Genomic DNA, 71,199 nt, shown 5'->3' on the forward strand with positions numbered 1-71,199 from the left:
AGAGAGAAAGAGAGATGGAGAGAGAGGGAATGGAAGAGAAAGGGATAGAAAATAAAACCGAGAGACAATTAGAGATGACAAAGAGTGTGATAAGAAATCAAAGAGGGAGAGAGTAAAAGTAAAATGTAGAAAAAAGAGAGAGAGATGGAGAGAGGGAGAGAAAGCGAGAGAGAGAGATTTGACAGTCTGATTTATGGGCTCTGTAATCTAATCAAAGTGTCAGTGCAGAGCTACAGGGGTACGGCTCACTGCGAACACATGTTTTTTAGTTATGAGTCTGCCCATCAAGCTAAGAGTCTGCCCATCAATTCCACTGTATTTTTTTATTCAACCTTTATTTAACCAGGCAGAATCATTAAAAACAACTTCTTATTTCCAGTGATGGCCTGGCAAAAAGCAGCAGCTTTTAGAGGGAGAGGGGAAGGGGGCTATGGAAGACGAATCAGGCTAAAAAGCACAACGGCACACAACCACAGCAGTACAACATACAGAAACAAGCAACAACTAAAAACAAGCAGGTTCAACAAAGCAGGGCATTAGTAGCATAGGGAGTCAGAGGGGATACAAATGTTAAAAGCACAACAAGCACAAAGCAAGACACAGAGATTATTTACACCAAACAACAACCACAATCAAGACATAGACTGACACTGGACCAACAAAGGACACAGGCAGGTGAGAAAACAAAGCAGGCAACACAGGTGCAACAGGAAGACAAAATAGGCAGTTGGCAACAGACAATAATGACAAACCATGGGGATGAATAGAACAACAAGACACTGAGGGGAGGGCTTAAAAGGTGTGAAAGCGTTTACAGAATTCGGTGAGGATGAGTGAAATGGCTTCTTTGAAGCCAGGGATTTACATTTATTTGTCCACTTTGTGGTGTTTTTGAAGAGCATTCTAGTCAGAGGCGGCAGCGGACTGAAATGATGCAAGACCAAGGGTGGATTTGAGTTTGGGAATTTTCAACTGGATATGGAGAGAGGACTGGGTGTTGATCGTGACAGGAAGCGGATGCAGCAGGTGAGCCAGGTAGGGGGGCGTCCGGTGAAGAAGGGTCTTGTAGATGAGGATAAGCCAGTGAATATTACGACAGGTGCGAAGTAAGGCCCAGTTGACCCGGGAGTAAAGAGTACAGTGGTGCGTGTGGAAAGGGACGTTTGTGGCAAAGCGGATAGCAGAGTAATGCTAAGGAAGAATTCGAGTGGCACTGTGTAGATCTGAATAGTCAAGGGATATGGTTTTAATACAATTTATTTAGACTATACAATTATATAAACAAAGCTTTGTTGATCAGTCTCAGCGAAGGAGGTGCCATCCACACAGGTCGTTCGCAGGAGTGATGGTCAGCCATCACACATGCACTGCCTTATATAAACTTAAGATCAAATGGCATTCCATAAGGTCAATCAATCAATGAAGCAAACTCTGTGATTGGCTAACTCAACTTAGTGACAGCTTGAAACAATACCAAGTGTCCAGTGTGTCCCAAAGTTCTTTGATGTCACAGCTCTCTCCAGAGCAGTAGATAATAAAGCCACAGGGGTTGACCAGTCAAATGGTCAACTGTCCTTTGTGTGACCATCTTCAAACAATACTTTTAATTAACACAAACAATGAAACAGGACACAGTCCTTCTAGCCAAAGTTCAGAGCAACTGTCTCATTGACCCCTTACAGTAACCAGAGGACAGAAGGCCATATAAAATGCTTCACCCATCCCCCAGGGCAAGCTGCCCACAGAGCCATCAGCACCTCCTTTGAACTCAACTTAATTATCTTCCCTTCCTGTCTCTTACCAATGAACATAGAAGATTATAGATTTCATACACATACATCTATGCATATGACCAAAATTTCCATTACAGTAACAGAGAGGGTTGAGTTTGGAGAGTGCGCCCTTACATGCAGATCTGTATATTATTGTGTCACCGAAATCAAGCATGGCAAAAAACATCAGTCAGTGGAAAGTCACTTTCTAGATCTATTTCTAGATTTCACGTCACGTCTCTCTTTGAAGCAGAGAGCAGTGGTGTAGGGAAGAGCCTGTAGTGCAGAAGAACATTCCTTCCACTCAGTCCCCTCACAGAAGACCAGGGGATGCTCTGCTAAGGCATGCCTCCGACAACCACTTAGCGAATTAGCCAACTCTCGGAACCCAGACCAGAGGGATGACACGAGGCTCCATGCCATCCAGATGCCATCTGTTATCCTGGGCATGGGGGGCACACCGTGGGGGATTGGCACTCCCAACGCGGGCTGCACATTTTCGCTTCTCTTTCATTTATTTATGCTATATTCCGACAGGGCAGTTGTAAAGTCTCGGGGTGTCTTCTTATATTTGTATTTTACAAGGGTGATTTTCTAGTATTTTTGCATGGTAGCTCACATATTGATTTCCTATGTCATCTCGGTGTTGCAATGAAGCAGAAACTCCCGTTTCCCTAAGCTATGCCTTGGAGGCACATGTTCAAAGACTACTCTGTACAGTAAACACTGTTTAGCATATCAACTCACATATGCTGGTAATGTCAGACTTCAGCATGTGTTCATTTGACTTGGCTTGGGGTAATGCCGGGGAGCAGAAAACCAGCTATATGCCCTTCAACAACAGACCTAAGAAACATGCACAAAATTATTGAGTTCAGACAGCTTATGAGAAGGAATGGGGAGACTAATACTAGCTAGTCTGGGCCTTTGCTATGCACTGTGTCTGATACTAGACCCATCAAACAACTGTCTGTCCAGAAAGTCCATCATAGTAAGGAGTCTTACACAAAACTATTTCCGGCTCACCTCCAGGGTGATACGGGGCGACCACGTACCTCAGAACAGTCTGCTCAACCCAGAAAACTCTCTTCCTCTCTAGTCTACTCTTTGTTCCGGCAACACAGAACACATCTGGCTTTGCACTTTTCGGTTGAACAAGTCTACCACAAACCATCTCCTTCCAAATGGTTACATATACAGGAAATACAACCAGAGAAAAGCAAAAATGTAATCATTCAAAGCACCCTCAGATGACTTGGTGGTGATGGTGGAGGTTGGTGTTGGTGCGTGCGTGTGGTTGGGAGAAACCACACAATCACAGACGGACCACCGACTTCTCTCAGTGAGGTCTCTCTTCTAATGGCCACTCGGGGGATATGATGAATGAACAACAACGCAGCATGCACAGGCTCTCACACACCACTGATCATCCAGGGATGGACAGACGACAAAGAGCTCTGCGGTCTAGTGACAGATGGTGGAGCACTGAGGGGGAAATCAATTAGAGCGACATAGGTGACAAACTGTAGCACAGTCAGCCGACTGCCAAGTCATTCTGCTCACGCCCTTGTCTTGGCCTGAGCTAGAGCTGGCTGCTCATCAATCGCCAAAGTCAACATCCTTCTCAAACAGACCATTACTTGGAAGCAATTTGATTTCAGGTGGGAAGTTAAAACTCTTGAGTTCAAACTGTTCAGAAATGCAATTAAATGCCGTTCAGAGCAATCAAGGAAAAGGGGAGTTCAAATGAGGGAGGAGATTGGGAGATTTGCAGTACAGCACAGCTGGGATGATCAGTAGGCATTGAGGAGAGAGACCGTCAGAGGTGAGATCAGGAGACTCGGCGAGCTTGTAGTTTAATGACGACACACACCAACAAGCACTCAGCCACACCAGCATGCACACATTCATGCACAGACACCAATACTGTAGATACCCAGTACACACATGCACAGTTGCCCACACTATGCAGTCTTGTTATATCACTTCTGCAGTGTCAACTTCACAGCCTAACCTCTGACACACTAGACGTGGCATTGCATCCAATAGTTGTTGCAAGCCAAAGATGACGCAAGTATGACAGAGAGAACAACTCACATGTTACCACACGTATGCCCTGCCAAGCTCCGATGACAATAAGACCAGAATGGGGGTGAAACAGCAGGATCTGGATGACCGTATCCAATGCCCAGTCGCTCTGTCAGAATAAGTATTAAGGATAAAGTCATGGACATTAATCTGCTGGTATTACAGTCAGAGCACTTACAGCCAAGATAAAAAGGACCTGCCACATATTTCTTTTGATGCTGCTATGTAGCACTGTAGCTACTGTAGAGAGAGAGAAATAAATATAGTTTTATTTGGCCAATACTAATATAGGAAGCTACCTTCTGTGAGTTATTTTCTCTAATGGTGGCATACAGCACCACGTTGTAGGCTACACGTATCATTAAATGTGTCGAAACCTAGTTCTGGCAGAGGACTCGGCCGGTGTGTCCAGTCTTAAGGCGGATACGCACGCAATCAACTGCAAACCAATATGTGCGTGTTTCTGAACTTCAAAAAAACAACAGAAAGTAACCCAAGTTTGCTTCAGAAGTTGCATACTTGTGTACGATCTGTGATGGTTTGAAAATGACAACTATCACCCCTGCATCATTAATTATTTGTCGACGTCCAAACTCACAGGCTTCCAGTGCTGCTGCTGGCATGAGAGGGGAATTATGGACTGGTACCTCCATCTGTGTGCTGAACTAGAAAACAAACAACGAACGACTGCGTCCAAAGATGCTTTGCCCCTGTTATCTCTGTTAAGGTTACCGACTACGCGCGCTTACCTCGACTCACTCGACTCCAGTCACTCAGCCGCGACATTTACCGTGCGCCTCTGCCATAGGCGTTAATCAACAGACATTCAGTGAATATATGCATTTTCTTCGTTTTTTCTTTTTCTTCTACTCGGTCTGTTTTTAAAGGACTATTTGTAAGATTGGATTATCAAATACTTCTCAGTTTCAGAGAAAAACTCAAACATCAACGCTCTGTTTTAGTTCATTCCGACTGAGCAGAACTTAGACTGCGGAACAGGTGTGAGGAAGGACCAATGTTTAAAAAGATGCATTTCTTTATGATTCACTATTTTAGATTCGATTTATCGACTAATTCAACTTTAAGCTGATTTTACATCAATTTGCAGGTAAGGAAAATACATATTTGTCAAATAAATGTTTCTAGGCATATACATAGATGGTTTCAGCCTACCTAACTAATTGTTTTACCCGCATAACCAAAAGTGATGATACATTTGATGTATGACATAACTGTCAACCTGCAATAGTCAACCATATAGAAAAATTGAAATATTAATATATTATAACTTGCCTATAGGCGTAATGAAACAATGTAAGAATGTTGCTTTATGTTTAATAACATGTTTTAAAAACTGCAGTTAATTTCCCACATCATATGAGTACAACATATGGCTTCATTTGAGCAGCCTTTCATCTCATGTAGAATTCATGTAATAAAAACTCCATATGTTGTAACTGTCAGGGCTATACCTCATTTAAATATGTTCTGGATCTTTTAGTGACATTATTCCAGAGCCTGACCTGTTTCAGAGAGGGCTACCGATGAGGGATTGCCAGCTTAGGGGCTGCAGCCTCAGTGTTCACATGTTCATCTTCTCCCTCAGATTTGCCACTGCTGTATTAAAGTCAAACCGCAGACTGGTGCATTTTAGAGCCTATGCAGATAGATTTATGTGGCAATATTTTCCATCGTATAATTGGTCTTGGATCTGTGGTATATAAGATACAAGCAAGATCAACTGGTGCAGAAGCAGACTTTTTCCAATCAATAATTCCTCCCCAGTGACAGGTTTGGTTTGCCAGGGACGCTGGTCTGCTTGTGTCGTCCTGGGTGACACAGCATAGGTCCACCATTGCAAGGTTTTGTGTTGACATTTCTGGAGTGTCTTTGTCACTATGTGCACTGTACACCACAAACGTTGCATTTGTTGTGCTCTATTTGGTTTGGCAGATACAGTACTATGACACGGGTGTCCATTTCATCATTCTTACATGATGTGTTTTTCAGTGTTTAATCCCTGTGATTGTAGCTTCATGTAGGTACGACACAGAGACACCGATTGTTTGCCACTTCCCAACCAATCCAGTTCTGATCACATGTGTTACCTGCCTGTTGAACATCGCAACCTGTCCAGGCATGCCCATCTCATCCTGCAGAAGGAGGTGGTGACAAAGTGACTTCATAAAACAGGGTTATGATATTGACAGCACCGCAGGACGTCAGATCCTCACTTCTGGCGGGTATCGGCAACGACGAGCTCTTCAATCTGCCTGTGTGTCACACCCCACCAGCCTGTGGTCCTGTCTTCCAATTACTTAGGCATGATTCATTTACATCTGGGCCCCACCCCCTAATAAATACAAGTTTACCAACACTGGAGAGTCAGTCTGGGCAACCTTTGGCTGTTATTTACTTATGGAAGGATAGTGTGAGGATAGTGTGCCCCTGATTGCGGCAGGAAGCTCCCAGGACAGGGACCGGAGAGATTTTGGTGACTGATTTCCCAGGTGACCTGTACTGCAGTCACAGCACAACTGCAGATAAGCCACTACTCAAACCGTTACAGATTTAAAACCAGAGAGATTTCAGAAGAGGGAGGGGGGGCGAGGGGCCGTCTCCATGCGCACGCCAATTCCATGAGCCTAAAATTGTAATCGTCGTCGTCGTCATCTGCCGCTTGTCCGGGGATCGGGTCGCGGGGGCAGCGACCTAAGCAGGGAGGCCCAGACTTCCCTCCCCCCGGCCACTTCCGCCAGCTCTTCCTGGGGGACCCCAAGGCGTTCCCAGGCCAGCTGAGAGACATAGTCCCTCCAGCGTGTCCTGGGTCTTCCCCGGGGCCTCTTCCCAGTGGGACGTGCCCGGAACACCTCACCAGGGAGGCGTCCAGGAGGCATCCTAATCAGATGCCCGAGCCACCTCAGCTGGCTCCTCTCGACGCGGAGGAGCAGCGGTTCTACTCTGAGCCCCTCCCGGATGACCGAGCTTCTCACCCTATCTCTAAGGGAGAGCCCGGACACCCTACGGAGAAAGCTCATTTCGGCCGCTTGTATTCGCGATCTCGTTCTTTCGGTCACTACCCATAGTTCGTGACCATAGGTGAGGGTAGGAACGTAGATCGACTGGTAAATAGAGAGCTTCGCCTTTCGACTCAGCTCCTTCTTCACCACGACGGACCGATGCAGAGCCCGCATCACTGCGGACGCCGCACCGATCCGCCTGTCGACCTCGCGCTCCATTCTTCCCTCACTCGTGAACAAGACCCCGAGATACTTGAACTCCTCCGCTTGGTTCAGGATCTCCTCCCCGACCCGGAGATGGCACTCCACCCTTTTCCGGTCGATTACCATGGCCTCAGATTTGGAGGTGCTGATTCGCATCCCAGCCGCTTCACATTCGGTTGCGAACCGCTCCAGTGAGAGCTGAAGGTCACGGCCCGATGAAGCCAACAGGACCACATCATCCGCAAAAAGCAGCGACCCGATCCTGAGGTCACCAAACCGGACCCCCTCAACACCCTGGCTGCGCCTAGAAATTCTGTCCATATAGGTAATGAACAGAATCGGTGACATAGGGCAGCCCTGGCGGAGTCCAACCCTCACCGGAAACAAGTTCGACTTACTACCGGCAATGCGGACCAAACTCTGGCACCGGTCGTACAGGGACCGGACAGCCCCGATCAGGAAATCCGGTACCCCGTACTCTCGGAGCACCCCCCACATGAGCCCCCGAGGGACACGGTCGAACGCCTTTTCCAAATCCACAAAACATGTGTAGACTGGTTGGGCGAACTCCCATGTACCCTCCAGGACTCCGCGGAGGGTATAAAGCTGGTCCACTGTTCCACGGCCAGGACGAAAACCACATTGCTCCTCCTGAATCCGAGGTTCGACAATCCGACGGACCCTCCTCTCCAGGACCCCTGAATAGACTTTCCCAGGGAGGCTGAGGAGTGTGATCCCCCTAAAGTTGGAGCACACCCTCCGGTCCCCCTTTTTAAAGAGGGGAACCACCACCCCGGTCTGCCAGTCCAGAGGCACTGTCCCCGATGTCCACGCGATGTTGCAGAGTCGTGTCAACCAAGACAGCCCTACAACATCCAGAGCCTTAAGGAACTCCGGGCGGACCTCATCCACCCCAGGGGCCCTGCCACCGCGGAGCTTTTCAACCACCTCGGCGACCTCAGCCCCAGAGATAGAAGGGCCCCCCCCGATGTCCCCAGACTCTGCCTCCACGTCGGAAAGCGTGTTGGTGGAATTAAGGAGGTCTTCGAAGTATTCCTTCCACCGATCCAGGACGTCCCCCGTCGAGGTCAGCAGCGCACCATCCCCACCGTATACAGTGTTGACAGAGCACTGCTTCCCCCTCCCGAGCCGCCGGATGGTGGTCCAGAACCTTTTTGAAGCCGTTCGGAAGTCATTCTCCATGGCCTCGCCGAACTCCTCCCATGCCCGGGTTTTTGCCTCCGCGACCGCCAAAGCCGCGTTCCGCTTGGCCTGCCGGTACACATCAGCTGCCTCTGGAGTCCTACCAGCCAATAAAGTCCGATAGGCCTCCTTCTTCAGCTTGACGGCATCCCTCACCTCCGGAGTCCACCACCGGGTCCGAGGGTTACCGCCGCGACATGCACCGACCGCCCTGCGGCCGCAGCTCCGGTCAGCCGCTTCAACAATGGAGGCCCGGAACATGGCCCATTCGGACTCAATGTCCCCGGCCCCCCCCGAGACATGATCGAAGCTCTCCCGGAGGTGGGAGTTGAAGCTCCTTCTGACAGAGGGTTCCGCCAGACGTTCCCAGCAGACCCTCACATTACGTTTGGGCCTGCCAGGCCTGACCGGCGTCCTCCCCCACCATCGAAGCCAACTCACCACCAGGTGGTGATCAGTTGACAGCTCCGCCCCTCTCCTCACCCGAGTGTCCAAGACATGCGGCCCCAAGTCCGATGACACGACTACAAAGTCGATCATCGAACTGAGACCTCGGGTGTCCTGGTGCCAGGTGCACATATGGACACCCTTATGCTTGAACATGGTGTTCGTTATGGACAAACCGTGTCTAGCACAGAAGTCCAACAACAAAACACCACTCGGGTTCAGATCGGGGGGGCCGTTCCTCCCAATCACGCCCCTCCAGGTCTCACTGTCATTGCCCACATGAGCATTGAAGTCCCCCAGGAGGACGAGGGAATCCCCAGGAGGAGCGCTTTCCAGCACCCCCCCCAGAGACTCCAAAAAGGGTGGGTACTCTGAGCTGCCGTTTGGTGCATAAGCACAAACGACAGTGAGGACCCGTCCCCCCACCCGAAGGCGGAGGGAGGCTACCCTCTCGTCCACCGGGGTGAACCCCAATGTACAGGCGCCGAACCGAGGGGAAACCAGTATTCCCACCCCAGCTCGACGCCTCTCACCAAGGGCAACTCCAGAGTGGAAGAGAGTCCAGCCCCTCTCAAGGAGACTGGTTCCGGAGCCCACGCTGTGCGTCGAGGCGAGGCCGACTATATCTAGCCGGAAACTCTCTACCTCGCGCACCAGCTCAGGCTCCTTTCCCGCCAGCGAGGTGACGTTCCACGTCCCTAAAGCTAACTTTTGCAGCCGAGGATCGGACCGCCAAGGCCCCCGCCTTCGGCCGCCGCCCGTCTCACACTGCACCCGACCCCCATGACCCCTCCTGCGGATGGTGAGCCCACTGGAAGAGGGTCCCACGTTGTCTCTTCGGGCTGTGCCCGACCGGGCCCCATGGGAAAAGGCCCGGCCACCAGGCGCTCGCCATCGAGCCCCACCCCCGGGCCTGGCTCCAGGGGGGGGCCCCGGTGACCCGCTTCCGGGCAGGGGCAACTGAGAACCATTGTTGTATTTCTTCATGGTTGGTTTTTTGAGCCACGCTTTGTCTGGTCTTTCACCTGGAACCTGTTTGCCTTGGGTGACCCTACCAGGGGCATGAAGCCCCCGACAACATAGCTTCCAGGATCACTAGGACACGCAAACCCCTCCACCGCGGTAAGGTGGTGACTCAAGGAGGGGCAAAATTGTAATCCACTCTTTAATTAGCCGTAAAAGAAGCCTCTTCGTTTCAAACGTGGCCCTGAGTTTATCGATTGCACAGGTTGATGCCAGCTCCTTGTTCTGGTTCCAGCTCTCCCAGGGCTTGGTGCAGATTAACCCACAGGTTGAAGCCTGGTAGACATGCTGTGGGCTCCCACACAGCACCACTGGGAATTTAATCTTATCCCAGCATGAGGTTATTGAACAGGCTACACATTAGGACAGGGTGATTATATACCAAACCCAATAGCAGCAAGCATGTCCCACTTGCACTGCACTGTACTTCAAAACCCATTACAAGTTTTGATGAAATTGAACAGAAGTTATGACAAAAAATATATATCCACTTTGCAGCTTTCTTGCAGAATCTCTGCAGAGAGGTTTGGGGCTTGAAGGTAAAGTAATGACCTCAATATCTGGAGAGAGGATTTACGACAGGAAACATTACCCACATAGCTCGTTGTCTGAAAATGTCTCTATTTACATGATGAAGCTTTATTAACACCATGGCCTGATTCATGACAATATGTCACACATACTACACTGTTTGAAGGTTGTGATATTAACTATGCTGTGCATTTTCTACACACTTTTTTACAGGCGGGAGGTGAGATTGACGTTCCTGATCAGAGAAGGCAGAGAGAGAGAGAGACAGAGAGAGAGAGAGAGAGAGAGAGAGAGAGAGAGAGAGAGAGAGAGAGGGAGAGAGAGAGAGAGAGAGAGAGAGAGAGAGAGAGAGAGAGAGAGAGAAAGAGCGAGCGAGCGAGAAAGAGAGCGAGAAAGAGACAGACACAGAGGGAGCGAGGGGGAGAAAGAGAAAGTGAGACAGAGGAAAAAAAAAATTCCGTCAAGATGGACTCCTGGGTCTTCCCCTCCTCGCCCCCCAACCTGTCAGAGCCGCTGATGTACGACGGCTTCAACGACTCAGACCCTCCGGGGAACTACACGGACCACACCTTCAACCACACCAGCACGGTGGTCATCACCTTCTTGTACTTCGTGGTGTGCGCCGTGGGGCTCGGCGGCAACGCCCTGGTCATCTACGTGATCCTCCGCTACGCCAAGATGAAGACCGTCACCAACATCTACATCCTCAACCTGGCAGTGGCCGACGTGCTCTTCATGATGGGCCTCCCCTTCATCGCCATCCAGCTGGCCCTGGTCCACTGGCCCTTCGGCCCGGTCCTCTGCCGCGTGGTCATGACGGTGGACTCCCTCAACCAGTTCACCTCCATCTTCTGCCTCATGGTCATGTCCATTGACCGCTATCTGGCCGTGGTCCACCCCATCAAGTCCACCAAGTGGCGCAAGCCGCGCATGGCCAAGACCATCAACCTGACGGTGTGGGGAGTGTCCCTGCTGGTCAACCTGCCCATCGTCATCTACAGCGGCCTGATCACCAAGCACGACGGCTGCTTCTGCACCATCGTGTGGCCCGAGCCGCAGGAGGCCTACTACACGGCCTTCATGTTCTACACCTTCATCCTGGGCTTCTTCCTGCCCCTCATGGTCATCTGCCTGTGCTACCTGCTCATCATCATCAAGGTCAAGTCTTCCGGCCTCCGCGTGGGCTCCACCAAAAGGAAGCGCTCGGAGAGGAAGGTGACCCGGATGGTGTCCATCGTGGTGGCCGTGTTCGTCTTCTGCTGGCTGCCCTTCTACGTCTTCAACGTGACCTCGGTGACGGGCACCATCAGCACCACGCCGGTGTTGAGGAGCACCTTCGCCTTCGTGGTGGTGCTGGGCTACGCCAACTCCTGCGCAAACCCCATCCTCTACGCCTTCCTGTCGGAGAACTTCAAGAAGAGCTTCCAGAACGTCCTCTGCCTGAAGCAGGTGGGGGGGCTGGATGAGATGGAGCGCAGCGACAGCAGGCACGATAAGTCGCGGATGATGAACGACCCCACGGAGACTCAGAGCACTCTGCTGAACGGAGATCTGCAGACCAGCATCTGACGACATCCGGGGCGCTCCTTCGTTCGCCCTTCGCGAGCTCGCGGAACGCGCTGGCAAAAAGCCGAGACAACGCCTTCGCTCTTCACACTCCTGCGCGCTCTTTCACACGTACAGTACACATGCACACTCCCGCATCGCAAACACACAAAGATACACACATACAGTACACAGACAAACTATATACACACACACACACACACGTGGGATAGTTCATCCATTTAATTTCGTCTTTCTGTGAACTCAAACCATGGACAGAATGCTTTGCGCATACCGAATCACAGTACTGCCACGCGAGGCCCTGTTTTCAATTTTGATTGGAAAAGAAGATTTCGTTATGGAAGATAAAACCATAAAACCTTTGTTTTCTTTGGAAATGAACACAGATTGTTTTCCACAAGCAAACAGTGAAATGATTAGGGGATTCCCCTTTCACTGTGATGTTTATATACTAAATACAGTAACTGTGAGCTGAACATGTTCTCATTGACAGTAGGATGAAGACTGGACCAGAATGACACCGTCACCGCAAAGGATGCACCCTGAAGATACAGAACTCAACCATCTCAGAGCCAAGCACATACACACATGAGCGCACACACACACATACGCACGCACACGAGTGTGCTCAGATATTGGCTTCTAAGATAAGAGGAAATGAACACATTGTTACTGTACTTGACCTTAATGTTTAATGCTTTACCTAGCATGACCTAATGAATGTGAATGAGTCTCATACCACAATGGGCGAGCGAACCTTCAGCCGGTCACTCACTAATGAGCTGAGTGAGAGAGTGAGTGATTGATTACCTCCTGTAAACTGTTTCAGACATTGTGGTGTCTGATCTACATCCATCCCCTGATTGCCTGTCAGATCTAAGAAGATAGCTCATTTACTTTCACTGAAGTATACTTGTAAGATATAGAATGCTATTTCATTATGGGATGGTATTGCCATGGTATTGACCAGGCTGACAACTAACCAAACTGCTGCTAGACTGTATGAGTTGGGGCTTGATTGCATCCTATCGTCATGTCATAGTTGTGTTCTGGTGTTCCGAAAAATAGATTTATTACATTCTGTATGTTTAGGTCCAGTTTCAAATGTGTTTTTTTTTTAATTAATTCCTTGACGTCTAAAATTATAATTTTGTATTGGATGTATGACATACTTGTGTTTGCTACTAATATATTTTCGCTACTGAATACTGCCATTCTGATTTCATTGCTACCCTGCCCACTTTCAGACCCGTATGTACGTACGGCACACAGAGTATAGGAACAGTGAGGGGCCGAGGGATGCCACACAGCAGTTCTGCATGCTTTTAACTGTATATAACCATCAGCTGAGTAACACTACCATTTCAGATCTCTTGCAATGCAAAGTGCAGACATCCTTAATGTATGAACACCTTTCCTTGCATATGAGTATATACATTTAAGTACATAAATCATGTGACAGGACCTCCGCTCTAACCTGCAGGCATGCAGAGCAGCGCCCCCTAGATGTGGGGGGTCCTCCCTGCAGCCAGAGAGATGTGAATTTGAGAAGGGCTAGAACACATACCCCTATGTGGGGTTCAGTGTTCCTTCAAATCCGCACCATGGCTCCATTCAGTCCATCATGACTCTTATGACTCTCCCTGGATCTCTCCAGGAGAGACTGGCCACCTGGCCTGGTGTAGTGGGGTGGCCTGGCCTGGTGTAGTGGGGTGGCCTGGCCTGGTGTAGTGGGGTGGCCTGGCCTGGTGTAGTGGGGTGGCCTGGCCTGGCCTGGTGTAGTGGGGTGGCCTGGCCTGGTGTAGTGGGGTGGCCTGGCCTGGTGTAGTGGGGTGGCCTGGCCTGGTGTAGTGGGATGGCCTGGCCTGGTGTAGTGGGGTGGCCTGGCCTGGTGTAGTGGGGTGGCCTGGCCTGGTGTAGTGGGGTGGCCTGGCCTGGTGTAGTGGGGTGGCCTGGCCTGGTGTAGTGGGGTGGCCTGGCCTGGCCTGGTGTAGTGGGGTGGCCTGGCCTGGCCTGGTGTAGTGGGGTGGCCTGGCCTGGTGTAGTGGGGTGGCCTGGCCTGGTGTAGTGGGGTGGCCTGGCCTGGTGTAGTGGGGTGGCCTGGCCTGGTGTAGTGGGCTGCAGGAGTCTCTGTACAGTTAAGAGTCAAAGGCTTGCGCTTGTGTGTGGGCTGTTACCCAGGGAGTCATGGATCTGATGTGCCTTTGACCCTGTGCTGGCCCTCCAGACACACTCGTTGTGTGTGTGTGTGTGTGTGTGTGTGTGTGTGTCCCGTGAACAAGCCTCACCCCCCTTAGAGCCAATTATGTGAGAGAGCGGCCCAATCGTGACTCATCATTCTGATTACATATACTATTTCCAAAAAAGAAAGAAAAGAGGAAAAATAACGTTCCTGCTTGTACATATTCGTGGTACTCGTTCTATTTATGTGACATTGTTGCATGGCGCCTACTGCAGTGTACGTGCAATGCTGGTGCATTGTACTCTGGTCTCTGTTTAGGCAGCATAAGCGTTTAGTTAGCTTGAAAACAATTATAAACATATTTTTGTATGACCTTGGGTAACAGCCGGTTACCTAGAATTGTGCCCCAAGACTCTAATTAGCACATAATTATCCAAGAACTGACCTCTCCAAATATTAATTACAAAGGTAATGAGAGCATAACTTTAAGGTAACAGATAATGGATGAAAACATTGGAGAAATAATTACATAGCCAACAGTAGAAAACAAGAAATATATTTAGATATATACACCTAATTTACATCTACACTTTCAAGATAAAATGGGACCAGTTTCAAAAGGCATAACGACAGTCAACTTAGGTGTTTAAACATTATAGCTTTGTGTAAAGTCGCCCCATTCTCAGCCAAACAAAGCCTCCTTAATAGTAGCAGGCATTGCAGCACATTAAAATACAGCCGGAACATTGTTGACATGAATGCAGGTTGGAAGCTGCATCAGTGGGCTTAAAGCTTTGTAGTAGGAGTAGGCTATAGCTATCATTCTGCCTAGAACATTCTGCTCATAAGACTGTACTGTATCCTTTCTTTTCCCCAATTGTTCCCCAGCCAATAACAAAAAAAATTATATATTTATAATATTTTATCGTTTCTGTTTGTGTGCATATTTTTCTATATGTGTTGCTTTTGTTAAATGAACTGTTATGATAAAATTCGGTTTGCTCATTAAATACACTGCGTCATCCTTGTTTGTTTATCCTCTTCTGATCCGGAGAAAGCAATGGAGGGTGCAGTGCAGAATTTAAACCAGTGACTTTTTCCAAGAATCGGTGAGTGCCCCCTTGTGGTAAATATATACCATTAACACTTTTCTACTCATTCATGGGCTTCATGCCTTAAAAGCAGAAGTGCTCCAGTTTCTGACGTGACACAAATTCACCTAACTTAAAACTTTGAATACTCAAAAATAAAAACTGTGCATGTGTAGATGTAATATAAAACAAATATAGGTACCTCTTGATAGTTGGTACAACGACATACACATTTGCAAATCATATGTCACTAGTCTTTCCAACCCTGCTCCTTAAGATCTATCCTCCTGCAGGTTTTCACTCCAAGCCGAGTTGGAACATAAATACTTACTGACAAACTGAGAAGATTACAATGGGTTGGAACTAGAAATGAAAACCCAACAGCGAGGCAGCTGTCCAGGAACAGAGCTTAACAGCCTTGGCATATCAGATCAGCCATTTTCAACGCGAGAAGAAGAGCTCCACAGCCTCCGCGCTCTTTGTTGCTCTTATATAACAGTTGTCTTGTGAGACAGAGGACGCCCAAGCAACAGCAGTAGCAGCAGAAAAGACCCACACAGAGAAAACGTTCCAGTTTTTTGTTCTGTTTATTCACTGAAACGGGACCATGAAGGTCTCCTCGTCCTTTAAGGTTTCAGCTGAGTCCCTGAATGTTGTCAGGTGGCGTCTCTGTCGTCGCCACAATACATCAAAAGCCTTTGTGCCGACATTCTAAAAGTGTGGGATTTAGCGTCTCCTAACAGTTACCCCCCCTCCCTCTCCCCTCCTCTCCCCTCCCCTCCGGCCAAGTTCCAAAAATAGTTGTTTCTGTAGCCGACCAGAGGAAGAGCTATAAATGCTCTGGGTTGACCTCACCTTGACAAGCGGCTACCCATCACCAGGTGGGATCCATAACGCTTCCCCTGATGGGTTCCGGCCAACATGAGTGAACATTGCTGTCGCTTTAGATTCTTTTTCTTTTTTTATGTTTATTTATTATTTTGTTACTCCCCACAAATGTTTGTTAATTATTTCACTTTCTTTACATTGACAACATATGTGATATTCAGACATAACCCCGGTGTTTGTAAATATGATATATTCTGTCCTATTTCCAGGAGACGGCATACTGATTGAACGGCGCGCTGGAGAGGCGACCTCACCGCACCCCTGCTGCCGCCCCGAGGGACGCCAGGCGTTGCCATGGTTAGCGGAACACTGACAGATTCAAACCCGGGACGCAGTTGACAAGAGCCCCCCACATATGTGCAATATCTCTCCCTCGCCCAATCACACCCCTCCCCCCCCTCCCTCCCCCACACCGCGAGCACTACAGTACGTTGATCACGGTGGACAGAATAAATCCCAGAGTGAGAGAGGCCACAGCTCTGCAGGCAGAGCACAGACAGCTTTAAGACTAGGGAGGGCCTCAGGAGGGCCACGGCATTGCAACAGGGAGTCGGAGGTGTTGGCTGTGCGGCGTTGTGAGAGCAGAGGGGGGAGGAGAGGGGGGAGGTGGGGAGTGACTGGGAATGAACAGCACTGCCGTCGACGGCATCTCCATGATGCCCCACAACTCCTCCAGTTCAACTTCAACGTGGAGATTTTGTTTTTCTTTTCTACAACCATCCAGAGTGAGCCAATTTAATTACCACCATTACCATCATCATTATTATACCGACATTTCCACAATATTAAAGAATAATACGGCCAAAAACGTTTTCAGTACCATGACAGCAAGGACATGACTGCACTGCAAAAAAAAAAAAAAAAAAGAAGAAAAAAAAAACATGGACACAAACAAGATTTCAATGAATTGCTAAAAAAATAGATTTTCCCTGCTCTCAACCAAAATGAAACGGCACCAGAAAATGGTGGAACGTGGGCACGCTCAGGTCCAATCCGAGTCCACTTAGTTTCCATGGTAGCGCTTCCTCGGCCAGCAGCATGGATGGTGTCTCTCTCCTCTCTGCCTACGTGCCGATTATCCTCTTTTGAAAAATATAGATGTATACTAGATTCATACAGTATTCCTAACTAAATTCACAAATGATAAGAATCATAACCATATCTTAAAAAAATGAAACCCCCAAAAAGTTCATAATACCATACTTTTTACGTTTTGTATATATTTTTTTCATTTCATTCTTTTTTTTCCCTCTTTTTTTTTTGCATTCAGTTCAATATGCATATGACAACAAACAGTCCTTCCTCCATTGTGACTTGGTAAACGCTTGGTCAGTTGATACCAGAGCACCATGGGGGGGGGGGGGGAAGAAAATACAAGTAAAAAAAGAAAAGCTAATCTCAATACAATACTGTAGTTACAGTCCTCATGTGCCCACGCCACTGAACTGTCAATCACTCACTCTTAGGCTCCGCAGCAGGAAGGAGGAGGGGAGGCCGGGAGGGAGGTTCCTTTGCCCCGCCCCCCCCTCCACTGCCCCGCCCCCCTCCACCGCTCCTCTCCTCCTCCTCCATCGTCTTCTACAGCTTTGTCAAGTAGATGCCCGGTAGCTCAGTGCTGTGTTTGAACGTTTGCATGATTTCATCAGTCTGGTTGTCCTCCCTGGTCCATGCAGGGCAGCAGACAGGTGTGCAGAGTTTCAGGTAGGTTTGTGTCTTCGTCCTCTGTCTTCCCCAGCCCCTCCCCCCCCCCCCTCACCTCTCCAGTTAGAAGGTTCTCCTCTGTCCGGATCTGCTTAGGCTACTCGTATTCCAGGAACTGTTTGTGATAGAATAGGAGATACCTGCGGAGACACAAAGGGGAAAGACGGCTTTTAACACCCGAGTCGGGGTCCAGAGTCGCTCCGGCCCATCTCCAAACAACTGCCGCTTTTGGTGCGTTCGTTCAGGACAGAGATTGTTTAGGTCAGTGCAAAGGTGAGTGACTGCACTGACAGCCCGTCGGTTCCTCGCTCGGCCAATCGGTTCCCTGCTCCGGCATATCATTTACCTGGGCCGGCCAATCAGAGGCAGCGTGAGACACTGCTCGGGTTAGGCGTGCGACTCCCCGAGGACTCGTTTTTGAACCGTTTTGACACGAGGGAGATGCTGACGTAGGCACGGGCGCTTTAAGGAATGCACGCCGGTCTGACTGACAACCGCAATGAATCAATGAATCAATGAATGAATCCAAAGTGCCTTCCTCCTTACCCTTCACTGTCCAGCACGTCCTTGATGCTGGCCTTGGTGATGATGGCGTCGTCACACTTGAACCACTGGTCCTTGTGCTGGCGGATGAAGCTGGTGTAATGGCCGCTCTCTAGCGTGCCCTGGTGGTTCACCACCGCGAACAAGGAATACCTGAGAACCACGAGGAGCCAGACACACACACACACACAGTTACAGGGCTGGTGAAGGTACTGGTAAACTCCCGCTACAGTGAGGGCCTCAGAGGATAAGCACTAAGCAGCTTCTAACGGGCCCGACAGCCGTTTTCATTTGAGGAAAGTCTCTCAACGCTGGCGAATGTCATTAGCGGCTGCCTCTGCCAAACAGCCGCCAATTACATCATCATTCATCTATTCATTCTTTCCTACCGCCCCCTCCCCCCCCCTCCTCCCTTTTCTCTCTGAAGTGAAAAGGTGCCGAAGGAATATGCATTCAAAAAGCCATACCTATTTCAATGACGCGCTATTTCAGTGGATTCAATCGGTGGTGGAGGAAAGGGGTACTTACTTATTGTCGTTGTTCAACACGTCTACTGTTTGCTGATACTGGCCATTCATCCTGCTCTCTTTACTGTGGGGAACACAGAGACACGTCGGGTTAGGACCGGCGCCTCGTCCATCTCTGTCACGGAGCAGCCACGCCACACGGGCCGCAACTCTCCACATGTCCACTAGGTGGAGGCAGCGTGTTATGGAGAGAAGCGAGGGCCTAGCGCCGGCTCTTTACGAGGGGAGTGATGATGGGTCATTCCATATCTAATGGATGCGGCACTGAGGCAGAGCTATAACCCTGTCCCTGCACACACAGACACAGACAGACCAGACAGGCCAGGCAGACAGACAGGACAGGCAGACACAGACAAAGACAGGACAGGCCAGGCAGGCAGGCAGGCAGGCAGGCAGGCAGGCAGGCAGGCAGGCAGGCAGGCAGGCAGGCAGACAGGACAGGCCAGACAGACCAAACAGACAGGCCAGACAGACATACAGAGGCAGACAGACAAGACAGGACAGACAGCCCAGACAGATACCGAGGCAGACAGGCAGAAAGCACAGACAGGCAGGCAGACACAGACAGGCCAGACAGACAGGCAGGCAGACACAGACAGACAGGCCAGACAGGCCTGGGGAACCCCAGGAGAGGCAGGGTACCCACCTGGAGGCCATGAAGGGGGTCATGTCCAGCTCCAGAGGGAAGGACACGTAGGTGGTGATCTTCCTCCGCAGCTTAGCAGAGTGTTCAAACCGCTACCGTCCAGCAGGAGAGGGGGAGGAGAGGGGGAAGAGGAGGAGGACAAGAGAAGAGAGGGGTGAGGGACGGATAGGGGGAGGGAGGAAGGGAACATTTAGCGCCTTCAGTTCCCCTGCTGCTCTCTGTGAGAGGGGATTTACAGCAGAGAGACAGGTGTGACTCGACTCCTGTGTTCAGGCAGACGTTAAGACTGTAACCCGTGGATACGGCCAGGCGTGGAGACATCTAAGAACCTACCATCCCAGCATTTCTATGAATAGCATTAATAGCTTAGGTGGAGCATTACTAAAACATGCTGTCATTCAAACCTTATCCCGGTCTCTCTATGGAGGGAGGGTGTGTGTGCGTCAGTGAGAGAGTGTCTCTCTGCCGCAAGAGCTTAGGGAATTCCCTTTCATTGTCACACACACAAAATTGGATACCGGAGGCCATTTCCATTCAAACCCCCATCTTCAGCTGAACCCAAGTATCTCTTCCCCCCCCCCCCCCCCAGAGTTCTGTTTAAACCCGCGTGCTTCCTAGGTGAGCGTCTAGCAGGTGCAGCTGTCACCGCCAACGACACACACACCACTCACTCGTCACCGGAAACACCCAATAACACGGCCCGGCGGGGGCGGGCCTGTCGCCGCGGGCGACGAAACCGAAACGAGGAAACGTAAGGGCGCTCACTTTGAGGTGGAAACACGCCACGATGGGGAGCTTCTTCATCGTCAGCTGTTTGGTGGATTCCTGGTAACTATGGCAACCGCCGCACTTGATTTTGGCACTGCTTCCCAGATGCTCTGGCCGGGTGAACCTGCGGCGGTGAGCGGAGAGGAAGGGCGAGGAGGAGGAGGAAAAACAGGAAGGTTGAATAGAAAGCTAAACATGAAATCATTTGTTACGTGTTCAGGTTCCAAAAACCTGCTTATACATAGGTTTCCAGTCACATGGCACTAAGGGATGTTTGTTTCAATCCTTTTGTCGGTCCTGTCCATGGCACATATGGCCCAAGGTGGGAGCTACTGCGGGAGAGCAGAGCCAAGGCTGCTGGTGTGTGATGGTCGGAGCAGTCTGAACCACAGCCCTGCCGACACACGCGCATCACCACGGCAACAGGACCGACTCAACCCTGTGCCTTTAAGAGAAGTGCTGCAGCAACCAGGGTGTGAGTAGGGCTGCAGCACAAATAGATATGAGGAGAGAGAGAGAGACACAGAGAGACAGAGAGAGGGGGAGAGAGAGACACAGAGAGAGAGAGAGAGAGAGAGAGAGGGGGAGAGAGAGAGACACAGAGAGAGAGAGAGAGAGAGAGAGAGAGAGAGAGAGAGGGGGAGAGAGAGAGACACAGAGAGAGAAACAGAGAGGGGGAGAGAGAGGGGGAGAGAGAGAGGGGGAGAGAGAGAGGGGGAGAGAGAGAGGGGGAGAGAGAGATACAGAGACAGAGAGGGAGAGAGATACAGAGAGAGAGAGACACAGAGAGAGAGAGAGAGAGACAGAGAGAGACACAGAGAGAGAGAGAGAGAGAGAGAGAGGGGGGGGGGGCGAGAGAGAGACAGAGAAAGAGGAGAGAGAGAGAGAGAGAGAGGGGGGGGGGGAGAGAGAGAGAGGGGGGGAGAGAGAGAGGGGGGGAGAGAGAGGGCGGGAAAGTGAGGAATGAACAATAAGGGGAGGAGAAAGATAAGGACGAGTGAGGAGGTGACAGGCCAGCTGCGGCAGTCTGAGTGTGGAGACAGACATGGGGAGATGGGAGGATAAACACACCTGTGTGAACACAGCGGTGGACAATAGGACGAGGAGAAAGGGCTGGGGAAGGGACAGAGACGCCAGAGGAGCAATAGCACAGACAGAGCGAGAGAGAGAGAGAGCGAGAGAGAGCGAGAGAGAGAGTCGAAGAAAGACACACAGAGTAACCCAGACCGCACCCTCCCCCCGAGGGAGCAGCAGCATCGCAGCCCATCGTAAGACTAGAGGTGGGAGTGTCCCTGCGTGTGCGGAAGGGAGCGCGTGTGGAAGTGTTGTTCCTCGAGAGACGGTGTGTGTGTGTGTCTGTTTCTATGAGAGATGGTGTGTTTGTCAAAGAGAAAGAAAAGGAGTGCTTGTTCAAGTGTTTGTGTGAGAGAGAGAGTGCGTGTGTGTTGGAGAGAAAGTGTGTGTGTGTGTGTGTGTGTGGTACCTGCGCAGACAGTCTGTGAGGGTGGTGGCTCCCAGGAGGTGGCTCTCCCCGTTGACGGAGGTCCCGTCTCCCCCTGGGCTGAGCGGCCAGAAGGGCGTGGACGAGCCGGGCAGGTCCAGACTGATGTCCCAGAACGGGTCTATCGTCGTGGAAACGCCGCTGCAAACGGACGAGAGAGGGAAGCCCGTTAACACGAGGGCGGGGTGGCGCGTGTGTGTGTGCAGTCCCCTTCCCTATGTCCAATGCACTCAACTGTGCATCGGAGAAACATGCTTAAGGCCTGCGCGCATGACTTTGCTTTCAGGACACACACACTCCCATGCATTCCCACAGTGTTGATGAGATGAGTCATTGTGCTGCAGTGTGAACTGTGACCAGCAGGGGGCAGATGAGGCTGGGGGCCGGGGAGGAGGAGGGCGGCCGCAGAGCTCCACCTCAGACTGCGTGAATCAACAAGGAAGACAGACTTGTAACCTGGACCAACGTGACACACAGCTAGGCCTCAATGAGAAGGATCACTCCAATGTGCCTTTCCGTGACAAAAATAAATAAATTATAGTCCTAGCATAGCAGGCTTAAGCTAGCCCTGGAGCTGTATGGTTAGAGCAAGCCTCCTAGGGTGGTAGCTTGCTAGTGTGTCAGCCTGCTGGTGTGCTAGCCTGCTAGCGTGCTAGTGTGTTAGCGTGCTAGCCTGATGAGAGTGCTAGGCTGGGCCTGTGCGCTGCGCTGCAGTCTGGCTGGGCTAACGTGACAGGACAGCTCTGGAGTGCGGCAGCACAGCAGTCTAGACAGCCACCTCCCTCCCTCCAGCTCCACAGGGGCCCTCGCAGGCAGCGGCGGTGGACTGGGGGGAGGAGGCAGCCCGTGGCTGGGCTAGCTCGCACGCTCTCCGAAGGGGAGAGGGCTGGGGGCTGTGTGTGTGTGTGTGGGTGGAGGGCACGATGACTGGGGGAAGGGGTGGGTTGGGTTAGCGGCTCGAAAAGGGAGCGTTGACGGCTAGGACGCCGCTCAGGGGCGGTGCTCTGTCAGGCTCCATGGACAGCAGAGGTCAAGCGGGGGATTTGTAGTGGTCTTGACACATGCAACCTTCACCTTCACCTTCCCCACACACACACACACACACACACACACACACACACACACACACACACACACACACACACACACACACACACACACACACACACACACACACACACACACACACACTCTTACTGGCAGACTTGACAGGTGACGTCTGATTGCAGCCCCCCGGTGAAGATTTGGTCGATGATGCAGTTACAGTGGTTTGGATTGTTGGCCTTCTTCCCGTTGTCGTCTCCTAGAAAGCAAAGAAAACACACACACAGATTAAACAGAGCCTCTCTTCCTCACCCCTGAAGACCTCCCTTTCACGCCGTGTTGCAGTAGAGCTCGTCTATTACGTATAACCTCGCCGGGACACTCCAGCCAATCAGAGGCTTCCTTACTGGCGGGTCCCTCTATGATTCAGCTTTGTCACTGCGCTGCAGCGAGCACATTCGAATTCTCGACATAGCCCCATAGTCCAGCGCTGGACTGTATTATCAGTCTCCTTCAGTACGTTTCCACTGAGGCGGACAGAGTGCATTGTGGGTAGACGCGAGAAGCATCTCCTGATCTGAAGTGGATCCCTTTATCTCCATCCCCCTCTGCCTCTCTCTCTCACTCACTCTGTCTGTCTGTCTTCACACACATACACACACCGACCTCTCCTTCCCCTCTCTGTCGTTCCGCTCTCGTCCCCCTCTCACTCAGTCATGACACTTCTCAACGCCCTCCGGCCTTCTAAATGGGTCTCAAACAAAGTCAAAAACAAAGTCAGCAGGGCTCCAGGGACACACACACGGTCACAACTTCACCAATCTCCTTCCCGGGCCGGTTATCTTCATGGATACTTCCTCACGGAGAAATAACAAAAAAACAAAAACTCCCTTCTGTTGGTCCATAAAAGTAGCTAGTGCTGAAGAGAGGGAGGGGAAGGTGGGTTGGGGAGGTGTCTGTCTGTCGGCGGGCGGGCCATGCTTACGGGTGGTGTCCCCCTTGCAGTGTCGGTGCAGCACGTCCAGCGCCGCGATGAGGAACTCGTGGGCGTCCTGCTGCTCGTAGCCCGCTAGGTGGCGTGCGTGGGTCCACACCAGGTGCAGCAGGCGGAAGGGAATGTGGGGCGAACGGTGGCCCGAGTAGAACTGCAGAGCAGGCAGACAGACAAGACGGTAACACTGTAGGCAGACCAAATACAACTGAAGAGGACAGACAGACAGACAGACAGACAGACAGACAGACAGACAGACATACTGTAGGCAGACCAAATACAACTGAAGAGGACAGACATCCAGACAGACAGGTCGAGGTAGGGCTGTTATAAGTCACAGAGACATGCACTGAAGGAGACAAACAGTGAGACGGGTATGTGATAGGATGGGGTTGCTAAAGGGACTGGTGGTGAGACAGGGTCCAGGTGACGGCCAGGAATAGCACCTGGGAGGAAGGGAGGAAGGAGGGGTGCAGAAGCCCTGAACACCAACCTCTCTGCACATGCCGGAGGAACCCTGCCCCCTCTCACGCGCAACAACACGTCTCTCACACACACACATCACACCCTGCTCCCCCCTCTCTCTCTCTTATCCTCCCTTTGAAGACAGGAGGATTGAGACTTAACGAAACGCAGCACAAAACCTCTATCTTGTATCTTACAGGATCTTTGGTGCTTCTGTACTGTTTGAAGCGGCCTGACAGTGTGGCTAAGAGAGGGAGGTGGAGATGGGGGGGGACGGGATGGGACGAGAGAGGTGGGAGATGTTAGAGAGATGGAGAGAGGGAGGAAAGACAGAGAGAGAGGAGATGGAGACAGACGGAGGTAAAGAGAGGAGGAATGGAGAGGTGGAGAGAGCGGATGAAAGGCGAGTGTGGGAGGAGAAGAGAGGAGGAGATGGAGATAGAGCGTGAGAGAGAAAAAAAGATGCGGGGAACGCGAGAGGCGAAATTAGGAGGAGATGGAGCGAGAGAGAGACCAAGAGAGAGACCAAGCGACCACAGGCAGGAGAGACGTGACTAGGACTGGGATTCTTCCTGTGAATGTTCTAGTAACCCCCTTCCCCCCATATGTCAATCTACAGTCAACACCCCTCCAGTTCAGAGGTGAATGGTAGCTTCCGCCCAGCGTTGCAGCTGAACGGTTGAGCACACTGAGGAGCAAGAAGGGGAGGGGGGAGAAGGCCACGCTGCTATCAGCAGGAGCCCGACCCCGTCAGGCCGGGCCATATGCGGCCCTACACACACACACACACACCGGGAAGAAAGCGAGACAGAAAGTGATTGGGTGAGTGAGAAAGAGAGAAAATTACGAGAAAGGGTCGAGCAAAAAAAAAAAAAAAAAAAAAAGTGGAGAGTTGTTGTAATATCCTGGGGGCGCCTCGGCTGTTACATGCAACAGGAAGGAACAGGGCGAAGACGGGCCTCTTGAACGTTCGCATTTCACTCCCAAACCGCCGAACGCGTGCGCGCCGATGAATCAGAATGAATGTGAGGAGTGGGAAGGCCAAACGGTTGCGTGAAGGCTCCACAGAGCCACCTCCCCCTGAGCTAAGGGGCCTACACTTCTCTATCTCTTGTCCTCTCCCGGAAGACCGGGACTCAAGTCTTCAGTAGTGCAGGACACTGAGGGGCACAGGCTCTGAGCAGGACGAAGGACAAACGACTGAGGGGCGTCTGTTCTTGACCCCCCCCCCCCCCTCCCCACACACACACCATGTTAGTCCAGCTCCCCACACACACACACACACACACACACCATGTTAGTCCAGCTCCCCACACACACACACACACACACACACACACACACACACACACCATGTTAGTCCAGCTCCCCACACACACACACACACACACACACACACACCATGTTAGTCCAGCTCCCCACACACACACACACACACACACACACACACACACACACACACACACACACACACACACCATGTTAGTCCAGCTCCCCACACACACACACACACACACACACACACACACCATGTTAGTCCAGCTCCCCACACACACACACACACACCATGTTAGTCCAGCTCCCCACACACACACACACACACACCATGTTAGTCCAGCTCCCCACACAAACACACACACACCCCATGTTAGTCCACGTCACCCCAGCTCCTAGCTCACGCACCCCAGCGGCCAGGCTTACCTCCTGAAAGAGTTGGGACATCTCGCACACCAGACAGGAGTTGGATTGCATCTCGCACTTGTGTCTGTCGGACAGGAAGAAGTCCCGCAGCAGTGGGGTGTGTGTGAGGGCCTGGACGATGCAGTTCATGAAGCACGTGTTGCCCAGGTTGATCAGCCCTCGTAAACCTGGGTGGGTGAGCGGGGGGGTAAGAGAGAACGTGAGACACACCGAAAGGGAGACCGAGGGGGTCGACCCAGTCTGTTCCGTCAGCCGTTCACACAGACCTGCAGAGCACTGACGACTCAGCCCGCCTTAGTCTCTGCCTCCACACACACACACACACACACACGCACACGCACACACACACACACGGCCTACCACCTGTGTGGGTGGGTGTGGGGGGAGAAGGGGTTGAAGAATGTTGTGCATAGCTTAAGCGGAGGGGGGGGGCGAGAGTCTGTGCGGTTTCTGGTCTGGGTCCGGTTGGGCCCGGTCGGGTCTGCTTGGCCAGGGAGAGAGAGAGAGAGGTAGAGAGACAGAGAGAGAGAGCAGGATCAGCCAGGGCTTAAACGCTCCAGACTGGCCCCGGTCCACTCTCCACCACCCCCGGGCCCCAAGCAGCTGCTAGGACTCCCAACCAGTCTGTTCCACTGGGGGGAGGGAGGGGGAGATAGAGGCAAGAAAGAACGAAAGAAGCAAGAGAAAAGACAGAGAGACAGAGAGAGACAGAGAGAGAGAGAGAGTCTGCCGTGCTGTGGAGCCTCCCTGCGTGTGGCTGGTGGGCTGCCTTGTCATGTTCATCACTCCAGTTGACCTTTGCTGACCTACTTAAAACGCATGAGTAACCCTGAACTATACAGACACCCTACGGGCAGCGTCTGTAGACTGAGCACACGTGCGCACACACACACACACTCCACGCACCAACTGCCACACACACACACACACAGGCCCATCCTGAGGCCCAGTGAGCGCTCACACACTGAAGCGGCCAGGGGCGGGGGCCCACCTATGGTGCAGTTTGTAGTGATTTTCCTCCGCTTTGGATTGTGTCGCAGCAGTTCCAGTTCTCTCTTTGTAGGCTCCCACGTAGTGTACTTCTCACCTATACCTGAACACACACACACCATCATCATCATCATCAGGGACGCAGCTTGTTTACATGAAACCTTTCAGAGGGAGCTACATAGGAACGTTCATTGGGACACAAACACGTTTCCACACCTTGCAGTTTCCAGGCTTTTCTCTGTTCTTCTTTGGCAATCTGTTCCATGTCTTTGTCGTATATGTAGTCTTGACACACAAAACAATATATCCCCCCGTATAATAAGTCTATTGCTGAAAAGGGGGAGAGAGAAAGGACAAGTCAGAGATTCACCGTGATTAGAAATGGATTTGTGTGTTCCGTTTGCAGGACGATAGGTTGGGTTTCTACGTGGCCTGGTCTCATCCTGGATGATGTGGCCAGGCCTGAAGACAAAACACTTTCTCTCTCCTGATTCGTCCACTCTGACTCTTATTGATCTGGACTTTTGTCTTTCCAACTCATTGCCTCACACTGAACCATCGCCGCAGATGGGAGTGGGCCGATTGGCTGGAAGGGGTGTCTGGGTGTGTGTGTGTTGAGTGTTTCTCTGTGTGTGTGTGTGTGTGTCGTCCCATGTCCCCAGCCATCTCCCCGCTGAAGCCTTCTCAACCAGCCAAGACCCCTCCATGTTCTCAAACTCCTTGGCAACAATACCTGGGTTCTGTTGCCGTGACAACCTATTTTTAGCCCGGCAGGACCTTGGAACGTTTAAATACCAGAACCAAGACAGGAAGGATGAGGGAGGTGGTACAACTGCAAACACACTACGTCAACGAGCAACATACGATTGGCGCGTGCGCGTGTGGGTGTGAGTTCTATTGCGTGAAGGAGTCACGTGACAATGAGTGTAAGACACACAATGTGAGCATATCTAAGTGACATTGGGAGTGTCTGTTGTTGGGAGCAGGGCTGGTAGGAATGTCCTCATCATCTAGGATGTATAGAGAGACAGGGAACTGGTGAAATGGTAAATGGACTGCAGACAGAGAGATGAGGTGAAGTGGACAGGTGGATGAAGAGGCAGAGAGGGCATGAGGAGAGGAAGAGTGAGCTCGTGATATCAGAGGGAGGAGAGAGAGAGAGAGAGAGCGAGAGAGGGAAGAGCGTGGATGTTAAGGCAGGGGAGGGGGGGAGGGAGGGAGAAGAGAGAGGAAGAGATGGAGGAAGAAACACGACAACACACGGGAGGCCTTGGACAGCTGTACGGATGTGTGTATCAGAGTGAGAGCCTGTTTGTGTGTGTGTGTGTGTGTGTATCAGAGTGAGAGCCTGTGTGTGTGTGTGTGTATCAGAGTGAGAGCCTGTGTGTGTGTGTGTGTGTGTGTGTATCAGAGTGAGAGCCTGTGTGTGTGTGTGTGTCTTGCCGCAACCCATGGGACGTGTCCCTCAAACCCCATCACACCCCTGCAAGAGGCTTAGCTTAGCAATGAGCTAAGCTAAGCCCCCCCCCCCCCCCCCGTCGGTGTTCTCCCTAGACAACACCACCCCCACCTGTCTACCTCTGCTTACACAGGGCTGTGATCTTCAGCCCGGGAGGCCCCGTCCTCTCTGGATTACAAGTGTCTGTACTGGAGACGGAAGCAGCTTCAAATCCTGACATCTGACACGCTCGGCCCTCCCTGCAAAAGCGCCGGAAGCTGAGCTAGACATCCCTGCGTCTCTCTCTCTCTCCCTCTCTCTCCCACTCCATCTGTCTCTCTCCATCCATCCCTCCCTCGCTCTTCCTCTCGTGTGTTCTGGGGCGACGTCAGGTGAGGGGGACGCGGTGACCGGCTCGTCCCGACCTTCGATAGGTCTGCCGGAAACGGTTTTCCTATTAAAAACCTGTCCGTAGCATCCTCGAACGGTCTGTTGACGTGTCTGCTGTGTGTGTGTGTGTATTTAAGTATGCGCGTGCGCGTGTGTGCACACGTGCGGGTATGCGTGCGATTGTGCGTGTGTGTGCGTGCACGTCGTACCTAGGTTGTGGCGTTTGTTCTTGGCGTGCTCGTGGATGTGTTTCTTGGTGAAGCAGCCGAAGAAGACGCAGTAGAGGCAGGAGTGGAGCCGGTTCAGGTGCGCGCCGCACATGTGACAGATACACGACTTGGCCTGCGGGGGGCGAGAGAGAGAGAGAGAGAGAGAGGGGAGAGGCAGAGAGAGGTCGACGGAGATAGACAGGTAGAGAGAGAGAGAGAGAGGGGAGGAAGGGAAAAGGAGAGTCCGTGAAAAAGGGAATCCATATTGATGACCCGTTGGGGTTCCACTGCGGCGGGGGGATGGAGAGACAAGAGAACACAGACAGAGAGGCTTTACCAACCCCCATGTGGCTGGACATAAAGCAGTAGTCCCCTTTAACACACACAAGCTCGCTCGCTCCACATACACACTCCCTCTGTCCACACACACCATGTCCATGATTGGATTTCATGCATGGCAGGCCCACTGGGGTGTGAGAGTCTGTCTGACACACAATGACAGCCACCCGGAGAGAGAGAGAGAGAGAGAGAGAGAGAGAGAGAGAGAGAGAGAGAGAGAGAGAGAGAGAGAGAGAGAGAGAGAGAGAGCGAGAGAGAGTGTAATTTGCTCGAATTCAACGCTCAGAGGTGACCGAGGGATTTGCACAACCATTTAGAATGCCTCACGTCTTTACCAAAGCTGCTAAAATGAGCTCTGCATGGCCCAGGGAGCGCAGAGTAGGGCTGTGTGTGTGTGTGTGTGTGTGTGTGTGTGTGTGTGTGTGTGTGTGTGTGGAGGGAGGGGGGAAGCAGAAAGCACAGGCCATTGTTTATCCATACGGCTTCCTTCTGACAGACCCAGTCAGAGAGCGCATGAGAGAGAGAGACAGAAAGACAGAAAGAGCATGAGACAGAGAGAGACAGAAAGACAGAAAGAGCATGAGACAGAAAGACAGAAAGAGCATGAGACAGAGAGAGACAGAAAGAGCATGAAAGAGAGAGAGACAGAGAGAGAGAGAGCCAGAGACAAAGAGAGAGAGAGAGCCAGAGACACAGAGAGAGAGAGAGAGAGACAGAGAGCGAGCGAGCGAGAGAGAGAGAGAGCAAAGGAGAAAGGTGAGAAGAAACAGAAGAAACCAAGGAAGCTGGGAGGGCCGTTGTGGTCTAGGAGGACAACATGAGACAGTCTATGGCCAGTGAGCAGAGAGAAAAGGAGAGGGAGCAGACAGTAGAGGGGAGACTTCACAAGGGGGAGGGGGGGAAGAGAGAGAGAGCTTTCGGTGAATTGGTCCAATCAAAGCCTATCAGAGTGCAGGCTTGTCATCATGACTCAGCCACTGAGGGAGGGAGGGGGAGAGGGAGGGAGGGAGGGGGAGACGCAGCCGAATAGAAAGAGAAAACAGTTGCACCACAACAATCATCCATTTAGGATGATTTCGGGTCCGCCCCCCCAAAAAAAACCCTGTCTCCACACACACCTGAGGTAACCTGCTGTGTGCCCACCCAGCACCTGCCCGGCACGGACAGCCACAGAACACCAGGCAGCTGGTGAACAGGCTGGGACACAATGGGAAAACCTGACACCATTCTCACACACACGCACACGCGTAGAAAGAAGTGAAACTGAGAGGGTGACTCTTTATGACTGTACTAGTCCATTGTGTGTGTGTGTGTGTGTGTGTGTGACACGCCGTCTGGTCTGTGGGAACACGAGGAAGCCTTCACAGTGAATCCCAACAGAAGGCCTCGGGTGGAGGAGCAGCACGTTTCACCGCATCGCACCGACCGGAGAGAACTCGGCCAGGTGATCGACCACACTGGGCCCCGACGACCCAGGATTGACGGGATCCAGTCCGACATCACTCACGTGTGTCATAAATGTATGTCATTTGGGCCGTGGCATTTGCAGCAGTAAAACTACAACAAAAAAACGAAGGGGTTTGCAGGGGATTTAGGGTTGGATATTAGAATCTGCGGTTCAAGTGGTGACCAGTAGGGGGAGTGCCGGGAGGAAGGAGCAGCGACGGGAATCTCTCTCCTCTCCAGAGCCCTCTGCACCGTGCTGAACGCAGACTGTGGGGCAGGTGGGAGGTGAGGGGGCATCCCTCAAGCGCACCGCTTCACACAATACAAAGGGCTCGCTTGGAGAATCAATGGCTGCATGGTCGTAGAACGGCCAAACGTCAAACCAACACACACACACACACACACATGGTTCATGTCAATAGCACACACACACACACACACACACACACACACAGGGAAAGCGTACACACAGTCACCCTGGCCACACAGAGCCACGCGCAGACAGACATGGGCCGGTGTTTTGGCTCGGCCTTAGGAGGCCCGGAGGATTGTGATGACGGCGCAGGGCGGGGGACGTTTAGCGCTCGCACACACTAAGCTCTGTTTTCATTCAGTCTGGCCTGTGTGGGCGGGGCTTGTAGCACGATGAATGGGATCTGAGAGCGAGAGAGAGAGAGAGAGAGAGTGACTGGGAGAGAAAACGATGGGGACCGAGACACAAGTTGACACACACACACACACAATTGTGGAAGGAAGTGCGCTGAGTTCAAGGCCCGAGAGCCTTGGGGCCCCCAGTCCTCTGGGTGTGTGTGTGTGTGTGTGTGTGTGTGTGTGTGCGCTGCTGGTCTCTGTCCTCCTGCATTGCACCAGGGCTCCAGTCAAAAACAAGCGGGCCTGCCAACGCTGCACCCATCCCAGCCTCCACCCCTCGTCCCCGGGTGGAAAATCCATCTCCCCATCCTCCTCTACCCATTTCCCAGGCTCTCTATTCCTCAGTGTCAGCAGTCTTCCTCCTCTCTCTCTCTCTCTCTCTCTCTCTCTGCCCCCAACCCCCCCCCCTCTCTCTCAATCTCCACCTCACCCTCCCTCCCCCTCTCTCTCGCTCTGGGCTTTTAATGTCTTATTAGATCACCTATTGATCAGGCGCCGGCTCTAATGACTGGAACAAGTGTTGTACAGGTAGCAAGCTAGCAGCAGAGAAAAAGGGGAGAGAGAGAGAGACGGTGTGGGAATCTCCTCACTTTTTCTCTTCATCGTTTCTGCCAAAACATTCATATATGCACAACTGCGCCGTCTTGGGCTGAGACCGTGAATAGGTTGAGTGATAACGATGTGGACACAGCCCTGATTTAACAGAGCGCACTCACGCTGCGCACACACACACACACACACACACAGCCAGGGAGGTCTAGCTTATAAACCAGTAGACCTTTGCTACATAGGAGCAGTGACTCATCGCATCCCTTCACATGCAATAAGCCACCGAGTCTCAGGCCAACACAGACTCCATTCAAAGTCGACCCTCGGTTTGAACAGGCGTCCACACACGGCACGCTCGCTAACACGCCACGCACGCTACTCTCCTGCCTCTTCCTGCTGCTCCACATGGAACTGCAGCCAGGCCGGGCCCAAAGGCATGAGGCAGAGCAGGCAGAGAGGAGGAGGAGGCAGAGATGAGGAGGAGGAGGCAGAGAGGAGGAGGAGGCAGAGAGGCGAGATAGGCAGAAGGGAAGAGGCAGAGAGGCGAGATAGGCAGAGGGGAAGAGGCAGAGAGGCGAGATAGGCAGAGGGGAAGAGGCAGAGAGGCGAGATAGGCAGAGGGGAAGAGGCAGAGAGGCGAGATAGGCAGAGGGGAAGAGGCAGAGAGGCGAGATAGGCAGAGGGGAAGAGGCAGAGAGGCGAGATAGGCAGAGGGGAAGAGGCAGAGAGGCGAGATAGGCAGAGGGGAAGAGGCAGAGAGGCAAGATAGGCAGAGGGGAAGAGGCAGAGAGGCGAGATAGGCAGAGGGGAAGAGGCAGAGAGGCGAGATAGGCAGAGGGGAAGAGGCAGAGAGGCGAGATAGGCAGAGGGGAAGAGGCAGAGAGGCGAGATAGGCAGAGGGGAAGAGGCAGAGAGGCGAGATAGGCAGAGGGGAAGAGGCAGAGAGGCGAGATAGGCAGAGGGGAAGAGGCAGAGAGGGGGCAGGAGCAAAAGGCAGAGGAAAAGAGGTGGTAGGGAGGAGGCAGAGCGGAAGCTGCTGCAGTGTGTGTTGTTGATGGGGATGTAGATGGGGATGTTCCAGCACTGTGCTGACTGACCCCCCCCCCAAGGGCACAGTCCTCAGCTACATGACATAACATCCCTCCCTCCCTCCACCCCCCCCCCCAGTGTCTAACGCCTGGTCTGTCAGCCTCACTAAGCAGCAAAAGGCACAGCCGCAACAAGATGCTCCCCCCCCCCCCCCCCTCTCGCCCCTCCGCATAGCCCTCTGTCCCCCCGCAACCTCCCGGGCTCTCTGACGGCACACAGGAGCCAGCTCTCCCTCTCCCTGCTGGCTCACGCTGTAGGAGCACGAGCCAGGGGGGAGATGAAAGCAAGCGCGGGAGAGGATGTTCACCGTGGCCTCATACTGTCACCCATCCAGGACGCCGCGCCCTCGCACTCGGCAGGAGACGGCCGCTCGGATCATCCGCCCGCCCAAACACCAGAGGAGAGGGGATAGGACGATGATTAGGTGGATGGATTGGTGGATGAGTAGATGGATGAGTAGATGGATGCCTTAGGCTCTCCCCCAGTTAGCAGCATCAGGCACGGGTTGCGTCTTTTGATGTCAGCGGAGATCAAAAGGCGCTCGATTCCCTCCCCGACGCGCGCCGAGAAGAAGAACCGTTTGTGTGGTGCGTACGTACGACGCAACCAGGTCGTTAAAAAGGTAGGCTAGGAGTGTGTGTGTGTGAGCAACCCAAAGCAGAACAGTCCTCTCATTCCAGGAGATCTCCATGCCCCAAATATATCAAGGAGGCACAGTTAAGAGAGGTAAGCTGCGACGGCAGCTACACCAGCGCTAACGCTAATGAGGCTACAGTGACGCCAAGGCAGGGAACACCTGCGTGCTCTGATCTGCGAGCAGGTCCCATCCAGGCAGAGCCAGCGCGGCGGTGTGCGCTGGCCAACACTGCCAGGAGGGCGAGGGGGCTGGCGCGGGGGCAGGGGCTGGGGCTGTCTGAACAGCCAGCTCGCAACCGAGTCAGGAAGTGGAGCCGCTCCCAAACCTACATTTATCCAATTGAACTGGGGGGCGTATGGAACAGCAGCCCCGCTGTGTGTGTAGGGAGGACACACACAGTTAAACAACAACAAGGACGACCCACGATGAGGGAGGAAAGCGCTGGCGGCGGCAGCAGCAGCAGACGCGCGTGTGTGCGGGCGTGTTTTGTGTACAGACCAAAACACCGCAGCTGAACAAAGGTTGTACAGTCATCTGTCAAGATTCGAAAGATACCAGATGCCCTCAAACAAATCCGTCCTCTGTGTCCACACACACACACGCACACACACCAGCAGCCGCCTGGTAAGTGAGCGAATGGTCTCCCGAGAGCATCATCACCTACCCAATCAGAACACAAACAACACCCTCGGCGGAATGCCCAGGGCACCAATCAGGGGCCGCAGAGCTCCAAAACAGGAAGGTATTATCGGGCCAAAAATCGATAGAGCGTTTCCATAGCCCCCCCCCCCCCCCCCCCCCCCCCCAGAGGGACTATTAACACTTTAAATCACCTTGGGAGACAACAGCCCCATGGGGCTCTAATGCCTCGCTGGGCATCATTCATTGCGGCCCTCCGCTGACTCCCAGAGAGGAGGAGGGCCCGGCCTCTGCCCAGAGAGGCTCCTCACCGTGGGCTAGGGGACCGCCAGGACAATGGGCAGTCATGGAGGGTCCATGGAGGGCCTCTACTTGGGCCCTCCATCCCGCCCTCACTCACTCTCTCTCTCTTTCAGCCCTTCCTCCCCTCCCTCCATCCCGCCCTCACTCACTCTCTCAGCCCCCCCTCCATCCCGCCCTCACTCACTCTCTCTTTCAGCCCTTCCTCCCCTCCCTCCATCCCGCCCTCACTCACTCTCTCAGCCCTCCCTCCATCCATCCATCCCGCCCTCACTCACTCTCTCAGCCCTCCCTCCATCCCGCCCTCACTCACTCTCTCAGCCCTCCCTCCCCTCCCTCCATCCCGCCCTCACTCACTCTCTCAGCCCTCCCTCCCCTCCCTCCATCCCGCCCTCACTCACTCTCTCAGCCCTCCCTCCCCTCCCTCCATCCCGCCCTCACTCACTACCCTGGTGGGTGATTGACAGGTCATTAGCCAGATGGTCAGCCTGGGAGAGGACGGAGCCGCGCTCGAATGAGAAAGGAGAGCTAGGCTCCTCCCACCTCGCTCCCACCCCCCCGATCCAAGATGGGAAAGAGGGAAGGAAGGAGGCAGGAAGTACGGATGGAAGGATTCATTTGAAGCGCATCTAAAAAGAGGGGCCTCAGTCGGCGCCTACGCCAGTCATCTGTCTGCTCCCAGCATGCTTTGCGGTTAAGATGGCTTCCTGTGGTCTTGTGGACTGATGCATGGTTTCGTCCCTGGCTGAGAGGGAGGGGGAAGGGGGGAGGAAGGGAGGGAGCGAGGAGAGAGCTCATCCAGTGTGAACATTGGGGGGGATGACAAACACATACACACAGAGAAACATAATCCAAATTCTGCAGTTACACGGACAAATGTACATACACGCATGCACACACACACATCATCTTTAACTAAACAAACCTCCCGAAAAACATGTTTCATACTGTCACAGGGGGGGCGAGGGACAGAAGCCTTTGTTTAGGCTGGAGCAGCCTGCTGCGACCATGCTGACACATCCAGGCATGCAGACAGACAAGCATGCAGGCAGACACATCAGATGTCTGCTAGGCAGGTCTGGGTCTTAGTCTGGCTGGGAGGGAGGGAGGGAGGGGGCTGGACTGAGCCCACACACCAAGGTCTGTCATATCACACATACCACCCACCACTGTCTGTTGTCTGCAGCTAGGCCCTGCGTAGCCCAGGATGAGACACAGGAGGGGGGGGGGGGGGGGGCAGGAGGTGAGACCCACGGATGAGAGCGAAGGAGGAGGACAAGGTGGAAGACTGGCGGGTATGGAACAGGAAGTGGACACGGGGTGAAGGGGGAGAGAGAGAGAGAGACACAGAGAGAGAGACAGACAGAGATAGCTTGCTGAACATGGACCATGACCTCACAGTGAATCACCATGCTTCAAACAAAGGGAGATGAGTTCCCTGTGGCGGTCATGTGATAAACAGATCTGATGGAGGGATGCAGGTGGGCGGACGGTCAGAAGGTTGACAGAAGGAGGTGAAAAGCAAGTGTCCTTCCAGAAAGAAATGCGTAGGCTTGTTTCCCCCCCCTAGGCTCGTTTCCCCCCCCCATTTTGAGAGAAACGGCTGGCTTGGGTGTGGTGGTGTATAGTACAGTACCGCTGTTCCTCTGATCATACGTTACATTATTTATCGGACGGCTTCGGCGGGTAAAAACCAGTCAGACTTGATGTCATTTTTAATCGCGGAGCTCCAGAAATCAAAGCATCAGTGACTTCTTCAAAGCTGCAGAGGCTGTGAAACGCTGTCATCTTCTGCTCGCTTTCATCCCCGCGTCCCTCTCCTCTGAGGGAGGAGGCTGCACGAGCACTGCAGATCCCCCTCTCCCAAGGCACAGCCAGCCCTCCTGCTAAACACAAACACCTCCTGGATATCAGCAGGGCCTCGTATCGACAAGCAAGCCTTCTTCCTTCCCTCCATTCATCTCCCTTCATTCCTTTCCTTCCTTCCTTCCCTTCTCCGTTTACCCCGTTCCTCCATCCATCCAGTCCCTCTTCACCCCCCCCCCCCCCCTCTCCGTAAGATGATCCGATCGGGCAAATCATAATGGTCTTCCACCCAGCAGTTCACAATCCTGTCGCATCAAGCCAAGGAGCGAGCAGGCATTTCTTGAGGACTCAAACAGGTACGGGGCTCCACATGGGCCCCGCGTGCGCACGAACGGCGAAAAGCACACCACATCAATAGCCATGACCTTCATGAATATGCACGCGCATCTCTCCGCCTCCTTACCCATTCATAAACTATGAATTATAAATAGGCGGCACGCCTCAGAACCGGGGGAAGGCGGAGGCCTCCTTTTAACGCGAGGCTCGATCTGTTCCGCTCCGCACCCGGGCTGCTCTTCATAGTGGCGTCAGCAGGAACTGTTTACAGCGCTACGACACAGACACCTTTGAACCCGACGTCATGCTTCTTATGAATACGGAATCAAGTCGTGAAAGCGTACTGTCTTCCCAAAGAACGCGGGGCCCGCTGCGACATGCGGAGAAGCGCTCTGGCGGCGCTCACGGCCGCATGAACTGTTGAAAATAGGAACCAAAAGAAAGTGCGGAGAGAAGGGCTGCACTTCCTCCCTCGCACCGCGAAAAACAGGAAGTCGCATAGCGACATCCGGGAGAACCGTTGCTGTAGAGTTCCTCCTAACCCCCCCCCCCCGCCCAGACCGTCTCTCCCTCAGCTCCATGGAAACCAGCGGCCGGGTGTCATGTATATCACACACACACACACATACACCACCCGAAGAGGCAGAGATGAGACAGAGCTCAGGCAGAGATGAGGCAGAGTTGAGGCCGGGAGAGACGGATGGAGAAAGCAGGACGGAGAGAGAGAAGGATCAGGGGAGGGTCAGGATCACCTAGGCCTCCTGTTAGTGGCCTCATTAACAGCTCCTTAGGGTGGAGGTGGCGTCTCCTGTGGTTTCCCCAGGATCTGTAATGCCTTGCTCAGCGTCAGGGACACCAGGCTGTCTGTGTGCCACTGCTGGGATGGTACCGGGGGGGAAACACGGTACAGGACAGGCAGGATGTCCTAGAGAGGACAACAATGGACTGAACTCAGGACCGGGCGTAGGGGGGGGGGGGGGGGGGGGCAGGGGAGCTACGCGGACCAGAAGCACCCATACGCTTGCATCGTGACTCACGGAGGAAAAAAGGACGGGAGTTCACAAACCCGGACACGGGGGGAGAAAAAAAGGGCAATGTTGCAGTGCTGTGCTGCTGCAAGCCTGCGGCCTCTCTCGCAACGCTGCGTTGCCATGACGACACGCTCACAACCAAGCCTGCCCGTCGATGCCGATGTTGTGCTCGCCAGGCTCAGGACACTTGGCGCGGCAGAGGGAGACAGAGAGAGAGAGGTCGGCCGGTGCTCCCCCTGCGTCGACAGAGAATAGATTTTAGCCAGAGGCAGCGAGGCTGCGGGGGGAGGGGCGAGAGACCTGTCGGGAGGGACACAGAGAGAGAGACGCACACAGACAAGTGGGCTGTACAGAACATAGACAAGCAAATCAAGCCATGCTTGGGCGTACGATTCGACGATGTCTCCTCACAATCAAACCCCCCCCTGCCCCTCTCCAGCCAGACGTTAGCGGTAGAAGGGAGGTTCGTAGCCACGAGGGGTCGGAGGAGGAGCCGTGCTACAACCGAAGACCCATCCCTCGCTCAATGAAGGAGTTACAAATCATAAGTGATGTTTGCAATGATCTGGTGAGATGTGCCTGTGCGTGTGTGAATACACAAGAGTGTGGCTGCCGCGAGGTGAGAGAGTGAATCGATGCAGGGGAGGAGGGATGCACCAACACTCATCTTCACCAGCCAAGCCGCCCACCTAAGTGGAGACGGAATGAGAAAATCATTTCTCCTGATGTCGCCTGCTGTCTCTCTCTCCCGCCTTCCTTCCCTCGGCCCCCTCCCCCACTGCCTCCATCTATCCACCCCTCCCTCCATGCCTCCCTCCGACCACCGCTCTCTCTCCCAGTCGGCATCAGTCACCGGCCCACCCTGCCCCATACGGAGTGGCCCCCTGGATGCCCAAGCAGCATGGCAGACAGGTGTCGGGACAGCTGTTTAACAAGAAGGTGTCCTCGACCCCCCCCCCCCCCCGCCAGAGCAACAGAGCCTGCCACCACGGAGATGATAAACATCTACACCTGCCAGGGGCTGGCGCCGAGAGGCAGGGGGTGTCTGGGAGGCTGTGTGTGGAGAGGGAATGCAGTGGTCCTGCTCGGGGGAGGAAGCCAGCTAGCTAGCTAGTTAGCTCGGGGGGTTCTAAGCCTCAGGGCTTAGTGCTCGTGGAGTGTGTCAGAGACTATGGGAGATGGGAAGGCAGAGAGATATAGACAGAGAGTGGAGGTGGTTATGGAACTCAGTCCTAACAGAACCCTCATTTTCATCAGCTATTGTATTTATGGGATATTCCAAGGGCAGTGGTGTGTTGGAAGGAGAGGCTGCCCTGTGGAAGATATCCTCGAGCAGTAGCTAGTCCCAGATCAGAATATGTTTCCTACCCTTGTTTGGTTACTGTTGTCAAGACAAACAGATAAGCCATGAGTCATGAAAAAGACAGTATATGGCCATGACATATGAATCTCTAAGAACACCATGGATCCCTCGGTTAGATTCGGGGTAAACGTTTAAAAAAACAACACAAAATACTACAGCTTGTTGCTCAGCAAAACTGGGGGTGGCCTTGACCCTCAGTTTGTGTATACTACTAACCTTTTAAGAGATTTGGGGGTACCACATACTTGGAGAACATTGTTGCCCTTACGGCAAAGGTGACCTTCAAACCCTCGTCTGTAACTGACAGACTCGCCTACCTTTGTTGTTTGGTCCTGTTTGCATAACAGACGCTACAACGGCTTCCACGAATCCTGACGATAAACAAGACAGCAGTGTTGGGTTGGGGGCCGAGCACAGTGACAGTGAGGCTTTCAACTCGGACCACAGGACAGAGGGGACTCGGGACAATGAACCTGAATTCCTCCAACTAGCCGCACAATAATCTAGGACTGAAAGAGGGCTGTGTCCCTGATTCATCAAGCCAAACTGGAGAAACAAGTGCCAAATGCTTACAGCGTCACGGTCCGAGCGAGAGTTCAAGGGCTGGAGCGCTTCCACAGTCGAGACCTCCACCCAGTCAGAACCCACTAATGTGGTTCAGCTGCAGCCGACTGTATTAAGCCTAGCCTATGGATGTACATAGGAAGGCTAACGCACCCCTGACTGTGGTCCAGTCTTTCCCACTGGGGTTTCTGACTGGGCTTGGGATAGGCCCAACAAATGGCTCAGTGAGGCAGAGAGAGGATCTGGCGCAGCATGGACCAGCAGATTCCATCCACAGAGCTGCGTACGGTCTCGTCTCCTGACAGGAAGGCTCCAGTTGGGCCGCTGTAGCTGCTGTAGCTGCTGCGCTGCAGTTGGCCCAGTCTAGACCGTACCTCCGGGAGCGCCGCTCCCCCCCCCCCCCCCACACACACCCAGCGGTGGGAGAGGAAGCGCCGCTTAATTACTTTCAGAGGAGAGCTCTGAAATGCTGGGGCGACAAAAAGCAGAAGTTAATCGTAACGGCGTACAGAACGGCGAGCGGGGCGTCGCGTTAACGGCCAGGCTCGGGGACCACGGCGCAGCATAAACAAAGGGGTCATCCGTCGACCCGAGCCGTTTGCTTTAACGAGGCAGAACTCTGCAGTGATGGAGCTCATCATGGTCAGAGTGAGTCGTGCCGGGGGCTTCAGCTCACTGTGGCTGTGTCATTGAGGCTACCACCCACTCGCCCGTCTACGTGGTATCAGGCTGTCTGTTTGTCTGATTCAGACTGGCAACAAGTCCTGTAGGGATGAACGTCCTTGAGGAAACACAATGAATGGTTTGGACGATTGATGCCGGTCATTTCTGACCTCTGCTTGTGTCAGTGCAAGGAGGAAAGGGGGTTTTCAACTCACCACTGCTGTCCATCCCGCATCATTCTGAAGCACCTATTTCATCAACAACGAAATAAAAATGTATGACACATGTAAGATGTGCTGGGATTGCAAGTGGAAATGCACAATATTATAAACTATGAACATGACAAGTTATGATATGATGTTGGGCTGGTCATATTGCCGTGTTTTAATAGAAACCCTAGCTTTAAAATTGTCCCCAATAAATTAGCATACAGACATGGTCATGTAGAAAGACAGCAGATGGTGGAACTAAATAGGTAGATGTGTTAATGTGCAGGGCTTACGACCTCTGCTTTACTACTCTTGGGTGAATGAAAGAGATGGGGGGGGGGGGGCGGTCTGTCTCACTGAACAATGTGTGGGGGGGCAGCACAAAAGATTTGGCTAACTAAAGCTAGCTAACTAGCTAAGCTTCAAAGTGAACCTTTTAAGTGTAGCTGCTATAGGTTGCCGTCTAAAAACCACAGTACTTCCGTTTAAAAACGAACTTATATACTTAGCTATACTAGACCTGGTGAGAAAATACTGAGTGATTATCACTACAATATAACATGCTAAGTAGTTGCTTAGCAAGCTTGCATCATGTATTGTTTAGCTCTTAAAGGCAGAGTTAGCTAGTTAGCCAGCTATTAAAAACAGACATTGTGGTAGTTCACCCATGGAGGGAAAAATCTTGCACTTGCAAACTAGCTGGCTGTCTGATCTAAGCGTGAAACGTTTGCTGGCTTGCTGTTAGGGCTACTAGCTTCTTCGACTGCCAAATACAAGTTACCCAGCGATGCAGAGCAGTCTCCAGGATGCTAGCTACTAGCTGGCTAATTGATCCTTAATCACAGACCATCCCAAGCTAGCACTAGCAGTCTCACACATTCAGCAAGCTTTGATGCTCATGGCCAACTTATTTATCCAATATTTGAGTGCTTCAAACTGTGTGGGGCGTCATATGCACATAACCAATTTCTCTGAATATGCATTGGCAATATTCCATTTTTGCTTTTTGCATTCCTCTGTTTTTACCTTTCGTCTCCTGGTCTCAGCACTCCCGCTCCAAACAAAGCACTGGTAAATTACTCGTAGGTTCTGTTTCCAATTGTCCACCTTATAACCGTTCACATGGGAGCACCCGGCCGGACTCATGACACAACCAACATTCAATTTGTTTTTTAAATGATGAAACGTGTCCTAAAGAATTATGAAGCTAGCGCAAGCTGGCTGTCCAGAGATGGTTTCCGTTTGGAAATGGGGACAACCGCGGCAATATCCAAAATACGACTCGGTGTCGGACATCTGACACATACGTCCTTTTATACTTGTAGTATATCAGCTAGAATTTCTGAATTCATACATGTGTTCCCTTTCTATTTGAAAAGTGCCTTTATCCTTGGCTTAGACACTTACACACGATTCGTAGATTTCTTTTTTTTATGGTAGCTGGACTGTGCTGATTTCAACAGCACACTACAAGCTCTACTAAGCCCGCCCAGAGCGAGACATGATTTGCTAATACAAAAGAGTTGGGGAACACGTTTCCCGTAAAGGCCACGCCTCTTTGCAGCAATGAAAATAATGTTATTGGTGTAAATTAGTGCCATTTGTAAGAGTAGGCGTTCTTACCAATCTAATTCCACCAATAGCTAAGTTTAAGAAACACACATTTCTTATTAAACGTGTCAATCAAAGCTTTTAGTAAAAATTGACGACACCTATTTATTGATAAATTCATCCTCTGCCGTATTATGCAATCGAATTTAAAATATAAATGCATCTCAAGATTTTAAATTGGCTTACCTAGTTTTGGGGAATACATAGTAGGACATACTCTGTGCAATACTGTAAACCTGACATTTCTCGTCTATACACTGTTATATTCCACATGTATAAATTGAATATGAAGCCCTTGTGTTTACTTCAACACATAGCAGTGTACATCCGCAGTTTGTTTACAAGACACTGACATCTAGTGGTTGAATATTGTACTTACTAAAGGATAACAAGATACAGTAAGGTCCATCTGAGCTCCAGTCACTCCAATACGTCAGTGAAATTAAAGACGACTCTGCTGTTTTATTGTTTAATATGACACATTGAGTAAAAGGCTTCTAAAAATCCCCATGTCAGGAAGAAATATCAGTCTCCCAGGTGATAACATATCGCAGACGTTTAACCCCATACATTCCCAATGCAAATGTGCTCGGACCTGATAGAACCTGGCCAAATTATAAACGAATAAGAAGTTCTCAAAGTAACTCTAGGTTTGATTGCTGAACCACCCAATTGTCTCAATTATACAGTAAGACAGTGATGCTTCTCCCTAACAAAACCAATCACCTCGCCAATGAAAACAAGTCTCAACAAACAAGCGTTTACCCAGTGATCATATACAGAGGTTAATAGATAGGCCTATGATTGTTAAGAATAAATGTGTAATGGCCTAAACGAAGACGAAGCATTGTAAGTGTGAGTGTGATGGCGCTAGTATCTGTTACACAGAGAGGTACGTTTCTGTTACACTTATTTTTTCAAGGGGGATACATTACTGCATAGCAGGATGATGCCTCGACCGATGCAAATTGTTTAACTGTTTCAGGATGGAGTAGTTCTACTCACACACCACTAGAATGCGCAGTTGGTTTACAATTAGAGTGGACCCCGGTGGTGCAGTAAAGTTGAATCAAGTTTTGTTTACCGCCACTAATTGTATCAATGTATCAAACATTTTGACCAACGATTTAAATGCGGTCAGAGGCTTCAACTATATAGACTTTAGTCACTGAGTCAGTGCTCGTTCAGTCTTTGTTGTCCTCGAATTGGCAATATCACCTGAAGTTTGCGTGAACCCTATGCCAAAGTTTTGATAAACCATTTTAATGGACCCTTAAATGTACTGTATATAATTTTTTTATCTTGAAAGTGCACTTTATTCATATAAGAATAAAGTTGGGATTAGCTTTTCGCTAACCCCCAGAAACATGCATTGAGGCACAAAAAATGTGTATATATAAAGACAAAGATTTCAAGCAAACGTACCAGGGTTCAAAGGACCCGAAACTTTACTCAATGTTTTATATATAAATGTATTTTGACCTTCCATCTGTCACCTCTTACATGTGTCTATGGATCAGACATGTGTTTACTGACTAACAGACCGGAGGTGTTAGGCAAGACAGTTAGGGCAGGGGGGTGCAAAAATCCAACATAACCTGCTTGAAGTTAATCAGTCAGGCCAAACTTAGTGATGTGTCACTTTCATTTGGTTCTGCTACATAACACCATTATGGACTGTGTGAGAACCACACACGCTATTGTTGACACCTCTGCACCCCTTGGAGCAGCTTGTGCAACACTTCCATTCAAAACTCTCTCTAAAAAATCTCTAGCCACTAACGTCTAACCCTAACCTTAACATTTGTCATTTTAGTCTTTTTTTTTTTTATGTGAACACCTATTGACACTGATGGGTTTTCCCTCAATGTTATTGTAGTCTTAACACTAATTCTAATCCTAACTCTAAAAACCCCAAAAACCCACAACATTTGAAGTTAAGGGACCCAGCTAAAGGGCCCTACAAGGTCAAGTTTGTCACGTTTCATTGTACTCGTGAGGACATTTGGTCCCTGCAAGGGTAGTTAAACAACATCACTTAAATACGTATAATTTGGGGAGTGTGTCAATGCTCCACCTTTAGGAAATAGAGAGGGCTCATCTCTCTGTGGCCTATCAAAGGAAAGTTGTCAAGAGAAAGAGCTATGAAGACTGGAGACGAAAGGGCATATCACCGACACCATTTTGAGACAGACGTCAACAGTCAGAGGATGAGGGGTTCTGCCCTGATTCTGGCTGTTCCCATCCTTCAGGATTGTATTATCAGAATCAGAATTAGTTTTATTTGCCATGTAAGTTCACACAAACGACACATTTACTGTGGCAGGAAGGTGCAACGAATACATCTTTCTTTGTTTTCTATGCAGCGGTTTGTACTTTCAATCCTTGTTATTCTATTTGCAGAGTCTGTTTTCGTTTTCTTTTTATCGCAGTCATTGTCACACCTACAATCAAACCACCCACCATGGCTACCATGGCGATGGATATGTAAAATATGGATCTTAAAAAGATTTAATGTACAAAAGTCTGATCATCCATCCAACAGCTCCACGTTACCGGAAGGTGATTAGAATGAATCCACTGTAGCTGCTCAGCTGGTGAGCTCACGTGGAGATTAAACACCAATCTCAAACAGATTGATTTATGGATTGTTTTACTTCAGCATCAGTAGACTTGGCAATGTCTCTGTACACTGATAGACACTGACTCATTGAATCGCTTTTGAACACCCAGTTTCTGTTTGCTAGAGAGACCTCCAACTATGAGTGGGTATGAAGTTCAGCCACGCTGTCTAACAAATGGTGTGTCTCGCAAATTCGGTTTGTCCAATAGAATATATGATTGAAATCTGCCGTTGCCGCTCTCCCGCTGCGGCTGTGTTCATCTCACTCCTTGTCCTGATTGTCATCTGTTTCCTTGTGATGTGCTCGCTGACGGCGATAGGAGAGGTGCTTCTCTCCCTGCATGGATTCAGTTCAGCCCTCAGAGAAGAGTGAAAAAGGGGGGGGCTCACGACCGCTCATGCTTCACGTGTGTGTGTGTGTGTCTGTATACAAGCTCAAGTACAACAACAAACAAGTAGGCCTCTGGAGTATTTCCTTGCCAACTTTGCACTTCCACCCAAATTTCCTTTTTTCACTCTTAGGTTTTTTACCGAGCGTAAATAAATACACAAACACTAAACTACTAAGACCAAGAAAGAAATGCACTTTCAATAAATTGGCCAACAACCTGGCTTGTTTTCTTCGTTGCCAGTAATGAATAGATAGATATAATATAGATAGAAGTATATTGCGTGGTCTAAACCTACCTCTCACCAACAATAACACTGTCTGCAATGCAATAATAACATCACTGTCTCTTAACAGGTGCCCGGACTGCCTTCTCCCTCAGCTACTATTTGACAAAGAATGCAATCTCAGACCTACAAGTAGACTGCAGCCACAGGCAGCTGACAATGACCCTAAAGTTTCCATATCTATGCCATCGTCCTACTTTTTGCATTTTGCATTTATAGTTTTTTCACCTTCCAGCTTTTATCCAAAGCGATGTACAAATTGTGCATAAGTACAGCAGACAACCAAGGACCAGATACTGGACCAGATGCCCAGTTCTAAAATGATTTCTGTGGTTAGTGCCAAGGCACGGTCTGTATTTTGACCAGGCACATTGCAACAATAGAATCATCTCCACTCTCTACAGCATGACGTCGGTCTGGCTCTCGAGTACGACGTCAAAAAACGGAGGGAAGAAGCTTCCAGGTTGATCAGTTGAAAGTTGAAAAATAGAATGGGTCCTTGGGACCAGCACAGATGGCTAGCCATGCTCCAGTATCTTAATGCCACAGTGGAGATGCCATGATAGAGGTGACCTCGGAACCTAGAGGCAGACAAAACAAGCTTCTTTGCTGCTTGCCAACAATCCCACATCTATTTATAGCCCAGTTTGGGGTTCAGGGTGAGGGCCGGGGGAGCCTTGAATCGTCACCTTGGGAGGCTGCTGTTGCAGAGAGAGACAAATGGACTATCACAGGCTAGGATGACATTCTTCACTCTGTCCCCCAAAGGTTCATCTGTTTGGTGTTTTTAATGCTAGATTGAAGACACAGATACGATTGAAGTTTCGTATGACAGTCCAGGATATGATTTTTGGATCCAGGTTGCCCTGGTCCAGCCGTATTAACCTTAGGAGTTAGTAGACTGGTAAGCCCACATGAGAACTGTTACTGTTTCACTGAGTTGTAATGCTGGAGTGGTGATGCAACCCTGTGGTTTATGCTACTCACACCTTTCGTCAAACAGTAGCTAAGATCAACTCTGGTAAGAAACACTCTTTGTCTTTTGTTATTTCTAACCAATAACAAATATCCTGAAACTCATTTACCTTACATACTCACTACACATTATCCAATCATCCAATCAGTGCCCCTCAGGGGTCGTGTGCCAGCTCAGTTATTGGATGAATCAGTTAAGGGGTTGGTGAAGTGAGGTGGGCCAGGGCAGGTGAGTCATAAATGGAGCAGGTCACTGAGACTGCTCTGGAGGGCAAGCTACACCAAGGATGCTTGTCTGAGGAGCAAACACAGGTAAATGCACACACACACACAATGTCATATGCCCACCACAAACACACATAGAGTTTTCACCCCCCCCCCCCCCCTGTGCCGCACACGTACATACACTCTAACACGGCCAGACAAAATCATATCCACCCGCACACGTTGTTAAGGCCACAAAATACATGTGACTCATCAGCATTGCTGATAAGATTGCATACGGAATCCGAAATGAATTGGAAATGAGCAGCAATGTTTCTGGAAAGATGCGCCCGGAAAGTATGACACACCCAGGGTATGCTGTGGGATGCCAGGGACGTCATACTGGACGCAGAGGGAGCACGCTGAGGGAGGGCAACGAGGGGGTGGGAGGAGATGGTTGGGGATCAAGATCACCAAGCCCCCGGAATGGACAAGTAGTCCTAGAGTAGTAGTAAAGGACAGAATGTTACGATTCAAGACTGATGCACTGAGGGAATACCAAAGAACTGCTGGCCATAACTGCCAGTGTTTTCCCCCCCTGCACTGCCAAGTCCTGCTGGGAATCTGTCAGGCATCAAAACCCTTTAAACTACAGTGAAACTAACTGTAGTTTAACTTTGTTCAAATCATTTTTTTGTACCCTCGGGCAGTACTGAGGATAGGATTTAAAAAGTTGGTTATTTTGTTGAGTGTTAAATCACAAGCCAGTGCCTATTAATCAATATTACAGGCTGTTATCATTGAGTCGAAGTCATTATATTCAACTCTCTATCCATGGTATTCAACACACTGTTTACAGAACTTTCTTTGTGTGCTCTTTATAGAGACTTCTTGTACTCGTGTTGTATAACAAAACGTCAGGTTGTTTTTGTGACCATCTCTACACATTCACACCTGAACCCCTTCGACCACTGTGTGCCCCTTGAAGGAGATAGCAAACATCTGTTTAAACAGAGCAAAATCCAAACCAGACACTCGAACATCGTCCACGGGACAAATGCGGTTCAAACCGGTCTACTGTAACAACACACACGCGTCACACAGTGTCCAACATGACGCACCTTCCCAAGCAGTGTGTCTGAAGTCAGTGTGGCCAGAGAAGGTGGAAGGCTACTTCACACACGCTCCCAATTGGAGACAGCTGGCCAGCACAGCTTGCTGCTGGTGACTCCTCTCCAAGAGCTAGCATCCCTCTCCACAGGCTCTGTTGCCTCCTTGTCGCACAGCTGCCTCAAACTAGTTCAAACAGGCTCGCCAGAGCCGTCAATGAAAACTGTGTTTGGATATTGAATTAAGATATGTTCTAAGAGGAATAAGATGTGTGTGGGTGTGATTGACAGTATTTATAAAGACAGCTTAATTTGTTGTGGCTGTACAAGCTAATGAGTCTGGAGCCAGTACACTGATGACACATGGTACATGGTTGAACAACTCGTGATTCCTCCCTGTCTCTTCTGAGGTTGATTAACACCACACCAAACCACACACCCCCAACCCCAACCCCACTCCCAAGGGCTCTTCTCCCATTTCTGTCTGAGCTCCCCTCCCCACCATGTCAAAGCAATAGCATTTATTCATTTTTCTATTCATAAATGGCACATTTCAAATCCTAAATAGTAGACACCCTATTGGCTGCTAAAGAAACACAAGCCAGAATGGGAAACCGTGTAACACCTTTCACATGGGTGATGACACACCCTGTCTCCCACCCACCCAGCACAGCACAAAACCAACAATCACCCCGCAGCTGAGTGTCCTCCCCCTCCATCCACCCGGAGCAGCTGAAAGGCAGGTGTTCGAGAGCCAAGGATCCAAGCCGAGGTCAGAGGCAGACACGAGGCCGGGCTTGGTGACACGCGCTGGGCGACTGAGGGCGTGGGAACAGAGCGGAGAGCAGGAGGAAGGGAGGAAGAGAGGAGGAAAAGATGGAGTGGGTAGAAAGGAAAGCCCACTGTGCAGGAATAAGGGGCAGATGGTGGAGGAGAGGCAGGAGGTGCCCTCTTCATCTCTAAGGGTCTGTAAACTGCGATGACAGTAGTTACCCAGAAACATGTTCATGTAAGGAGGTTTCATAAATGTATGGTCATTTAACTTATTTGCCATGTTGTGAGCTACCTAAACTACCACTACTACCCAAAGGGATATAGGCAACCCATGACCAGTTTAAAATCCACAGACTTGTGGAAGATAACATACTGATGACCAATGTGAAAGAACTGGTTGCTTAAATGAATAGGCAAATATACTATGACCTATTTGTAAAACGAATGAATTCTGCTCATTCATGGCAAATTATATGAGATCAAATTGATTTGGGAAAAATTTAAAGTGTTACAGCTGCGGCAAAAACTGTTCTATTATAGAAATGGGCCTTTTCAGCTCCTTAACTCTGCATGCCCTGAGACATGGAGAGGTTGAAAGAAATTATGAAACAAGCCTGTGAAGGCAAGTAGCTGGTCTGCCCATTGCAAATGAACACCCATTGACACTGATGCGTTTTCCCAGAACAGCCAATCTGGGTACCCTGAAGGACAAATAAAGCTAAACAAGTGTTTAATTCTAATTATGAATTCCTCCATTCTTCCTGACATCCATTTCTCTGACCGAGCAAGGCTTTTATAAAATGCACATATGCATTTTTGCTTGTTGAACATGCTCGCAAGGAAGGGATGAATAATATATCTATATAACTACATTTACTGTATGTCGACTTCAAGCATAGTTTCTAACAAATTCCTATAAATCCAGCCTACACAGAAATGCTGGGATGCAAATCATCCAAATAGCACGCTCTGTGTTATCCACCTTATGCTCAGTGTTGAGACATGGCCCATTGACATGTTAAACAGAGTTTCTCTAAAGATCATAGATCGCAGTATGAAACTGTTCAGAGTCACTAACCACTCTAACAATCAACCTTGTAGACCAAGGGGCCGCGCCCAGAGGATCCTGCATAGGGGCTGGATCCCATCACATGCTCTGAACTCCTCAACAAGAAGACCGCGGAGAGCCCTGCCTCTCAATAACGCGGCTTGTTTCTATGGAGAAAATATGACAAGCATTCGTTGTATCGGTCGTTTGTATGTGTGTGTCGCTTCCTAGCATCACTCTGTCTGCCTACTAAGAGGAAAAAAGTCTCTGACGTCGTCCGCCAAAGTAGAAGGAGTGAGTCATTTCCTACGGAGGACGTGGCGAGGAGAGGCAGAATGGGTAGAGGAGCATGATGGTTCAGCACCGTTCACGCTTTACCCTCTCTTTTCACACAGGCAAGCCCGAGGGCCAAGGTGCATAATCGTAGCACAATCGAAAGTGTTGATAGGGGTTTACACTCCTACGGTGGGAGAAAGGCAAAAAAGATTGTGGGTAACAAGCTGAATAAGTGAACCCCAATTCTGAACACATACATGTACACACACACAACATAGATGTCTGAGAGCCTGGGCGAGCTCCTACTGCAGAAACTCTGGACTGACACTGCAGAGTTTCCACTTACAGTTGCATGATATCAGAAGGGGTCAGAGGGTAGGAGGTCAGAGGGTAGGAGGTCAGAGTGCAGGAGGTCAGGAAACAATGACTATCTACTGGAAGGTGTTTGATGGTGCACTTCATGTTGCCTGGAGTATGTGTCAAAGTGTGTCTCGTTTTGCATTCCTTTAAAATGTAGGGGTCAGAGGACATATTTGAAATGAAAGAAGAATCAAGGCATGCCATGACAACAACTGAATTTAGAACGGCAAAAGAATGAGTTTGTCATCCAGAGTAGTTGTGATTCAACTGTCGCGAATGTCCCTTGTAGTTAGGTCCAAACTTTGAGGTTCAGTGTTGGTTCCAGGTGTTCTGCACCAGACCATTTATGTGACAAACATGAAGCACAACTGAGATCAAATAATAGAACATTTTGTTTTAACGAGCTACCTATGCAAATTCCCAGCAACACTCTGCATCATTTTAAATTGGTTGTTCCACCAGCAGTTTGAATTCCCCTGACAGGGTAAGGTGCACTGCTGAATCCTCAACTGCTCACAACACCAAACATTTGAGGTAAAATATGAAGGCTGGTTATTGGAACCTTCACTACACATTCATATTTAAGTTATTTCAGTAAAAATGTTCATATGTTCTCTTGTCTGCATCCACCTGTCTTCTGGGAGTGAGTAAAAAAGATTTTGATTGGGAAAAAGCATAATATTTTATTGATTATTATTATCATTTTATTATTATTATTATGTATGATTGATTTTACTCACTCCCAGAAGTCCCAACATTCCTTGTGATCTCATTGTGTGTTATAGTAGAGGTGAGTCTTCAATTGGCACAATCCTTTAAACTTCCTATTGACTACTGGCAAACTTGAAATTGCATCAGATTATATTTTATACGTATATATTTTATATAATCTGAAAGCAGATATTGTCATCAGAATGTCTGGAAAAACCTTTGGTAACTCTATATTAGCATATGTACTATATATAACGTGTTACCAAACATTCATAGAAAAACATCCGGTTGTTATATGATGCTATTCATGGGTAATGTTGTAACTTTAATTTCATGAACCATTAACTGTGTTTTGCAAAAACATGGTCATTGTTAAATTTTAATACTATCGTCAGCATGTACTATAAAGTTCATTAATTCAGAGCACAAACAGAGGGGGCCCATAACCTTACCCAGGAGGATGTTCCTACGGTCACTGATTTACAACAACAAAGACACTGACAGAGTGTCTGATCGCTGTCCATGAACTGACCACTACAAAAATAGAATTACACATCAAAAACATCCAAATCATTACTGTCAAACTGTCTTACCATGTTAATCTTGTGAGCATGGCTACTTTTGCATAATGCAATGACTTTTGATTAGATTGTCATGTCTGGCTTTTGAAGGAGATAGATAAAACATGAAATCTTATTTTCTCTCTTTGGATAAATCGTATTCTGTCTATTGACCTGAATCCACACATCCTGTTCCTATTCAATGACACAGAAGTAGGTCATTACACCCCAGGTTCAGGCCGACTTCAGCATTATACAAATCCTTTTAGTTCTCTACAAATCATACGTCCAAACAGCAACTCAATGACCTTTGTGGAGGGACTGAGGCGCAAAATGCATACTGTGACCCAGTTTTGGGACGAATGAAGTGTAAGAATTGACCATAACTTTGATCAGCTAGATGCTTCTGGGAAAGCGTAATGCCATTCTCTCTCGCACCTGGTTCACACAACCTGTGGTTTGCATCTTTGCCAGCTGTATGAGATGTGTGTGTGTGTGTGTGTTTGTGTGTAGACTGGCTTCACCGCTGGATCCATTCTGTGGGTAAATAGAACAAACCATTTCTAATAGGTAAAATATGTCACCATTAGGTATTACATATGAGAGTTTATCCTGCCCCAGTCTGAATCACACAAAAAGAGGACAAACATTCAATATTTAAAGTGTATTCCTTAAACAACTCACCAAACCAGTAAGGGTGGTCTCAGCAAAGAGATATTATATGACCCTCTCCCTTCTTGTTTCACCTTCTGAACCTTATCAGATGTGTGAGCGAATGTGTGGACATCACGCTGGCTAGCTTCACCTTTGGATTTCCCCCCCGGGTAATTAGAACAGGCACCGGATCAAATGTGGGTCAGGTAAGACAAAACTCCCACCAACCCTCTAGGAAACACTGGTCACCTAGGGAACAAGGACATGGCCAGGTATCTTGGTGTATTTGTGTAACATCCTTTCTGCAAGACACAACTACATTACCAAATTAGTAGCCAACCAATCAGCTCATACTGATATACTAATATGGTTATCAGTCTTCAAACAGATTATCTTATTTAATCCTCAGGCTTCGACCGGGCACAAAGAAAAGAATCAGGTCAATGTGACTTGAAAGCCCAGTGCACTAGGTTAAGATAGGTGCCCCTTGATAGGGAAATGATCACCAGACATTGACACGCATAGATAAGGGTGACTATGACACAGGAGGGCAGCACTTGACTGCTGCCCCTGAAAATGGGCCACCTTTTCTGCTCAATGTTGAGGAAAACTTCACACAGAATAATTCCACTAAACTCCTTGTAGAACTGTGCACTTCTGGTGATTGATTATCTGCTGCTTTTACTATATACACAATTTGTATTTCACTTTAGATGAAAGTATCTGCTAAATTAATAAAATATTTAATGTAAGACTTAGGCTACACATTTGCCATAAACAGAGACATGCACTGATTAACATAGGCCTACCTGTTTCGGAACTTAATTACATTTAGTCATTTTACATTTAGTCACTTATATCTGTATTTCATGTTTTCAGGTTTGAAGTATTCCGTTTTAAAGTCATGAGCTCACACAGCGAATCTTCACTTCCATGACCTCAATACAACTTTGGCAGCAATCTATTCTAAACTGTAATTGTTGGATGGTTGAACAGCATTGACCTATATCTATGCTCATCCTACACATTTTACTCATCTTGTGTTTGCACAGGCTAGGATGGTTTACCAATCCACATGATTGCAGATTGTGGCGTTTCACACCAGCAGACATAGCTGTTTGGATAGAACTACTGACAGTTGCTAGGGACTGTTATAAGGAGAAGGCTATCAGAAGGCTACCCTTCAAAAGGTCAAGTTCATAATTGCAAAAACCTGCAACTACATTTAGTGTCACAAAACCTTGTTCATACACTAGTCACTTAACAGTTGTTTTGTATTGTTATAAAATGTGTTTTTTTTTTAAGGTCTAAAACAATTATTTGTTTTAAATGTCGTCCGTCGTTTTTTTCCACACCTCCCGCATTTTTTAATTGATGACGTGTATCGTACGCGCCATGCTACGTACAGCGACAATGATGGCGGTGGCTCAGACAAAGAGAGAGAAAGATAACGAAGATTGTTCTGTATTGCCTATAGTCCATGCAATTATAAAATGGTACGTTTTGCGCAAATCATGTACATGTAAAATATGTTCAGTATTCGTAATGTAATTGGCGGGGCGATTAGTTAAACGCTTTGGCAAACATGATTTAATCTAGTAGCTTGACTCTCATCTGGCAAAACACATGCTACAGTGTCATCGTTGGTTCCGACTGTTTACATTTTCACAGTCATGTGTCTTCTATTACTAAATAATATTAATGTATATTTTACTTGTTTCTATGATGGATAAAGCATGGATAAAGATAGCCAGGATGTGCATCAAGAACTGGCCAAACTAAAAGCAAAGATCCAGGAGGCGCGCGAGGAAATCTCAACCATGCACGGAATTGAAACAAGTCCAGCAGAGCAGCAACAGCAGCTGGGCAAACTGAGGGAGCAGGTTCATACCAAGAACCAGTTATTACAGAAGTACAAGAGCCTATGTATGTTTGACGTACCCAAAGCGTCGTGACTTACAAGACTTGCATTAAGACGCTCATGGACAAGCAGGGTGGAGCAGTGTGGATCGCCAGTTGTCTACGAAGACTGGTTTAGATGAATGACTCAAAACGGGACAACGATTCCTGAAGATAACACACAACTAAATTATGTGCAATGGGTTTATTAATGGGCAATATTTTCTTTGCACCACCAATGTTTTTTTTTTACGATGTTATTTTATACGTTTTGTCTATACAATAAACGAATATGTCCAGAGTTACGCTATTCTGTGTATATTATTGTTTATTAGTCAATGTAATGTGTAATGGTTACATTGAGGCTAAATATCTCACGAGCCTAGGGATTGGGATGTAGTAGCCTTGTAGGCATCAGTATAACTGAACAAATTCATTGTGTGTGTTTGTGCTTTGCATTGCTTTCATATTTGTGACCAATGAGCACAAACGTGTTTAGATTTTCATATTTTATTTTTTCCATCAATTCTTTTTTGAAAAAGTAAACGCATCAGAATAAATATACATTCAGAATCTAATTTGTTCATTAGCTAACACACATTCAAGTTCAGTCCAGTTTAGAAAATTGTAAAAATGTAAACAATTGTCCACAAAGTGTCACTTCATTCAGTAGGCAGATGATTCAGGCCTATGTTGCTGAAGTGTATAGCGCGCTATAGCTTCATCGGGACAAGCGCATGACTGTCTGTCCCTGTTCAGACTGCGCCTTCAGAGTTTGAGCACGTACAAAGTTTGAGGAAGATAATTCCCGTACTTTGAACACTAAAGGCTTTTCGGAAATCACTTATCGGCGCGTGTTGCGTCTCATTCTCAAGTGCTTATTTATTTGCGCAGTCCTCAACAGATAGTACACCTGTCTTTCTCTTTGGCTTGACTTCCACCAATAGCTTTCTCTTTTATGTACATCAAGTCACTGTGCACGCTTGGTCGCCGTGCAAAAGGTGCCACAATCCCGTAAGCATCCCCATCTTTGAACTTCTTGCTTCTGAACGACTTTCTGTGTAGCACTTCACTATACTGCAACGACACTTTGCGGTGACGGTCCGGGCTCATCTCGTTCGGCAGTTTGGCCATGGTGAAGAGAGTTTGAAACATTTGGTCGACGTTAGAGTTCCGTTTAGCGGATATCTCGAAGTAGGCGCACTGCTTATCGCCGGCCACCAACTGGTCAATCTCCTCTGCCTGAACCTCTCGGTAGAAGTCCCGGTCACACTTATTGCCGCAGATGACCAGCGGGACGTCCACATTTTCCTTGGTCTTGTTTTTGAGGCAGGACTTGGTCTCGTATATTTGTCGCTTCAGGCGCTGCACCTCCTGGAATGAATCTCTGTTGTCCAGACTGAACACCAGAATAAACACGTCCCCTGATAAAAGAGAAAAAGTACAGTGAATACCACAAATCTAAAACCAATACAAAGTTATACAGTATATAATGCATTATAGATATGTTTTTATTATATTTGGAAGTATAGTTATGCTGCAAACAAAATTTACCAGTCAGAATTGAAAGTCTCCTCATTGCGGGGAATGGGTGGTGTCCAGATGTATCCAAAATGTCTAGTTGAAACACATCTCCCCTGATGCTGTAGAATTTTCTATGAAAGTCCTCAATAGTTGGTGTGTATTGGTCATCGAATTTCTCGTTGAGAAACCGGGAGATGATAGCTGTCTTGCCAACTTTTGTGGAGCCCAGGATAACCATTCTGTGACAGTTCTTTGCCGGAATGTCAAACTCGTTCTCGGATGGCGACATTTTCTTGATCATGCTTGCACCCAGAAGCCGCGGAATATAAAGGCTGAGTTTAGCTTTTTTTGTTGTTGTAGTGAAGTTCTCTGTACTCTACTTCTCTGAGTTGACGATGGGGACGACTGAATATATAGTCGAAGGCAACCACTCCCCCAACCACGTCATCCTTTACGCATCAAGTGAAGAGAAAATGTTGTTATAAGGGTACCGACTCAACGCTCTTGTTTTTGCGTCAGTCTGCCCGGACCTAGTTTGAGCAAGGGTCGGACTAATTTCTCTAATGTAGTCTCAATATTTTTCAAAAATCAAATGCTTTACCTGGTGTATTTGATGCGCATGAGATATGTATGCACAAACCATATACAACTAGGTTATTTTTCTCTCACCAGTGATACACAATTTATTTTTTTATCAGACGTAATATCATAGCACAAACATGTCTATAGCTGTTTGAATGGGTTTTAACATAAAAAATAAGGGTCATATGTCAGATGGTTGTTGTTATCGTTGGTTATGTTGATTTCTGTTGCATCAAAATAATTCAAATGCAGTAGAAGCCTACTGTTTAAAAATGTATATGACGGGCTTGCATTTATCAGTGCAAGTTTTCTTAAACCAGCAGCAGTTGGCTTTGAAGTCAGTCTCTTCATGGGGCCATTTACTAACAGGCACGAGCGTTTTACTTTAGTTAGATCGTGGGTTGGCGACCAGATGAGGGCACTATTGGACACGTATGCAAATCTGGAAAAAAACGATTCAGTTGTCATTGTTCAGCAATACTCATGAATTTATTGACAATCTTATATTCCCAGTCCTTTCTCAAATGATATACAATGAATGCATAATTTACTCTATCCCATGAGTTTTTCTGCTACATTTGTGAAGCCTGCTATGAACGTCGGAATGTTGCTGTTGTATTATGTTTGTAAAATTGTTTATTTATATTGTATCGAGTTGAGCAAGATTTATAATACACACACTATCTTATGAAGCACTAGGCAGAGGTTGAAGATGAAATAGTTTTACTTTAGGAGAAAGCATGTGTTTAGTTTCTTTGTTGTGTATATATGTTTGTGTCTGTCTATGTGTGTGGATGCAGGGTAGGACAGGACTGTACAGTGGTCTGTGTGCACAGTACGTCTCAGTAGGAAACAGCATCATGCAGGTATCTCAGAACCTCCAATCCCGTGAGCATTGATCGAAAACCCAATCTGTGCAACCAAGTTCCCTACAGGCATCTAAACATAGAGTCTAGCGCCTGTGACTCAAGAGCCCCTTATCCACTCTACTCAATTATCAGCCATGGCCTCTGTTTCACCCCTCCACCTGTACCCTGGATTTGGCTTTCTGTCTGGGGGAGAGAGGTACACTGACATACCCTAAAGATCCCTTTCCCCTGAGAAACATGGTTTGTTTACCGTGGATGGTGGACTGATGTTGATGTTGATCTGGAATGATACAGTGGGATGCTTTGTGTAATTGGGGGAGTCTGTCTTTCAGTGTATAGTTCTTTGTTAGTGTGCAAGTGGGTTTGTCACAGATGTCCAATGTTTTTATTTATTCTGGTGCATGATCACTGGATAGACCCAGATCGATGTTCAGGCATGGCATTGTGCTGATCCCACAGGACCGTGGCAGATGTGGCTACAGTCAGGGGGTTTGTGTAACATCACCATATTATAATTTGTTTTCGTGGTAAGGGTTAATTCAATCCAATGCAGGAGCACCCCCCCCCCAACCCCTCAAATCCCTGCTGGCTGTTTTGCCATCTCAGTGGGACTGCTTGGAGCACGGTTTAATGGTGATTAATGACACATGGTGATTAATGACACAGTGGGTTAACGTTACACAATTTCTTTGCCAACAGAAAAGGAAATTAATGCCAATCTATTGAAGATGTTACATTTCATCTAGATGGTTCAAGATAATCATTATGTCAATATTACCTTGCGAGGGGAGAAAAAAGGTTAATAGGCTAATGGGTTTCTGGTGGAGAAATGTGACATTATTGTCTCATTGATTCAAGCTTTAAGTGGATGACAGTAAGTCATTCAGCCAGTATGAGAGCTGATGTGACCCCATGACTAATCTTCATAGTCAAGACTGATTCACAAAACTCAGCGCTGTACTAATGAAATCCATTGAATCTTTGAGTCGACAAAGCAATTTGCCTTAAAACTGTATTTAAGGTTATTCAAACAATGCCAGAATTGAGATGTATTTAGTCTTACTAGTTGCCTGTTGAAGTCAGGTACTATGAAAATATTGGGCGGCACCGCACCTGTAGAAGGAGGAAGGAATGGAAAAGAAAAATAACGTTTTTGCCTTGTTAGAGTTCACAACCCCAGCATGCTTTCTTTAGAGCCTGTGTCTTTGAAAAGGTGTTTCCACTTCGAGGTTAGTTAGGTTTCTGCCAAGTCTGTATTGATCCATTTATAGCCCAGACCCATTTTTGTTGACCTTCCCTATTGTATGTCACTTATGTGGGCTGTTTTGGGGTAAATTCTCTGTTAAGAGCTTTAAATACCTATTGCTAAGGTTGCAAACCATTCTAAGATGGTAATGAGGTCATTACATGGCATTTTCATACAGTGGTGCTGTCACACACACACACAAAAACAAATACACACACCCTCTCTATCCACCATCATCATCATCATCATCATCATCATCATCATCATCATCATCATCATCATCATCATCATCATCATCATCATCCTCAGTTTGTCATCGGATTATAGACAGGGGCCCCACATGGTGTATTGTGGGGGGAAAGGAACTGTATCGGAGCATCGTGACATTTTAGTCGGACAGAAGAAAGGACGGACAGAGAGACCATGATGAGTACAGCCAGGCGGGTGGTAAACAGAAAGCCCCAAATGCAGCTGATTCTGGCATTATGTCTACAGTACAAGGGCTGCTGAAAGCCCAAGCATGTCGTTGAAACCCATCAGATACACAACGTCAATGTGTGTGTATTCTTGTTTCCTGACTTATTTCTTCTCCGTGTATGAAGCTGCGATGAGTGCATATTGTTTGTGCCTTCTCCCTGCAGTGTTTGTATCTAATAGTCATGGTGATATAGTCTGGTGGGCATTTAGGTCTCTGTGGCGACTGACTAAATATTACAAGACTATGGGTTTTTACATAAAAGTGAGTACTGCCAAACTCTCTCTGAATGCTGTATCAACAGTCCTAGCACCCAGTTGACACAGCATCAATGGCCCTTCCCAAGTAAACTCTACATTCACACCCAGTGCTGTATGCACACAGGCAAACACACATCAGACACATTCACGAGGTCTCTCACGAACTGTTATGCACTCCGACTCTGACTCTCTCACCCAGTCGCGCCCTTCCCCCCATTCTCTCCTCTTTCTCTGTCATCTGTCTCTTTCTCTCTGTTACACATCTCTCTCTCTCCCCCCCCTCATCTGGTCCCTCTCTCTGTTTCTCACCTCTCACCCCTCTCGCTCTCCTTCTCCCACCTCTCCCTTTCATCTGTTTCGCTCTCCCTCCCTCAGCTTGTTTTCTTTTCTCGTTTCTCTCTCTCAGTGATTGATGCTAGTTTCCCTCATTCCTGTGCGCCTGTCTGACTGCACAGCACGTCAATGTCAGAGCCTGTTTGTTTGCACACTTAGTTGCTGTGCTTCCATTGATCAGACTCCTTCCAGGCAGTAAAGCTGTGTTGATGCAAGCCAAATATAGAAATTATTATAATCTCACCCCTATATCAACAAATTGACTGTTCTAATTCGGGAACATATTTTAGTCATGCAAAAGTCAAACAAGGAAATTAACAATGTAATATCTATCGGAAAATGTTGCCATCATTGGAAGCTGTTCCTATTACTCTCCATGACAGTGATGGTGGTCATAACTGATACTACAGCAATGAGCACTCTAATGACAGATTACCAGTGTCAGTTTAACTACTGCTATTACTCTACATAACTACAAAATGAGACCGAATTAAATTAAATATTGATAAAAATGTGATATTAATGAAGTTACTAGCTTAACTGTACATATGTGCATTAGAAAAACTTAATACTATAGCATATAGTATAAAGCAAACAAAGGGTATGTCATACATCAGAGCGTTTATGTGTTTGTGTGTACCTGTGCGTGTAGGAAAGAAGACCACACTAGATCTATGGCAAGTGACCTCATCCCAGTCAGCTGTGTTATTGCTGGTTAAGTACCACGAAACACTGCAAGAAACACAACCTTTCCATTTCAACGATGATGCCAGTGAGAGTGAGAGGGAGTGGGAGGGGGAGTTTCTTCGAAAAGCAGAATTATGCACAGGAGAGACGTGACATTCTCAGTGTAAAAAGTTGAAACTTTTGATCTTATAGCATGATATAGTACTGCCCCCCCCCCCCCTCCACACACACACACACACACACACACACACATATCATGCCAGGACGTTGACAGGGGTCACAGAAAGGTATTTACTGAGCCCCCTGTGCCTCAGTGCAGCTAAGCAAGCACCTAGCAACGGCACTCGCTTGCCACCGACCCAGTCACTGTCACCATGGAGACAGGTACACGATATAACGCAGGATGGAGAACTGGTGAACTCATTTGTAACTTATTCTCTATGTTTAACGAGTACCTATTCTCCAGGAGTGTGCAACCAATATTCCCCCGCATTCTCATCTGTGCGTTATATACTGTTGGATTTGAATCTATTCATGATTACATCTCTCTGACTAAGGAAGAATGAGCCATTGAAAATGTTGCCGGCGGTGCTAATTTGATGGCACCTGTTGCTGCCCTATGATCAGCCTCTCACTGGAGTGGCGATTCTCAGCCACAGTCACAAGGTGTGAACTGTGGTTAAGAAAGCTACCTCTACCTATAAGTGCTGCAAGCTTTTGTCTTTGGGGAAACCCTTATGATATTGGTCCTAGTTATGACCCTCTCATCCCAGCCCTCTCACACTCCCTCAGCAGAGACAAGTGAACAGACCGTCACCTTGCATAACCTGCTTGAGGTTCTCCATTCATAACGAGATGGTGTTTACAGCACAGGGAGAACTGAGAAAACCGGGCCATGAATATTGTAACAGGGACTTACCATTAAGAGAAGCTTTAGCCAATTGACATTGGCCACTCCAAGAGTCACGGTGTGTCCCTGTGGATGTGAACTATGAGAGAGAGAGCAAGAGAGGCCACTCATACGGGGATAAGTCTGAAAGCCGTTTCTGCCACACAGGTTGAAAAGCGTGGTTAATCCTGAGTTCATTTCTCAGAATTCAGACTTTCTTTCACGCAATTGTGGCTTTATTTCTCGGAATTCCAACTTTACTTTTCGTCTTTCAGACTTGCTTCAATGCTGCAGCCTTTGTCAGTTGTTCTTGCGAGGCCAGTGTTTGTCTAGGACTTAGACTTAATTTGAACGTATATTTTGTGTGATGTCCTGTTATAACATGGTATTCATGTATGATAGGTATCCGGGTAAACATCGACATCTTGACTACTGGGAGCAGAAGGACCACAGCAGCCCTTAGACAGAACATACAAAGGGAGATTGTCCCACAGCTGACACCTCCTGTCAGGAGCCCTTGTGTTTGGAATGGTCAAACAGCTGGCTGGTAGGGACAGAGGTGAGATACGGGTCTTTGTTTGACAGGGAACCGAGTTCACGTTGTTGACAGGCAAGATTTACCTAATGTCATTACATAAGAGAACCCCTTAAGCAGACTGATTACGTTCCCTGACAAAGAGAAAAATGCCTCATCAGCACAGACAGAGACCTGGTTATAGCAGGGGGTAGGGACCAAGCCCCCTACCAAACACATGCCCATCTATGACTCTATTATGCATTTATCACTGTGTATATGAGTGTAGGTGTGTGTGTGATCGGCTTTGACAATATTACTTTGCTTAATACATACAGCCAATGAACTCCACTTAATTCCATGGAATGATTTTAGCAGCGGTGTATGTACTGTATACCAGTGGAAAGGAAAGGCCTTCACGTCGTCGTACAATTCTATCGGTTAGCTTTGGCTTAGTAGCCATAGAGTTACAGTAACACAGCTAATCCCTGGGGTTGCATCAAAGACAGCCAGACAGCAATTTTAACACTCAGCAAAATCCCCAAGAAACTTTGTTAACATATATTTTGTGATCTTCTTAACCTATTTTCCAGCTTTTTGCCAGATACTAACACAGAGTCTATTACTGTCCTGGGTGGCTGTTCCCTGCCAGGCTGAGGTGGTCAGCACAGAGACTGCAGCTGTCTTCGTACGTACAGATCATCTCACCAACAGCAGGAGGATCTGGCCACAACAATAGAGCTGTTGTATAGTTCATCAGACAGGACAGCCTGGTGGCCGTAAGTCCCCAGCTCTCTCCTGTTTCTGCCTAAAACTGTCAGACCCCATCTCAGACCCTGCTGGGCTCTCACCACCCCGGCCACCCTGCTGTGACCTCCATTTCGAAACTCTCCGACTTTTTTCACCTGTCATCCTCTGTCAACTTCTCCATTTCCGTGAACTGTCAGACAAATGACTGACAGACTCAAAGCATGTCGATTTATAACTGTTTTAGAATGGAAACGGTCTCAATTAATGAGAGTTAACATTGCTTATTTTCTCTGGATATGATTTCGACAGAATATACGTCTGATGAAGCCACGTCAAAGTCGTTTGGATGATTTCAGCTGTTTGGAATCAGTGACTCTGTAACATTGAGAATGACCAGAGATATTGTTGTGACACAACTAGAAGGAAATGGTTGATGTTTTGAATGTTACATTTTGAATGTTACATAAATCCAATATTCAGAGATAAGAGATTCCTCTCCAGTTCAAGATGGAAAAATGAGAAAAATAAAGAAAAATATTGGCTGGGAATCAGGATGGTTATCTGGATGGTTACCCATCAGAATCCGAATCTGATGAAAAGAAAGGTGACAGAACCTGCCCCCCTATCACGTTTGTCTCATTAGCTAAGATGTTATATCACGCGTACGCAGACATGATTCGCTCAAACATTCCCTATGCACATATTTATGTCTCTCTCTCCGTTACTCTCTCTTTCTTTCTCTCTCTCTCTCTCTCTCTCTCTCTCTCTCTCTCTCTCTCTCTCTCTCTCTCTCTCTCTCTCTCTCTCTCTCTCTCTCTCTCTCTCTCTCTATTGTCTCCTCTCTATCATTTTTACCCCCTCACATTCTTGGTTATTGTTGCTGGCCTGTTATAACAGGGATCCCAATGATCATAATGACACATGAGGTTGTTTTGACAGTCAAGCTGGGTAAGATAATTGTATAAATCAATTGACCCAGTACTATCTTTCAATACACACACACAAACACACACACAGAGAGAGTCGTCTCCTTCTTACTGTAACTTGACCGTTGTCTTTGTTTGGTGTGAATGGATCTGAAATAGGTTCCAGCAAACCCACTCAACTGTACTGAGTAAAACCCTGGTCGTGGGTGGCGCAGTGAGTTTGAATCGTTCATACCCTTCTCTCCTCTCTTTGGTGTAAAACTAGGCATGGATGTGTGACTTTGAGGCTCAGCTGCCTATGAAGCCTCAGTGGCCCTCCTCACCGAGCTTCAGTCTGTCAGCAGCTCCACAACGAGAGAACCCGCCTCCTTTAACTCCAACGATGTTCCTGCCACAGGAGGTATGGACCTGTACGTGAGTCGTGTGGAACGGTACTAAACAGCAACAATGCAGCCCAGTGTGGATGTCCTGTTCACCCAGACACAGTGAAGGAATCCACCCCGAACATTCAATGGGACTATTGTAGTCTTCAACTCGTAAATACACAAATACGAGCATACCAGTGGTACCTTTAGAAGACAGAGGAGAATAAAATGGCATAGTTCATGACCAGTCGCCTCCCACTGAGGATTTCATTGAGTGGAGAATGCACAGTCAATCTGACCTAATGGGTTCTTCTGTCCTCCTTAAACTAAGACAATTAGGAAAATGCAGGCTGCGTCAAAGTGATGTCTGCCAAACTGTTTTGTGACCAAAAACGAAAGAGTTTGCCCACCCAACCCTGTCCTTGTGCCTACCATAATAGGAGCAATCATGGTGTCATTTGTAGGGCGAGAGACCATTAATGAACTCGGTGTGCTGCTTTTATCTGACTAAATGGCCAAAGTAAAGAGTTGAATTAGGGTGAGCTGAGATATCAAGCCAGACGGCATTAGAATTTCTTTGAATCGGTCCGTGCTGGGCGGTGTTATTGAATCATTTGCAAAGTTAATGGTTGTTTTAGATCTTCAGTTTAATTCATGCTTGGACTCTGATTGTTAAGTTAACATTTTTTTTTGCAGTTTCAAAGATTTCCCGACGCTGACAAATCACCTCACGGGACATACCCCCACCCCTCCCCCATACTCTGATGACCTCATTACTCATTTCTGGTCACCATTGAGTTTCAAATGAGCTTGTTATGACCTAAGCATTTCATGACTTCCTCTATTGTTACATGAATGGGATTGCCTGGTGTTATTTAGAGTACATGAACAAAGCACAGTGGTCTGATGGGGTCTCAATTTAAATAAGAAAATCAGGCTAATCCCTTGACATTTATTTTTGACCCTTATTTTTATTAGGACCCCATGAAGATGACATGACAATCACTTGTGTGATGCCCAATCACAAAGTAGAGAATGCATGTCTGTCTTATTGGCTGGCTAGGACAAATCCCAGTGTGGTGGGCTGGTGCACAGTTTAAAAACTCATAACGTTTTTACCAGCCCTGTTTGTCTCTTTACCGGCCTTCAGTGTGTCATTAGGGCTGTGCATGAGAGCATGCTAAGTACGTGGTACTGGTCTCACTGGCCAATCACAACTAAATTAGTTCATGGTCGTCAACATTCAAGACTAATGCAAAAGTGCTCAGCAATGATCAGCCCTCACCGACCGGTGTCCCCTCTAAGCCGGCCCCAGCGGATGAGTCTATGGCTGAATTTCTTTCGCAGTGCACCAGCGGACTGCACTCATTCTTCTTCTTTTTTTTATCGATCTTTTATCATTCTTACACTCAAGGAGGCTCCTTCAAACCAGTGTTACACCAATCGCAAAAATCCAGGGGCTGCTTATCGACACTGCTGTATCTATCTGAGATCTTATTGCACACACCAAAAACACACACAGACACACACTCTCAGTGAATCCAAAATTCCCAATGCTCGTTCCTTATCTCCTGTGCTAATGGGCCAGGAAGAGCCAGCCCTGCGAGGAGAGAAAGAGAACAGAACAGAACACGTTGTGATTAAAGCCCTAATTTGACTCATTTACATCATTTACAGGGCTGACATTATTCTTTCCTATTCACCTACAATGTTTATGCCCTCCTGGCAACAGAACCTAGATAGACTTCAATTTATGTAGCCGTACACACACAATCCCCCCCCCCCACACACACATACACACACACAGACAAACATTCTCTTGTCCCCAACTTTTCACTGGATTCGGCAAGTGTTAGGCCACGCTGTGACGCATTGAAGCAACACATTCAACTTTTGTTGCAATGACATTGTGAACTTACTTAGCATTTGGTTTGAAGCTGTAGCATGTGTCATACAAAGGAAATGCTGTGTGTGACAGGTGATATGGGTTGGTAAATTAACTGTGATTGTAAAATCCCAAGTTTGAACACGTATGGTGCACTAAAGTCTGAAGTATCATAATCACAAAGCAATGACAGTGGCCCTGTCTTGTATATAGAACCCAAATGGCATATCAAACTGGGGAGACACTGATGTGAGAATACATCTACAACAACAGAAAGTCTGAAACAATGCAAATTCAAACTGACATTCAACTCTTTTTCCACTCAGCTGTGATAAATGTAATATTCACGATTGGATTTGGTCTGCTGCACACAAGGCTTTGAAAACTTGTACAATACGAATTGTACAACACTTGCCCATGCTCAGATGGAAAAAAACTCTCTGGAGATCAATTGTTCCAACAGGTTCCTTGTGTTTGCATGTGGTAGTCGATGCCAAGTTTAGGAATTCCCTGGCCAGTACAAAATAAGGTACACCCTAATTTATCCTTACAGTTGCACACATTTATAAATATGTAATGGGATCTTATTTACAGAAGTGTCAATAGAGCCTATACTAACATAGTAATGCGAATCATCCAGTCTAAATCATGATACACTCAGCATGTAATTCACGTCTGTAGAAAACCAGATGATGAGGCGTTTAATGAGGTACGACCGTGTTGGGGAACAGTGTGTTACAGCAACACTTTCAAAGATTGAAAACCACATGCTCTTATTTACATGCGCATCCCAGTCATATGAGTTCTATGAATATTCACAAACATGGCCGACATGCTTAGCCCCTCTGGTTACTGGGGCCTGGTTATGTTGACAGAGGACTGTGGTTGTGTCATGGCCTAGTAAAAGGCAACATCAGAGTCCGTCCTGGACTGCTGAGTGGGTCTGAGAGGCAGCAGAGCCCAGGGGAGGAAGTGTGGGCTGGCAGATAAACATGACTCAGTTACTTAACAGAGTACTAGGACACAACTGTGACATGTCCTCTTGACCTGTTTTTCCAACAGACAGACTGACAGTTCAGTCAGTCAAATGATGTCTCTTTCTTTCATAATGGCTGGTGACATTATTTTGACATTAACGTGAAGAGGCTGACCACAACATCTGAGCAATTGTATATTGCTGTGGACCAAAGTGTCTGCCAAATGAATGAAATGTTTCATGTAAAGAATCTGGTGGTTTTTGCCCACTGACGTAGTTCCAAGGAAGCTAGTTTGCACACAACTGTATCAAAAATGTATTAAGATCCTGCTAAGCATCAAAGTGATCAAAGTTTGAGTTATTTCTAAGTGAATAACAGGAAATCTACCTTTCTCCTGTTTACATCATACATTAGCACTGTATGACACCCACAATGTAATTATCTTCTCATTAAGAAGTACTCGTTACTTTTGTGAGATGGGAAAAATAATGTCCAGGATGTATCAATGGGAACCCGTGGGGACAAGTACAACCATTTATGTTTCACATTGTCCAAGTGGCTTTTGTCGTGTCTGTAATATTTGGCATTTCCAGAGTTCAGATTGAGGTGACAGATGCTGGCTTCCACCTCCAGAAACCAGACCACTGTTCTGACTGGGTACTGTCATTAAGGACGAGGCTGAGTACTAATGGCCCTGCTCATCTGATATTGGATGAGATGTATAAATGAAGCAGCCTCAGAGCAGCTGAGGTAAAGATGATGTGCTTCGGATCTGGGCCACGCTCTGTTGTGAGCTGATGTATCCAGTTTCCTTTCTGAGAAAAAAAGAGAAGCAATTTTACTTTAAATCATTTCCAAAGCTTCAAAAATGACCCTAAAACAGTATTTGTAACGTGGTGGAGTACAGCTTTCATGGAAAATGAACACATACAATATTTCTCATGTTAGAATTTCACATTTTCAAGTTGAAAAAGATAGGTGGTTATCTCTGCTGTTAATCAAAAAGGCGGATCCTTTTTTACTCTTAATCATCTTGATGAAGTTAATCATCTGTACTCTTGATGATCATTCATCAAATCTGTCACATATCGCACAATTGAGGGGAAAAACACGTCCCATGATAAAAGAAGTGTTGTTAGATAGCATCGTTTTGCAGTGACATCATCAGCTTAGTCTACCCTGCTGCAGTCCTGGCTATCCTCCCCATCATCTGTTCCTCTGTTCCATCTGCCAGATGTAACAATACTGTCTGCTTATTCAAATACACGGGAGTGCAACACCTGCAGAGGAACACAGCATTGTGGCTGCATTTTCACAGGCCACTATGTCTCATTTCTTTGGGCGGACAGGGACACACGTACGAGGCCACAAGCCGGGAACGAACACCGTGTTTTACTCCTGCGGAAACAGGAGGTGGGGTGAGGAAATGAGGGAGGGGGCAGGCAGGGGGACGTGTTGCCCAGGGTGAGGGCACAAAGTACTGAAACACTGAAACAGGAGCACAGCTTGCATCTCTAGACATGTACCCTCTATGACTACGACTGCCTTCCAAGATACATGATGCCACGATGCTGGAAAGGTCAACCGGACACAGAAGAGACCCTACAGGAGGAGCAGCAGTTGTGTCCATATCAGAGTGGCAGCTCACAGATGCTGATGCTTATCTGAGCCTGTGTCTTCCCTAATTATCCTGAGAGTGTTTTTACTGGTCTCCCTGGCCGCAAAGCAGTCTGGGAACTCAGATGACCCGCTCACAGCGAGATCATAACAGCAAAATCAAAGTCAGCAGGTTTAAAACAAAGAGAGATCAATTTGTGTGGGTGTGTGTGTGTGTCTTTTCAAGTGTGTGTGTGAGCATTGCTTTTATTCCCTATTTAGAAACATACATTTAGTTTTTCCCATAACAGCCTGAACATTCGTTCGTGACGCAAAGAGAGGAATGCACTGTATTTCCTCCCTGCGTCAATCAATTTGTCACATTTACGTTGCATGCCATTTCCCACCAAGAAAGCACAACCTCCTCACAGCCAAATTGGATTTTGTTAGTTAAGATTCCAATTTCTGAATAACATAATCCCACTTTTAGTGAACACAAATGTCTACGTACTTGCTTTATGTGCAATTAAATAGGAAGCCTCATTTCCTGACGTCTTTCATACAGCTGTCGATAAAGGTTATCGACAGCAAAGACCTGAAGGCGATCCGTAAAAGGATGCAAATTCAGTGCTTTGTGTTTCTAGGTGAATTTGAGTTGTAGCCAAATGGAGAGAGAGAGAGTGAATTAGTGTTGTCACACAGAGAAGAGCTGCAGAGGATGTCTTGTTAAAAGCCTCCAATCAGTCTGTCAGAAACAAACAGACCGTTCTCTTACCCTCTCTCATCACCAAACCAGCTATTGATAAAGCCCAGAAACATTTCTTTTCATCTCGGCTAAAAGTACATCCAAGCCCCAATGTGGAACACCACCCCTCCCTCCATCCCTCAGATCCTCTGTGCACATTTGTACACAGAACTCAATTAATGGTAAAGAGGAGAGGACAGAAAGAAAGAGAGAGACAGAGAGAGAGAGAGAGAGAGAGAAAGGGGAGGAGAGAAAGAGAGACACAGAAAATGCGCAGAAGAGATGAGGCACCTGTTAACGCACAGCAACCCCTCACCTCACAGTGGGAAAACGGGGGAGGGGAGAAGCTATGGCGTCAACCCGCCGACCAGAGAGATGGTCATGGATACGTGAGAGAAGCCCGCTGCTTTCATAAGCTCAAAGGCCCCATCCACCAGTCTTTCTCCCATCGTGGGCCGAGCGTTGATTAAAAAGGACCGAGAACATTATCCCCTGGTGCTTAGCAGATGCGCTGGCCTTGGAGGGTGTGGTGTAGCTAGCAGGGGAAAAGGTTAGCGCATTGAGGACGGGACACCTAGATCTAGCCCTTGGTAACAGAGAGGGAGTGAACAGCCTGTTCTCACTCCTGACCTAACATGCAAAGTGGAACAGCCAGTGCGTGTGTGTGTCTTTGATCTTGTGTGTGTGTGTCATGTGAACACTCTGAGCTTGTCGGCTTGTCTTACCCAGCGTCCACCTTTCCCCCACTTCCTGTCAGCCCTGCAGCAGCAAGCACGGACGCTGAGAACCCGCTCCCTTCTGATGTAGGAGAACCCTAGGGACTCAGTTCTCCTCACAGCCCAGGGCACGCGTCTCCTTACACCATGCTGCCCAGGGCACAGTCACATCTGCCCGAACAACACACACAAAAGCCCCCCAGTAACACGCGGTTGGGTTTGGAAACAAAGAAATGCATATTGGGAAAGGATGACAAGACAATAGACGTTCCTGTTGACTCTGTGTGAAAACGCAGTTCCCTGTCTTATCTCTGTAGGGGGCTGCCATAGAGGACTAATCCTATTGGCTGGCACATAGGCTGGCAGGGGGTGATGAGAAATTGGATTACAGCTCCTTCCTTCGGAGACACAGAGCGAGAAACCTAGAGGAAGACATAAAGAGAAAGAGAGGGAGAGAGGGAGAAAGAGAAGGAGAGGTGACGACAGACAGGGAAGCAGAGACAATGGGTGCTTAGGTATTGGTTTTCTTCTGCAGTCTTTTATGTTTAACATTTACAACAACAAAACAATCCAGCTTCTTATAAACACATCTGTATTTAAACTACCCTTTCAAATCTGTAACGGTGGTTTGAATGATCTAACGCATTAAATCTTCACATATTCTAAAACTGCTTCAAACTGTATTGAATAGTGCATGTTGGACCAACTTTAGTTTAGTTTGGTTTGTGGACATATGGTTTGTGTTATATCAGAGAACCATTGAGTAGACCTAGCTCAGTCTGGGTCAGTGTCTGCTGTCATAGAGTACAGAACAGCTCTGTCTGATAGCATCATTGTAGCATGAGCCAGAAGGAGCACAGTGTCTCAGCCGAGACAGAGAGAGAGAGAGAGGTGGGAGGGGGGGGGGGGAGTTAGAGAGGTGTGGGGAGAGAGGTGGAGAGAGCGAGTGAGAGGGGGAAAGAAAGCGGGACGGGAAGAAAGAGAGAGAGAGAATGAAAGATTGAGAGAGAAAAAGAGAGAGACGGGTATGGAGGACTAAATGTGCCAAAAAAATGCATAAATAAATAAATACTTAAATAAATACTTATAGACATCTCTTAAATGGCCCAAAACGTAACCTGTAAAGGTTAATGCCTCGTGTTGAGCTGTAGAACGGTGCTGGCACAACCAAAACACACACTTCTCTGTTCCTCTACCTGATCATGCGCTTGCTTCAATGAATGTGACTGAGAACAGGCCACATGTTAACAAGAACATAAATGTTAACATCACTTAAACATGTTCAGGAAAATGTGTTTAATAAAGCATAAAACACTGCAGTTCAATGAGGACAATTCTATCAAATGGCTTATGTCCCGCCCCTTTTCATTTAAAATGAAATGCACATTTATTTTCATTTTAAATGAGAAGGGGCGGGACATAAGCAGTTTTATCAAAGTCCCGCCTCTTTTCATTTAAAATGAAATGTGCATTTTTTTTCCTTTGAAAAGAGGCGGGACATAAGCAGTTTTATCAATGTCCCGCCCCTTTGCATTTAAAATGAAATACATCTCTTCTTTTCCTTTGAAAAGGGGCGGGACATAACCAGTTGCACAGAGCTGTCCTTATTGGACTGCAATGCTTTACTCTTGGAGCACTGTGATTGGACACTGTGATTGATAGCAAACTGTCAGACCTGAGCTGTCAATCAAGTAGCAGACATATTCAGTCTTATTGAAACACAAATGGGCCACTTTGAAAAATATTCAACCAAATATAATATAGTTAACATGTGGCCTGTCACGTTCATTGAAGCAAGCGCATGATCAGGTAGAGGGTCAGAAAAGTGTG

At 48.4% G+C, this 71,199-nt stretch overlaps 4 protein-coding genes across 5 annotated transcripts; 2 read left to right on the forward strand and 2 right to left on the reverse strand.

The window, feature by feature from the left end:
- Positions 1–10,728: 10,728 nt before the first annotated feature.
- Positions 10,729–11,893, forward strand: LOC124479776 (somatostatin receptor type 2-like). Its single transcript, XM_047038677.1, has one exon. The coding sequence runs from the start codon at positions 10,754–10,756 to the stop codon at positions 11,855–11,857; it is 1,104 nt and encodes a 367-aa protein (XP_046894633.1). The 5' UTR covers positions 10,729–10,753; the 3' UTR covers positions 11,858–11,893.
- A 2,440-nt stretch (positions 11,894–14,333) lies between these two features.
- LOC124479380 (ubiquitin carboxyl-terminal hydrolase 22) lies at positions 14,334–42,037 on the reverse strand. 2 transcript variants are annotated; one of them, XM_047038109.1, is made up of 14 exons: positions 41,578–42,037; positions 40,558–40,590; positions 28,930–29,062; positions 27,109–27,222; positions 26,894–26,995; positions 25,903–26,069; positions 23,731–23,890; positions 22,899–23,004; positions 21,684–21,842; positions 20,198–20,324; positions 19,433–19,524; positions 18,788–18,850; positions 18,263–18,412; positions 14,337–17,856 (listed from the first exon to the last, which is right to left on the reverse strand). In XM_047038109.1, the coding sequence occupies exons 1-14, from the start codon at positions 41,695–41,697 to the stop codon at positions 17,814–17,816; spliced, it is 1,569 nt and encodes a 522-aa protein (XP_046894065.1). In that variant the 5' UTR covers positions 41,698–42,037; the 3' UTR covers positions 14,337–17,813. The 2 variants fall into 2 exon arrangements, with proteins under 2 accessions (XP_046894066.1, XP_046894065.1); XM_047038110.1 differs by lacking the exon at positions 40,558–40,590 and having other exon boundaries at positions 14,334–17,856; positions 41,578–41,721.
- An 11,490-nt stretch (positions 42,038–53,527) lies between these two features.
- On the forward strand, positions 53,528–54,329 carry LOC124479560 (mediator of RNA polymerase II transcription subunit 9-like). The gene is made up of 2 exons (XM_047038341.1): positions 53,528–53,627; positions 53,867–54,329. Exons 1-2 carry the CDS (start codon positions 53,545–53,547, stop codon positions 54,084–54,086), a joined length of 303 nt encoding a protein of 100 aa, XP_046894297.1. The 5' UTR covers positions 53,528–53,544; the 3' UTR covers positions 54,087–54,329.
- Positions 54,330–54,538: 209 nt separating this feature from the next.
- On the reverse strand, positions 54,539–55,941 carry LOC124479559 (dexamethasone-induced Ras-related protein 1-like). The gene is made up of 2 exons (XM_047038340.1): positions 55,585–55,941; positions 54,539–55,454 (listed from the first exon to the last, which is right to left on the reverse strand). The coding sequence occupies exons 1-2, from the start codon at positions 55,853–55,855 to the stop codon at positions 54,928–54,930; spliced, it is 798 nt and encodes a 265-aa protein (XP_046894296.1). The 5' UTR covers positions 55,856–55,941; the 3' UTR covers positions 54,539–54,927.
- Between the last annotated feature and the right edge of the window lie 15,258 nt (positions 55,942–71,199).

The sequence above is a fragment of the Hypomesus transpacificus genome, chromosome 17 (genome assembly GCF_021917145.1).
Source record: "Hypomesus transpacificus isolate Combined female chromosome 17, fHypTra1, whole genome shotgun sequence".
Taxonomy (NCBI): domain Eukaryota; kingdom Metazoa; phylum Chordata; class Actinopteri; order Osmeriformes; family Osmeridae; genus Hypomesus; species Hypomesus transpacificus.

What these genes read in the sequence shown, in the direction of transcription:
- LOC124479559 (XM_047038340.1), bottom strand. Translation starts at nt 55,855, where the DNA reads ATGATCAAGAAAATGTCGCCATCCGAGAACGAGTTTGACATTCCGGCA. An exon ending in GAGACTTTCAATTCTGACTG is followed by an intron (nt 55,455 to 55,584) that starts GTAAATTTTGTT and finishes CTCTTTTATCAG; the next exon opens with GGGACGTGTTTATTCTGGTG.
- LOC124479560 (XM_047038341.1), top strand. Translation starts at nt 53,545, where the DNA reads ATGATGGCGGTGGCTCAGACAAAGAGAGAGAAAGATAACGAAGATTGT. An exon ending in GTCCATGCAATTATAAAATG is followed by an intron (nt 53,628 to 53,866) that starts GTACGTTTTGCG and finishes TGATGGATAAAG; the next exon opens with CATGGATAAAGATAGCCAGG.
- LOC124479776 (XM_047038677.1), top strand. Translation starts at nt 10,754, where the DNA reads ATGGACTCCTGGGTCTTCCCCTCCTCGCCCCCCAACCTGTCAGAGCCG.
- LOC124479380 (XM_047038109.1), bottom strand. Translation starts at nt 41,697, where the DNA reads ATGAGTCCGGCCGGGTGCTCCCATGTGAACGGTTATAAGGTGGACAAT. An exon ending in CACTACAAACTGCACCATAG is followed by an intron (nt 26,070 to 26,893) that starts GTGGGCCCCCGC and finishes TCACCCACCCAG; the next exon opens with GTTTACGAGGGCTGATCAAC. An exon ending in CTCACAGACTGTCTGCGCAG is followed by an intron (nt 20,325 to 21,683) that starts GTACCACACACA and finishes TCACCGCCGCAG; the next exon opens with GTTCACCCGGCCAGAGCATC.